The following is a 62,836-nucleotide window of genomic DNA, read 5'->3' as shown; positions in this document are numbered from 1 at the left end:
TATACAGTTATTATTCCTAATTAATAGTTTTTCAATATTTGATTTACCACATATACTGGGTGTTCAGTTCAAAGTGTATCATGGCTCGCTGTATGCCGTCATGTGGCTAGCCGATGAGCCTAGAGAATTCAATCTTCCTACACTTCCGCAGAGGTGTATTACCTAGGAGGCAGAGAAGTTGCCTAGCAAGTACGGCGTTCATTCTGAAGAGTATGTACCGATGCGTATGATAACGCCGGTAGTGGCAGGAATGTGAACTGTTTGGAAATACGTACTGTCGGGATATGGGGAGAGGGTTAAGACGATTACTTACGTATTTGTTGACATTAACTTCGACGGTCAATATGGACACGGAGCATTTGATTTGTGTTGTGGAATGTTGCCGTACGCAACCGATGATAACAAATACCCTGCGTACGACTTGCCGGCGCAAAACACAGTTCGAAAGAGGTTATGGTAGCACACAGACCGTACAGACCGCCATCTGTTGCTACGACGTTCAAGTTATACCGTACACGTTCTCAAGTTCAGATTGAAGAACGCCTTGAATAATAGTCAACTTGTCTAACATATAAGCTGAAACTCGCTTCAAATCGGTGACTCAACAACAGTGACGTCATGACACACTTTGAAATGAACACCCAGTATAATATGATAGGTCCATGCATAGTGTTCCGCCTATATACTGCGACAATGTAGAAACGTTTTACAAAATATTATTATATAGCTGCCTCGTACAGATTTTTTTTTTCGATTTTTAACTACAAAATTACATTTTCTTACGCATTTATCACAATTGTTACAAATCATGCCACTCTTATAAATGTTCAAGACTGTAATACATTAGGATGCATAATTAAACTGTAAAGAGTCAAGTTCCTAAAGTCGTATGATTTGATAAGTGCGTAAGAATAATGTAATTTTTAGTTAAAAATTCAAAAACAAAATCTGTAACTACAAAGCAGTTAACAACATATTTTTAGCTTCAGACTGAAACAAACCAGACTGCATGTATTCAACAATCTTTAGAAGTTAAAGTGTGATGGAGCTTTGTGGAATGAATCCAATTTGTGTGACTGGAACCAATGAGTGTGATTTTCCCCATGTTGCTTAACAAACTAACAGGGATAAATTAGACGTTTTCCTTGTTTGCAATTGTGATTATATTTTCATGTTTCCAGGGTCTAGCAAAGTGATTTAAAGAAAAGACAGAATTTGTGAGTTTAGCGAGACAATTAATAGCTATAGATGGTAATTTTTAAGCATTCACTTGTTATTCCAACTGGACTAGGTGCTTTTTAAATTTTGCTGCCGAAGGGTTTAGCCCAGGGCTGGGCATCGGGAGCGGATCCAGACTCTAAACGGGGACGCTTAATATTCATCCGTCACTGGATCAACGCTGCGCGGTGTTCGGCGGGGAAGAAAGGGGATGAAGAGAAATCATATGGCTCCCCGTGAGAGAGTAGAATCCGCTCCTGCTGCCCAGCTCTGGTTTAGCCTAATCTAGGCTTTGGGGAATGAAGAACAAGACTTCGAAACTAGTCGCCAGGTAAATCCTAAATATTGACACAGTAAAGACATTGGAAATTTAATCAGTGATATTTTTAACTGTTTGAGTCTGTGGTGTAAAATACTTTTATGGATACATTTTGATATGTTGTATAGTTCAGTTTTTATGGGCCTATCTATATGACGCTTTAGTCTGAATCTTCTTCGTAACTGTATCTTCTGCTGGAGAAGAGATTCTTATCTTGGAAGTCTAGAGCAGCGTTTCTCAAACTTTTTTGAAGTTGGGACCACTTTTTTAAGTCAGAACAGTTCCGCGGACCACCTTACTCTTGTTCCCTTCGAAAGCAAATTTATCATTTTTGTAGCATATTTTAATACCAGTTCACTTACATTTTAAAATAGAATTAATTAATTATAATACTTTTGTAATTATATTTTTTGTAGCCAGTCACAAGTAACTTACAACAAATTCTGTGCATTGTTGATTCATCCTTCCCTGTTAGCAGTTAGTTGTTTGAAATCCTTCTTATGTGGTACACGCTAGTAGTTGTCCATGTCTCTGTTAAATAGTGTCCGTTGTAAATAATGGAAAACTGGCTTCGATCCGGATCTTTGAAAAGCAAGGAACATGAAGATACGCTTCATTTAGCCAGTGCTAATAGTTCAGAAGCTGTGTGTGAAGAAATATATTAATTATAGTGCCATTAAAGAAATATCTAGTCCTAGTGGTAGCTATTCAAAGAAAAAATACTTTCGTAAACATGACAAGAATTATTTGGAACTTGGATTTACTTGGTGTGGCAATGAGAGTGTACCAAAACCTCGGTGCGTTGTTTGTTACGAAGAGCTAAAATTTCTTATATCGTCATCTGGAAAAATAAATAAAAAAATTAATCCAGAAACATGCCCGATTTTTAACAAGCAAAGATGCAATTTAGCATGTTCTATTATTGGTGTACGACGTACAATATATGTCCATTTCAATGTGCATACTGGGTGTCAGCACACTATTAAGAAAGTCATCAATACATGAAAAGATTCGGTATTTCGGTCCTCTGTTATGAATTCGAGTGGTTCCTGGCTGGGTTACAGGCTCGGCGCCAGATATGCAGGGAAAAGATGGCGAGAAACGATACGTTCATAGTGCTTTAAATCCCTCTTTTGTTGCTGAGAGTAGAGTGAAAAGTGGGTAGACGTGTAGGGTAAGAAATGTCATAAAATATTAGTACTGGGAGAGAAAGCGATTGCCATGTGTCATTTCCAAACTCTGAGATTTTCAGCTATAGTGTGATACGCAATTCGTTTGAATTTTATTTTTTCTTATGTCTTTTTTGAAAGACCACAAGGGCAGAACTCGAGGACCACAGGTGGTCCGCGGACCATAGTTCGAGAAACGCTGGTCTAAAGTAAAGCTATATATTCCCAATTTGCAGTAATTCCTCCTGTCGACAGCAAATTTTATTTTTATTACGTTTTTTTCATTTAGTTGATGGTCATAAAGACATGTCACTACAAGTTCCAGGTCACATGGACCCTTGCCTTAACAAGAAGACCGCAAAAGTTACTAGTTAAAAGAACCATATAGCCATCTATTAACAATTATTTGGTCTATATTAGAGTCAGTATTGCATGAGTGTGCCATCTCGTGGATGAAAAGCAGTCCAATATTGCCAGTTCAAGGTTTGATGATAATAGATCTGAACCACAAATAATAGCGTTATATGCTATTTTTTTGTCATTTTTCCCTGATTGCACGATAATCATAACGTTTTAGTCTTTTCTACCTTTCTCGTTTTCTATTATTTTCATCTCTCTTGAAAATAACTTAAAATTTCTTTACGTACATCTCTATCGTTGGCAGCATTGTAGCTAAGTTGGCAGAATTGGCGATCTGAGTGCAATTTCGCCAATATAGCGATTTTGTCGCTAAATCTGGCGATTTTTTTTACTTTTATTTCGACGACTCTTTTATCTTTCCTATTGCTTAAATAGGAACTTAAAGACTTTTTTCAACACCCTGTAGCGACAAAAATAATACTTTCTTTATAGATAATTAAGGAATCTAGCGACTTTTTAACTATTGTTTGGCGATTTGCTGGACACTTCAGTTGACGACATTGTTTGCGTGATAGTGCTAGTGCCTAGCAGTCGGTGGATGTGTGTGGCGTCTATTGTGGAGTGATATAAATTTACTTAATTTCGTTTAGCTTTCGTTCTGAAATAGAATTAGCGTTTTATTTATTTTCTTTGTAGCATTTCCTAACCCCTAGTGTGTTTTCTGATTATACACGGTTTGTTGTGAGACCGCAGAAGTAATTTGTGGAAATCATTTTGTTTTGATATTGAACTTCGCGTTTTCCTAACCTTCAAGTAAGTAATTGGGTATTCATTTTCAACTCTTGTTACCATTTTCAGCCAAAACATTCCGTGGAATAATAAGATAAAAGAGTGCAATAATTATTTTGCATTGTAGTGATAAAGACGAAACTGTTTCTGAGTAAATTTGTTTTCTGGGTGTAAATGATCATCATTGTATTGTCTTCAAAAATCTGATTTTGCAAGATGTATAAAGGAACAATTGTAGGTTCCTACTGTCACGAACTTGTAAAATTGTTACAAATTTATACGTGTCAAGTTTTATACTAAATTGGAAACAAAAAAAAAATCGGTATAGAATGTTAAGATAATCTACATATGATTGGTTTACCTGAACGCGGAAACACATTTAATCTATCCCCAGCTCTGTGATATTGAGAGGCTAACTCTTGATATTAAGCAGTAGCTACAATGAAGTTGTAAGTTATTATTTTAATAGAACACTTTGAGAACGAATTTATACATAATTCATGTCTTATGACCAAAGTGAAGTACTTAATAGAAATGACCTCCTTGAAAGCTGTAATTGCACTCATTCCTTACAGTTTCTGTAAAATAGATGTACTTGTTAGTGGCAGAAGGTAAGTATTTATTTTTGAGTATTATTTGAAGGTTTCACTGTGGTTCTTGCTTTCTGGTGTGCAGGATGGCTAAACCTAACCCCAACTCCGAGCTAAAGCAGCGAGTGAAGACCCTGGAGGGGCAGGTGCTGCCTCTTATAGAGGAGGTTAGGATCCTTAAGGAGAGGATGGACTCGCGGTCGCTACATGGCCTGGAAGCAAGGAAGGAAGACAAAGAGGTACAGGGCAGCAATGAGTTTGAGGAGCTAGAAATAGTGAAGGAGAGATTGAAGTCGTAAGAGAGAGAATTAAAATAGAAGCAAAATGATCTGATAAAACTGCAAGAAGAATTGGAAAGGATAAGAGATCTTGTGTTATCGTATTTACATTTATTACTAAAACCTTAAATTTGCTAACCAGTTAAGAATTTATTCGACAGAAATCACTAAACTGGAGAATTTGGTACCTCAGCATTCAACTATGTTACGATAATAACCAAGTACACATTGTCGCCAAGATATGGGCATGACGTTTACCTATGGCATTGTTACCAGGAGAAATGTGGTTTTTTTCTCTCCCCCTCGTTCTCAGTATTACCACAGTCTAGTATATACAGTCGCGAAGCTTGGGGTGATTTTTTGCATTTCTCGCGATAGTTGCTAGCCGCTTGGAGTGCTGTGTCACTGCCATCGTGATCTAATACAGGCCGTAAGGCAGACCATGTGACTCGCTTAACCCGATCACGAAGGGCGGCGTTTCAACCATATAAATTAATTGGAATGCATAAAAAGTAACATATATTTCTCTAAAATGTAGTGTAATTGCATTAATAAAATTTAAAACAATGATTAGGATACATTTCAGACATAATTCCTTGCGAGTTAAGGTGTAATATTATTTTTGGTGTGAAAATTACGTAGTTCGTATGTGTAATAGACCTACCTGCCTTTATTTCGATTAAATATTGCGAAATTATTGTTGTTGTTTTCTAATGCCAGGCGTTTGACAATAAAGTCATTTGACCTCTTGCACTCCAATATTTTTCAAAGATATTATCATGGCCAGCCACTGAAGCACAGATTTTGAGGTGTTCCGAATCCATTTCTTGGTTTGAGTTGCACAATGGGCAGTTAGGGGACTGATATATTCTAATTCTATGCAGGTGTTTGGCCAAACAATCATGGCTTGTTGCCAATCTAAATGCAGCTACAGACGATTTTCGTGGTAAATCGGGAATTAACTGTGGATTTTGATGCAGAGAGTTCCATTTTTTCCCTTGAGATTGTGTTATCAAATTTTGTTTGTTAAAGTCTAAGTATGTAGATTTAATAAATCTTTTCACAGAGTAAAACGTAGATTTAGTAACAGGTCTGGAAGTAGCAGTGCTGCCCTTCTTTGCTAAAGCATCCGCATTCTCGTTTCCCAGGATTCCACAATGGGATGGTATCCATTGGAATACAATTCTTTTATTGAGTGATATTAATTGAGAGAGCATTTTAGTTATTTCTGCTGTTTGAGATGAAGGTGTGTGTTTAGAGACTATTGATAGAATAGCTGCCTTGGAGTCTGACAATATAACTGCATTTTTAAATTTATTGATGTGACATAGAAGATTCCTGAGACTTTCACTTATTGCAATGATTTCTCCATCAAAACTTGTTGTTCCATACCCAAGAGATCTATAAAGTGAGAAGAGACAGCATGTAACACCTGCACCGGCACCTTGTTCTCTGGAGATCAAGGATCCGTCGGTGTATAAATGAAGCTAGTTTTGTGGAGGGTACCTAATAATTAATTGTCTCTAAAGACAATTGTTTTAGTATTTCAGTGTTTACTTCTGATTTTAGTATTTCTTCTGTTAAATTTAGATTATATTCTATATTTAATAGAGTTAAAGGGTTTGGTTTAATTTGTAGGTTTTCTTTTAAATTCGGGATATTGATTTTCTGTTTTAATTCTTGAACAATGGATATGAAACTTTTTTGAGTTTTCAATCTACAGAGAGGACTGTATGAATGCCAATTGTTTCCTGGTAATCTAATAAGTTTTTCATACTGAATCAGTGCTTTTTCTTCTATTGTCATTTTGATGCTGTTAATATTAGTGAGGAATCTCATAGAATCTATTGGAGTTGTTTTGATTCCACCAGTAATGAGTCTGAGAGCTTGGTTTTGAACATATTCCATTTCGTTAATGAAAGGTGAAGTAATTAAAATTTCTCCGCAGTATGTCAGCACTGGGTGTATAAACATTTTGTATGTAGTGTTCAAAGTATTCCTAGAGCATCCCCATTTCTTTCCTGCTAGTCTTTTTAGAAGGGAGAATCTTTTACGAGCTTTTTGAGAAATGTATTTCAAATGGTTGCTCCATGTTAACTTACTGTCGAAAATAACTCCAAGATATTTGGATTCATAAGTCCTAGGAAGGTGTTGGCAATTGTATTGGATATTGAATTCTCTTTCTTTTTTACCAAGTGCAAATATTTGGTAGTTACTTTTGCTTAAATTGAGTGTCATCAAATTTGATGCATTCCATTCATGTAGTTGATTTAGAGTTTTAAGAGCAGCGAAATTATTGTACATTCATTTATGCACGATTCAATAATTTTCAGTTGCACTGCACGAATATTTACATATGTTGAAATTATAGGTTATGTTTACTGTCCCAGTTGCCCCAGTTGGAGACCACTAATTTTAGTGGTCTCCAATGCCCTGCCATTCATATGGAAATATTATAGGTTATGTTTACTATATCGTATATTCCTAAATTCGCAATTATACATTATAATTACGCATAATTCATGTATGATACTCCGCAAATTCAATTTGTCTGTATTTTAATACTACAATTGAGTACTGAATTATTGTATTTATCTACTACCTAAGGGACGAAGTAACAATCGTACGTAGGTACACTAATTTCATAAGAGTGGTATGATAAATTTTCTGTCTTTATCAAGGAAGGTAGACGTGCTATATTAAAATCACAATATAATTTTTTTTTATTAAACCTCAAAATAGCTTCCATTCTAAACTTAAAATGTTCATGCGAAAAGATTATGTTAACACGTAAAATTCTCTTCACATTAAAATAACACAGTTTTGTAACTATTTCTGCAACATATTATGCAACACGAAGTAAAGGGAACTTATGGACACATTACACTAAATAAAACTTAGCTATGATACGCAATAAAGTTATAATATAATAATTCACTGAGCTCCATACACTGAAATAGAAAACCCGAACATATATTACGGCCTGGTCTAGATCGAAAAGACATTGATGTGCCGTATTTCACATTGTTGTGAAACGTTGTGTAAACTGTGAAATGTTCGTTATCGGTTGTAATAACTGTAAATGGCTAAAATACAATAATTTGAGTAATAATATGGGACAAGGAGACGTTTGTTGCACTATAAATTCTAAGAAAAAGATGTCAAAGTTATCCTTCCGAAAGATCCAGGAAGGTGAGTTTATAAAATATAATATATACTTTATGAAAATAATAGAAATAATAGGCCTATATAAACCTTATGTATTTCGTATTTCAGTAGTGGAAGGAAGGTGTTAATTTTTCAAAAGAACACGATATCGAAAGTACAATACATTTTATCGTCTGCTAGGGAAAGAGTCTGTGATGAGGCGATAGTAGCGATCCTGGTGGCTAGCAACTATCTATGGATTCATATTTCAACTGTCTATATTTGCATATTTAGTAAGTATTGAGCTTTGCAACTGTATACACTAAACTGTGGTATTACTGAAAGCGCCACTGTTAGCTACAAGGTTAGATAGGGCACAGCCTTTTTCATTTATCAAGCCATGCTGTTACTTGGCAACACCATAATCCAGGAGGCTGTATTAGTCTTATTCTGTAACCTCCTCGTTGAGCTTGAGAATTACTGTAGCCTACTTATATTTTAATGTATATAATTTTGGGCTAAATTCAGATTTGTATATGGACTGGACCGGGTATCTCAGTTGGTAGAGCGTTGGTACATTTAACCAAAGGTCCCAGGTTCGATGCCCGGCCCTGGAACAATTTATCCCTCGAAATTATTCAGTGTACTGTCTGTGTGTTGTCATATTGAAATAAGTAAAATATAACTGTGCCTACTGTCTTTCAGTATTCAATTTTTTCAGATTTTCCGTGTTATTAAGCTTGGTTTAAGAACTAGATTGCTTAAAAAGAACAAAAATATGTTTGTAAAGGGTTTTCCAATAAGAGTGTCACACTTTTAAAATGAATTTATATAAACGAAATAATATATTATTTTTTCAATGTACCGAAGTACATATGATATTTCCATGCAGATATTCTGCGTCATCATACGATGAAAGAGTAATGGAACAGAGAAAAATTCTCTCCGGCGCCGGAATTTTTCTCCGTTCCATTACTCTTTCATCGTATGATGACGCAGAATATCTGCATGGAAATATCATATGTACTTCGGTACATTGAAAAAATAATATATGATATGCGTAAATCACTTCGTGATTTAAGACGGCGCTTATTCCGTCGGATCCCGGCCAACTAGTCACTCATAACGAGTGCACCTCAGCACATGTGTGGACTTCGGTCCTATGTTCATAGACATCTATGACGTAGTGCAGAGGGCGGCCACTAGAGGGAACCCAAGAGTTGGAACTCAATCAGAGACAATTCTGTCCGACGCCGGGGTTGTATCCGGTGTGGCTTAGTGGATAAAGCATCAGCACGTAGAGCTGAAAACCCAGGTTCAAATCCCGGCGCCGGAGAGAATTTTTCTCCGTTCCATTACTCTTTCATTGTATAAACGAAATAAGTTTATTTTTTAATTATTATTATTATTTTGAAGCATAATTAATGCCATTACGTACGGAAGAGAATGTCAGTTAAATGCCCGCCATGGCTTTGTTGGGTTGCGCATATACGGGTCTTCCAATTTTCCATAACAGACATACATAAACCATGTTCAATTTCACGAATAACGCACGTGATATTGTTCCTTAGGTCATTAACTATTTCTGGCTTGTTTACATAAACATTATTTAACATAACCCCATAAGAAGTAATCCAGCAATGTTGAACCACATGATTTCGGGTGCCAGTTAACATCACCACCACGCGAAATGATGAACCTCTGAAATTCTCCCTCAAAAGGTCGACTGTTTCATCAGCAGAATGACACGTGGCGCCATCTTGCAGAAACGAGACGTTTCTGTGATCCATACCTTCCAATTGAGGCCAAAAATAATCCCTTATCATAGCCTGATATCTTACACACACCGTACACTTCATGGAATGCTTAGCAAGCGTATGACTTTTTTTAATAATAAATTTTAATGATTTCTACACTTCGTGGAATGATGTAACGTTCCATGATTATTTGTCAACAACAACTGTAACCATGGGAAAAATATGACTGCTGTAGCTTGGTAAAAGCTGAAACATGCATTAATCCCTTAAATGTGCACTATAAAATCTTGACATTTGGTTGCAAATAACTTTAAACACATTTATATAATGATAGCATATGATTTGCAATTGAGGAATATAACATACAAATATGCTAAAATCCAATCCGCCCCCTAGTTATCACATAAACTGTTATTTCATTAAACCGTACTTATGTTGACATAATACATTTTAAAAATAATAAAAATTACTTACTGTACCTTGCCTTGTAACATGGACATTATCTTTTACTCTAAAGTGGTGATAGGTTATTGCTTGGATGGACTAGGACTATTATATAAAAAATAAGGTTAATGTTTATCTCTCTCTTTTTTAATGTTTGAAGTTACCGTTTCCTTTTAAACAATTTTTGAACTCTCATCCTCAAGTGCATATATTTTTCAGCTTCTCTTGAAAACCATTCAGTGCTAAGTATAATAAATGTACTAAGCAAACAGTTTTGATTAAATCTTTTCAAGAAATTTAATTTCGATTTGCAGATTGTTAATGACATATTCCAATATGGAAAACATATAAGTTATTGTTCAAAAATAAAACCTTCACGCAATCAGATGCCACAAATAAGCCTCCCCTTTATAGAATATCAAAATACACATTTCCTAATGTATATTTTGTCCTGTGTTCTCTTGCAGTACTGAATTGCATGTCTCACAATTTAACTTCCTATCAACACAATAGGCATCATAACCACACACATTCATGAGTACCCTCATCAATTTCTGAAACTTCCAAATAATTTTAATCTAGTACATGAGTAAAGTCATTTGAAGCATTTTGCTCACTTAAATTTGCTGATGTTACATCTTTGAAAGCAATTTCCATTTCTACCAATGAAAAATTATCTGTTTTCTTTTCTTTTTTTTTTTCTTTTTTTTGGTAGGTTATTTTACGACGCTTTATCAACATCTAGGTTATTTAGCGTCTGAATGAGATGAAGGTGATAATGCCGGTGAAATGAGTCCGGGGTCCAACACCGAAAGTTACCCAGCATTTGCTCATATTGGGTTGAGGGAAAACCCCGGAAAAAACCTCAACCAGGTAACTTGCCCCGACCGGGAATCGAACCCAGGCCACCTGGTTTCGCGGCTAGACGTGCTAACCGTTACTCCACAGGTGTGGACTCTTTTTTCTTCTTTAGAATGTATTTAAGATGCAACTTTTATCTGCACTAACGACACTGTCATATAAAACATTATAATTGCATCCAGACAACAATCTGTACATACAAACCATTTCTCAGTACACTAGATTCTCACTACCTTCAGTAATTCGGTCTCTCAGTTATCGGACCTCCTCCTAGTGTACGTCCTGTCACTTCTACTGTAATAGTTTTATGAGAAATTTACACCAGTGCCTGCCATGTGTTGTATACATATACAGGGTGTCCCATTTATCTTGTACACTATTATAATTTTTTGTTTGGATAGATATTGGAATTTTTGTTTTTGAGAGTTATGTTAGAACGAGGGGCTAACATGAGTGTAGAGATTTGGTGCATGTAATAACATTATGGTACAAGATAGACGTGATGTCATCACTTTTTGAAATAGCACTACATACTTCAATCATGTTACATTGTTTACACACATTAAGACGAGTTCAAAAATATATCACAGTGTCACCTTTCCAATCAATAACAACAACAAAATGCAAAATGAATGCCATGAGAATGTGCCATTTGTTGTGGTGCCCCATTCATCTTGTGCATTAACTTACACAAAACGAAAGACGACTGACGTCCCTACACGTCGTGTGTTGTGTGTTTGCTGTCTTAACATGTAAACAAACCACAACAACTGTCGACACCACAATCCACGTACAGTGGTCTGCACGTTCTCCAGACCTGTTGCCACTCGACTTCTTCCTGTGGGGAACTGTAAAGGACAGTGTGTACCAGAACATTCTGATAACACCAGACGACATGCAGCAACGCATTCGACAGGCTTGTGTGTCCATTCAGCCAGCAACATGCCGGGCAGTCATACGGTCTTTCGGGGAACGCCTTCGAATGTGCATTAATGTGAATGATCACCATTTGGAACATCTTCTGTGACTCTCAAAGCATAACATTAGCACATTGGAAGTACGTTTTTGTTTCATTTTATTGTTATTGATGAGGAAGTTGACATTGTGATACATTTTTGAACTCGTCTTAATGTTTGTAATCAATGTAACATGATTAAAGTATGTAGTGCTATTTGAAAAATTGATAATGTCACGTGTATCTTGTAACATAATGTAGTTACATGCACCAAATCTCCACACTCATGTTAGCTCCTCGTTCTAACATAACGCTCAAAAACAAAAATTCCAATACCTATCCAAACAAAAAAGTTGTAATAGGTGCAGAAGATAAATGGAACATTCTGTATATGCATCGGCCACATATGGACATTCTAGTTTCGATTTAAAAGTGCAAGAGGAGTGTTTGTTGCAGCTTATAACATTAAATTTAATGACTTTTAAGCATTATCAGTCATCTGGTACCCCTCTGTGCGAGGAATGGCTGGATTAGCGAGAGTCTGTTGTATTCTCCATGGTAAATTTTCCTATCTAAAGAAAATCAATTCTGTAAGGGGGCTTTCACACCAAAATGTCAAGTGGCAAATGACAAATGGCATGAAGGTTGCAGACCAAAGTTGCAGTTGTCAGCGGCAAATGTTTTCTTTTGCATATTTCTCAGTTCTCAAGATATATTCTGACGACGATGTTGATGTAATTATTACTTTGAGCGCTGTTATGATCACCAGATGAAGACGTACGAGGAGGTATTGGTTCAACCAAAGATTTCTCTTAACTTTCCCCTTTATAATATTCCTGTTGCTTATAATTTCCTACTACTTTCTTATTAATTCTACAGGGTGTTTCTGGGCTGGTATTACTAACTTTCAGGGATGATGGGGAAGGGCACATGTATCAATTTGAGATAGGAACCTTGGTCCGGAAATGACTGAGTTGAAAGTTATAAGCAAAAATAGTTGTGTGAAAATGAAATTGTAATTTGGCACCATGTGCCCTTCTTCCCTTAACCTTTGGAACAGTCGTGGAAAGATAGTATGGGTCGGATGTCTCCTACGTGGGTACTGGGCCGGATACAATCTGTGAGCTTGTCTACTGCTTCCATTGGCTCATCCGTATTTGAAAATCATGTCTGCATATTCCGCTCTCGTGTGCTCCTCCATTTCACTAGGACTGATTGACTGGACACTGCAACTTGTACACATACACTGCTGTCTACAGACGTGACTGATCATGCCCATTACACATTATGCCATCTGCATTGCTTTGTTGTAGTTTCTTATCCCCATCCCTCAGACAGTGCACTAAATGGAATACTGTAAGTAGACAATGTAAACAATGTCAGATGAATACAGTATGTGTAAGATGTACAGATAAATACACATAAATAAGGTGTACAGAGGAATAAAATTATTTCATTTCCACACAACAATTTTTGCTTATAACTTTCGACTCAGTCATTTCCGGACCATGGTTCCTTATCTCAAATTGATACATGTGCCCTTCCCCATCATCCCTGAAAGTTAGTAACACCAGACCGGAAATACCCTGTATAAACTTGACTCTGTCATACAGTTAATACACTCAGTCGTTGAAAGATGAAATACATTAATAACATAATTCACTTTTTGCCTTTCCAAATTTAAGGGAAATTCAGGTTTATAATTAAGCTATAATACAATCCTCTTCCTAATGAAAAACATCTCATAGGTATGCCTGGAAATTTAGCATAATCTCAAAATCTGGAAATACAATATTCCTAACATTTAGCCAGTTATTCCTAATATTTTTTAAAATATGCACAAAGTGATACATAAGAAATGTAAACCCTTCTGGATAATCTGGATTTGGATAACTAATGGAAATAGGTGCAATTTATGATCTGATGGTTGTCAGCAGTGAGGGAAGTGAGACAGTATGTGCTGGTATATAATACCGCCACTGGTTTATATGTCCAGAAACATACCATTAGTGAAAAATGACATACCGTCGCTGAAAAAATGTGATTCGTAAAAATTTGTTTATACATTCCTTCACAGCAAAGAGTACATCTGTTTGCTTTATAGGTCTAAACCACAGCCTTCTGGAACTCTATTCAACGTGTATTTAGACACGTTTATTTGGTAAGTAAACCTTTGGAATGCATTGTAGAATTTCAACTACAGAAAACTGTGGTCTGTAGCTTGTGGTGGCTGCTGTTGCAAATTTAGCGACTTTGTCATCACATCTTATGCTTTTAAAATATTTGTCAGTGACACATACCGTTACTTATCTGTTATTTAAATAGGGTTACATACTGTTTTGAGTACTTGTTAGTGTTAGAAATAAAGTTTTAATCAGTAACATTATAATATTTGCAGTAACATTAAAGAAGTAAATTAATACTGTTTAGCTATTTTCCATAAGGCAGTAATGGCAACGTTTGGTTTTGGTTTGAATTTTGAGCTTTACTGCTTCAGTACGAAAGATATCAGATGTTGCTCCCCCAGGATTGAAAGCAATCTGGGAGTATCTACACAAATAAGATGAGGGACCTCAAGTCAGAAGTTATATTTCTGCTTCAGCATACTTTTGTAAGATCTTTTTTGTTGTTTGTGCACTTTTTATTAACAATTAAGGTGCTTTGAAGCATCGACATTTTTTTAATTGATAAGGCTTAAGTCACAGTGGACATTGCAAAATAATCTAGTAAATAACTGAAGTAGCTTGAAATCTATACTAATAATAAATCTGTAGCCGAAATTTTTCTGGTAATTTTCGATTTTCCAAAAATAATTGGTCCTAATATATATAATTAGCTACCCTGAAACCGAAAATTGCTTTTTCGAAATTTTTGTTACCTTTTCACACGATAATGGCTGAACCTATTTATATGAAAATTGGAATATAAATTAAGTTCGCTGTAACTTAGATTTTAGGCTGTATGACATTCAAAATTTGTTATTTAAAAGGGGGGTTATAGGGGGGTCTGAATTAAATAAATCGAAATATCTCGCTTATTATTGATTTTTGTGAAATATGTTACATAACAAAAGTTTCTTTAAAAACCATTTCCGATAAGTTTATTCCTTGCAAAATTTTGATAGGACTGATATTTAATGAGATAAATGAGTTTTAAAATTAAAATACAATACAAGGCGGTGTAATGAAATGAAAATAAATGACCACGTCTATAAGGGGCCTTGGACAGCAACAATCGAAAGCTATGAAACATAGCCTACAGAGAATGTTTCTGTGTTTGTATGAAGTAATATAGAAAGCTAAATTAACCGATTTGTATAATTAATTATTATATCACCATTGGAAAGTGTAGTTTCTCTAGATGGACATAATGCTATAATGTTATTATAGTAACTTCTGAGTGGTCTCTGGACCAAAATGATCGCATTTTAATTATTGAAATACAATTTAAATTAAGTAACATATTAAACGATTTATCCTTCTATCAAACACGAATGTTCCCTGGATCAAACGTCCTATTTTAATTATGTAATTACTTTATATTTATTTCTAACGGGTGCAGCGGAGCACACGGGTACGGCTAGTTATTTAATAAGAAATGTAATGTTTTGCGAAAGCTTCATAGATTCGCATTATTGACTGCACGAAACAATTCACTGAATATGAGGAGCATCATTTCAAAACGTATTAAGTCCCCCAGTGGACGAAATTAAATTTGTTACTTTCTATTTATTTATCTTTCATGCTGTGGAGTCTGATGGTTCCAAGTCGTCATGTTCGTAAACTGTAAAACCAGTACTTAAAAATGGTTTTGTGTAGTGTTTTGAAAACTTCTCCGGTTTACGAGTAATCCAGTTTTTCGTTGTTCGTGTAAAAAAATTGTAAGTTGCGCGTAATATGTTTTGAAATGATGCTCCTCATATCATGTACATGTATGTTGAAAGGGAGGGGTATGTATGCCATTTTTAAATCGAGGTATGCTGGGAAAAAATCTTGGGATAGCATACTGCCTCTGGTTTTTTTCCCCACTTCCCCCACTGGTTGTCAGTAACAATCCAAGGCACAAACCTAATTTGCTTGTGGTTACAGGAGAAAGAACTGGAGGAGCTGAGACAGAAATATGAAGCAGAGCGCAAGTTGCGGCTTCAGCTAGAAGTAAGTGATGAGCTGTTACCATGGTTACATTTACAATCCGTGCATAGTTTAGGACAGGTGTGTCAAATTAATTTGGGCTGTGTTCAGGGTGGCAGTGATTGAAGTCTGCTGCAACATTTCTGTAGCTTAGATAGATAGATAGATTTATTCGTTCCATAATATTCTTACATTTGCTTTATAGCATAGAATAAAGAACATGTCCAATTCTTACGTTTAACAATAAAATGCAATACATATAAAATGCAAATATGAAATATGTACAGAATTAATACCTTAATAATCATAATATTTTATACAATGTAATATGTTTACCATTTAATAGTATTATAATATTTACACAGTACTGTGAAATGTCAAGAATTCATCTACAGAATAGAAAGTGTGAGATATTAAGTAATTTTTTAGTTTTACCTTAAATAATGCAGGGTTTTGGCTATGTTTCTTAATGTCTTCAGGAAGACTATTGAACATTTTTATCGCCATGTAACGTATTCCCCTTTGATAGCATGATAAATTTGATGAATGAAGAATGATATCAATTCATCACGAAAATCAAAAAATTTGTTATAGGAAAGCTTCAAATAATCACAACAATGCATTGAGAATGTCACAGGTTAACCAAACAGTAAAGCAGGAAAAGTTATTTACCAGAATTGGATAAAAATACCTTTTCCAAAGCCTCCTTAGTACTGTACCACGTTACTAAATATCTGTAGATGCAATAACTAATGTTTGTGTCATTATAACAGTTACCTTTAAATAACTTGAAAATGATTAGAGATATCTCAAAATGGATTGCACTATTGTTCCCCCCCCCCCCCCCAGAAAATTTCACATGATTCTGAGTAACAAAATATCTATAGATGCAGTAACTAATGTTTGTGTCATTATGACAGTTATCTTTAAATAACTTGAAAATGATTAGAGATATTTCAAAATGGATTGCACCATTGTTTTTTTTCCCCCCAGAAAATTTCACATTATTCTGAGTACAAAATATCTTTTTTTCCAGAAAATTTCACATGATTCTGAGTACAAAATATCTATAGATGCAGTAACTAATGTTTGTGTCATTATGACAGTTATCTTTAAATAACTTGAAAACGATTACAGATATCTCAAAATGGATTGCGCCATTGTGTTTTTTCTTTCTTTTTTTTTTTTCAGAAAATTTCACATGATTCTGAGTACAAAGTATCTATAGATGCAATAACTAATGTTTTTGTCATTATGACAGTTATCTTTACATAACTTGAAAACGATTAGAGATATTTCAAAATGGATTGCACCATTGTGTTCCCCCCCCCCCCCCAGAAAATTTCACATGATTCTGAGTACAAAATACCTATAGATGCAGTAACTAATGTTTGTATCATTATGACAGTTATCTTTAAATAACTTGAAAACGATTAGAGATATCTCAAAATGGATTGCCCCATTGTTTTTTTTTTTGTTTTTTTTTTTTTTTCCCCCAGAAAATTTCACATGATTCTGAGTACAAAATATCTATAGGTGCAGTAACTAATGTTTGTATCACTATGACAGTTATCTTTAAATAAGTTGAAAACGATAAGAGATATTTCAAAACAAATTACACCATTGTTCCCCCCCCCCCCCAGAAAATTTCTCATGATTCTGAGTACCTGCATGACCCCCTTTTTATTTAAAATTTCAAAGTTGCATCCAAAATAGCGGCTTTTGAGATAGCTGAGGGCTAGAATCGAATATGTCACTGGTAGAGCATTTGGTTTTACAAATACTGGTAACACCTATAGTAATCGAAAATCAAACATATGGAAGATATTTGTATGGTTCCAGACTTTTGATTCACCTTGTAGAATTGAGTAAGCACAGTAGTTTTTAGACTTTTAACTTCAATCTTTGCAGAGGTATGGATGCTTTTCTTTCGTCACTTTGTAAAAACATTTTACCATTACAGACTTTACCATGGTTAAATGATGTGTCGGCTAAGTATGTCTATACCTTGACCAAAACTACTTCCGACTTGACAGTTTACAGAGAAGGGGGAGCAGTGTTGTCATGTTGCCCATCGTTCGTGTAAGCAAGCGCTGCCGATAGAGTACAGTAATGAACGGCTGACATGAACGCATACATTTCTAAGTAATTTGTTGAACACTAGGCATTAAAATTTGTGTACATTATTACTTTTATTAGTCTATTATTATTATTATTATTATTATTATTATTAGTAGTAGTAGTAGTAGTAGTAGTAGTAGTAGTAGTAGTAGTAGTAGTAGTAGTAGTAGTAGTACTGGTATTCTTCAATGTAATACCGTTAGAAAAGCGTCGAAAGGACTGTAAACTGTAAAAACAGGTTCAAATTTAATACGAATCGTCTACTTTTATGAGTGTCTGTATTCTTCAATTTAATATTGTTAGAAAGGCATTCAAAAATTGTAAACTGTAAAAATATTTATGATTAAAAATCTGCACGGCCTTTTTCTTTCCCAATATCGATAACAGTGCTCTTATTAATTTTAACACAAGCAGCAGTTCTCATTACGACTTGCGCCAAAGGTAAAAGAGGCCCTCCATTATCTTTCTCCCTCTCAAAATACTCTCTTACATAACCTACCATCTCTCACGCTTGACTCTTTAACGACGCACATTGTACAATATTCGTTGTTCTCCGCCTGACTTTCCTTCCTTCCGACACTGCACAATTCACCTGTTTAGAAACTCTCGCAGAAACTAGAAAACACACACTAGCCATACATTCCACCAATGACAACGAAGATAATACATGGAATATAATTGAAACAAAATAATTATCGATACCGGTACACTAGACCAATAATACAATTAAATAATATTTTTAATTCACACAAAGCACGCGTTAACCAGCCAACTCAAAGTCACTCCGGGCACTGTATTCAGTTCTAGGCCGTGGTATTCACGTGCAACTTGTAAACGTAGACATAGCAACACCGTCCCGTTACCATGGTTACGCCTCTCTCGTGATTGATTGATTTGAATGGTAACGTGCTAAAGGCACCATTTGTCAGGTCGGAAGTTGTTTTGGACAGACCATAAGTAACCAGTGATTATGAATTGTGCACAGAAACTGGATTTTAATCATGGTTTCGTAACCCATGATTGTTGCATGTTGCCATTACTGGCTTTCTCTGAACCACATCTGTTTTTCATTTTAGAGTAAAGAAAAAGAACTGCGAGAACTGAGAAAAGAGCTGCAAGCAAAGGAGGAGAAATTGAAGAAGATGGGAAAGGAACTGCTAGCAGAGCGCCAGAAGGAAGCAGTAAGTGTGAGCTGTTGCCATTGTTACAGTTACTGAATGGTTTTGAGCAATGAAAGACACATATGGCTGTGTGCACCATTCTCGATCATCTAGTCCGTTTATCAGCAATCACGGAAACATGGTTAATTCTTGACAGCGATCAAGTTACAGATGCGGTGCACCGACATTTTCCCTCGATCAACTCAGTACCGTCAGCTGACGGTACGCTCGCTTGAGAAGAATCATCTGAGCGCTAGGTTACCGTGTATAAAACAGCGAAGGAACGCACTCTGTCAATTATCACTTCGTTTTTGTTTGTCGGGCTGCTTTCAAACATCCTCGCAGTTTTCAAATAACAAGTTTCAATAATCATGGAAGAAAAAAAGAAAAGAGCACCGAACTTCTCACAGTTCGAAGTGGGAATTCCTTTAGAACTCGTCAGCAATTATACATCCATATTACAGAATAAAAGTACTGACAGAAGTTCTCTAAGAGAAAAGCAGGCTACCTGGTTGGATTTAACCTCACAATTCACATGAGTTATACGTGTTTACATAATTCCACATAATATGTAACGTAATTTATACAGTGGTTATTTCATATTATTGATAATAATTGGGAAAATTTCAGTATACGGATACCTCACTGACAATTATCTTGAAATAGGCTACTAAAAAGAGCAGATTTGTATGTGTTTGTCGAATGCTAATCATCTTGCTTACGAAAAGACACATTTCAATGCCAATAATAATTTCAGTATACGGATACCTCTCTAACAATTATTTTAAAATAAAAAAAAAAAAGCAATTCGTCTGTGTATGTCGAATACGCATCATCATGCATACGAAAAGGAAGTTTTTAGTGCCAATTATTTTGTGTGCACAACGTTGGAATTTTGGAGTAAGAGGGAAAGGAAAGTATTCTTGTTCTGAAATTTATCCATTTGTTTTGTGTTCACAAGGTTGGAAGTTTGGAGTAAGAGGGAAAGGAAGGTATCCGTGTAATTTCTCTTAATTCAAGCGTAAATAGCCTAATTGTCCAAAACGTCATGTAGGTCCTAATAGTTTCAAACGGCAAATCTATAGCTAATAAGTGATAATCTCGCATTCTACAAAATGGTCATTTAGTTTTGCTATATTATTACCGGCATAGAATAACTACTTTATTATTATGTTAACAAAATTGGACAATTAGGCCTAAAGAATATTTTGTCCTCAAGTAAAGTCCCGATCTTCCAAAGCAGAAAGATGTATAAAACATTAGTCTATTTTGAGAAAAAAAGAACATTTTTATTATTCATCTACAAACTTACTCTTTCTACAATAACACCAATTCTGTTATTTCCGCAGTGATTTGCGTGTTCAAGATACATCATTTCATCTTCAATTCCATCAAGTACGTCAAATCATGCCGCCATTTTGGTTTTCTCGACTTGACCATGTTCAATTCAAGATAATCGGTCCCACACCCGTGATCAAATTTGATCATCATCAACTCGCTTGTAACTTTGATCGAGATTGATACTCCGCAAGTTGGTGTTGAAGATGGTCAAATGCCGACTTAACCATGGTCAAATTTTAATCTAGAATGGTGCACACGGCAATACTGTAACAACTCAGATCTCTACCAGCTGAAGGTGCAGCTGTAATCAGCTGGGCGCGAATGAAGATCAGTTTGTTGATGAGTGAAGCAATTATACAGGGTGAACCGTAAGTAATACCATTAATTTCAAGGGTATTTCTTTAGATATTTCAAACAATTAAGTTTAATACAGTTTTGCTCGTTTTTGCACCCTTTTCAAGATAAAATTGTGAAGAAAGAATGATCTGAAACTGATGAAGAAGAGGAAAAGGAATTGGTTGAGTCCCTGGCTGAGAAGAAACTACATACTGAAGGATACACTGAAGGAATGGTATTTGGGAGAAGAGTTTAGGACAGAAGAAGATATCAAGTGATAGCCTACATTAAGATATATGGATCATATGTGCACATATAAGGATCACCTTCAAATTTATACAGATGGATCACTAAATCCTAATAATGGGACATCAGGAGCAGGGTATTATATTCCGAAATATCAAGAAACTTATTTCATACCATGTTCATCCTCCTCCACTCTTGACACTGAATTGCTAGCTATTGATGCTGCTCTTCAGTGTGTTACTCAAATTTCTGAAAAATCTATTTGCATACTTACCGACTCGAAGGGGGGCTATATTTAATATAATCAAATATGTACCAAACCTATATGCACATAGAATTATTCCAATTCAGAAACAACTATGTAAACTAAAAGAACTCCAAAAGGAAATAACATTTCAATGGATACCTAGTCATTGTGGTATACCTGGAAACGAGAAAGTCGATAATATTGCAAAACAGGCAACATATTTGCAACCAAGACCTCTTCAAGTGATATCTCTATCCAGTGCTTTTGCTTCAGTAAAGTCTCATTTTACAAACCTATGGATCAACAATTGGCTCTCTTCTGACAAAGGAAAAATTTTACAGTCTGTACAAAAAAAACCAAATGACCTGGAAATGTACAAAAACTTGCCCAGACGTGTTCAAACTTTAAGAAGAGCCAGAACAGGTCACATTGTCACTTAATTGTACCTACACCGATTTCACATTTCTGATAATCCTGCTTGTCTGTGGTGTAATAATCATGATGAAGATCTGGAACATATTCTTCTATACTGTCCATCCATAAACCACAAAAGATGTAAATTAAAATCATCAGTACCAGTTGCAGAAGACACAGCCCTGCAGTATATATTGACTACACCCCAACTCTGGCTACTAGCAACAGGCATCTATAATGAACACCGATCAAAATACCCCTCATTTCTCGTGAAAAACAACAACTGAATAGACTACAGTGGACTATATTGGACTTTATGTTGTCAGCAAACAGCGGGATACATTAAGAAGATTGATTGATTGATATGTGGAGATTAAAAGGAAGGCAGAAAATAGGAAAGATTGGTGAATGCTGGGTTTGCAGAACACTATGTATGTGTAAAACATTTCATAACGTGTTTTGGGAAAGCTATTGATTTCATTCCTAATATGCTCAGTCAACTTAAGGAGCAGTGTATTATGATAATAAAATAGAAAGAATTTTAGTTTTATCCTTTAAATGTGCAAAAATTTGGTCCCAACAAATGGTAACATTTGTTCGTATCAAATTTCTGCAGTTTTAAAGGACAAAAATAAAATTGTTTATGCTCGACCATGTCGAAATGTAGTAATTATACACCTGGTAGCAGTCCTTTAATGCATGTCATTAAAGTACAGGTGTTTTCAGCCAATGACAACTCAGCTTACAGGTGTTCAGCCAATAACAAGTCAGCTTTGTACCATTATAAAACAGCAAATATCGATTATTCTCGGATATGCAATCGAAAGAGAATTAGCGAAAAGTCACGGAGGCTGGAAATCCAATACTGTCGCAGAAGGTTATGTTCTGTTACTATAATAATTAGCGTTAATTGTAAATAATATTCAAATAAATTCAATTTGTCATCTCGTTTTTCAATGTCGAATTCAATAATTAAGGTTATACCAAGTTTAACGGGATTACACAAGGTCAATGACATTATTGTTTCTCGGAAAAAATCAATACTTTTGCGTCTGCGCATATCTCACAATTCACGACCTAGAACAAGGTCACTTCCGATTTTGTCAGATACAAATAAAATGTATACATGAATAATTTCAAGTTAGAAATATGGTCGAGCATAAAAAGTCGTATGAAACTCGCCTATAATGGTAATTAAGAAGCTCATATGAAAATTATGAAACTCGCTTGCGCTCGTTTCATAAACATCCATACTCGCTTCTTAATTACTATCATTGTAGGCTCGTTGCATAATGTACTATTCAATAATTTATTTTCATAATGCACTGCTCCATTAAGTTGACTGAACGTATTAGGAATTAAATCAATGGCTTTCCCAAAACACGCTGTGAAATGTTTCATGTAAAACAGTTTTTATCTCGAAAATTAAGGAAAACGACCAAAATTGTATTAAACTTTTTTTGTTTGAAGTATCTCAAAGAATAACTGACTGAAATTGATGACCCTGCTTGTGGCTCATTCTGTGTATTGTTAGTGATGTCTGAGTTTGCATTTTACTGCAACCCTATCTGTAACCAGAATTAGTTGACTGTTACACACCCACATTTAAATTCACCACTGAACAAAATCTACAGTTGAAGAGCAAAGTTTTCACATTACTGCTGCTGCTACTACTAAAACTACTACTGCTATTGTTACTATTGCTGATATTAATACAGTGAGTACCAGCAAACATTTCCAGTGTTTCTGTTGGCTGACCATTGGCAGGTGCACCCCTCTTCTGCCACTGCTTGCACTCATAAACTCACAGCACTTCGCTCTATAAACTTACATACTTCCATATGAAATGGATCAGTAAAAAACCTCGCATTTTTTTAATACTCTAATTTTTTCCCTATTTATGCAAGGTGCTGAGGAGAGTGCATTTTCAAAAATATACTATCGAAAGTCAAACGGTTTTCGTACTATTGAGCGACAAGTTTAGCGTATTTTATAAAAACAAGCCTCTTTCAGCGCTCAGAACTCTGGAACCATTTACTGCAGAACATTGAATGGGAGCTCATTTTGAAGCTGACATTTAGTAGGTTATGATAAGAAGTAATACTTATTTTTATTGTATATAGAGAGACAGATAATCTGATTTTATTTACTTTTAGGCTTTTTGCCCATTTGTAAAAATGTAAAAAAATATTGAGAAAAAACCTTGTATTATTAAGAGGGATTCGGCATTGTTTGCTTAGTGGCTCGGCAATAAGTTTCGAGGGTATTAAATAAATTATTTTCACACGCCTAGACTTGAACGGCGCAGTACCCCACACACTGGCCGAGACTGAAGATAAGCGAGCATTGGGCGTCATTATACTCCTGTGTTTATGAAAACCTGTGATAAAGCTAGCACAGCCATGACTGCTAGACGACACATCACGTGTTTGTCTCCTGGCCTTGCTTGTCTCGACTACCTACAGTCATCTGGTTAGTTCACGCGCGTACTATTTATTTTCTTTATTTGATATTTTCAATACTTTCTTTTCAACGGTGCACCAGTAAAAAATAAGTGTTTATTTGTACTTTCAATGCGGAATCTAACCATATGTTTAAAAAATATTTTTTCGTAGGCAAAGGCATTTTAATGAAGAAAAATCTAAATTTCTCCATTTCCATAAAAAGTAAGAAAAACTGTTTACATGTCAATATAAACTATAATTTCTCAGCATCAAAATAAACCATGATTTTGATCATTGGGTGAAAGGGTTTCAGAGCCACAACAATTTAAAGTTGCTAATTTTATGAAAATACGATAAATTTAAATATTTTTAATTTAAACACTACGAAGTTCTGATGCCTCAAACTTTGCACAAAGCATTGTATCACAGTTGTCAACGGAGAGAAAAAGTTTCATTGTATTTAAAAATTGCAAGGTCAATTTTCTCTATATTTCGGTCGATTTGAGATGGAATAGCCCATACAGTAAAACCCCAATAAGACGCTGTTCAAGGGACCGCGTGTAAACTGCATATTAACTGGGATTGCGCGGATATACTAATTTTGACATATATCGATCCTCCCAAGTGCTAACATTGTAACTGACTTTCTTACATTTTTCAGGAGATGAAAATGACGTTTCAAAATGATCGTGTAAATTAGTGTATACAGATATGTAGAGTAACAATGAAATTTTACATACAATTGGGGAGGTTTAGAGTTACAATGATAGTACTGGGAGAAAAAGAAACAATTTAAGACCATATTGACTAGGATAACTCAAAACCATAAAAAATTGAGTTACAATGTTATACCTTGACCAAAACTACTTCCGACTTGACAGTTTACAGAGAGAGGGGAGCAGTGTTGTCATGTTGCCCATCTTTCATATAAGCGAGCGCGCTGCCGATAGAGTGCAGTAATGAACGGCTGACATGAACACATACATTTCTACCCAATTTGTTGAACACTAGGCATTAAAACTTGTGTATATTATTATTTTTATTAGTTTATTATAGTTAGTAGTAGTAGTAGTAGTAGTAGTAGTAGTAGTAGTAGTAGTAGTAGTAGTATTCTTCAATGCAATACAGTTAGAAAAGCGTCGAAAGGACTGTAAACTGTAAAAACAGGTTTAAATTTAATACGAAGCCTCTGCTTTTACGAGTGTCGGTATTCTTCAATGTAATATTGTTAAAAAGACGTTGAAAAAATTGTAAACTATAAAAATATTTATGATTAAAAATCTGCACTGCTTTTTTCTTTTCCAATATCGATAACAATGCTCTTATTAATTTTAACACAAGCAGCAGTTATTACGACTTGCGCCAAAGGTACATAAAAGAGGCCCGCCTTTATCTTTCTCCCTCTCAAAATAATCTCTTACATACCACACAATCACACATCCTCTCTCTCGCTTGACTCCTTGTCCAATATTCTTTGTTCTCCGCCTGCCTTTCCTTCCTTCAGACATTGCACAAATCACCTGTTTAGAAACTCTCGCAGAAACTATAAAATGCACACTAGCCACACACTCCACCAATGACAACGAAGATAATATGTCAAATATGATTTAAACACAATAATTATCGATACACTAGAACAATAATACAACTAAATAATATTTTAATTCACACAAAGCACGTGCTAACCAGCCAACTCACAGTCATTCCAGGCGACTGTATTCACCACTAGGCCGTGGTATTCACGTGCAATTTGTAAACATAGACACGGCAACACCATCCCGTTACCATGGTTACACGTCTCTCGTGATTGGTTGATTTGAATGGTTGCCATGGTAACATGCTAAAGGCGCCATTTGTCAGGTCGGAAGTTGTTTTGGACAGACCATAGTAATTGGGAGGGTCGATATAGTATCTATTAGCATTTCTCTTTATTGAAACACATGATTCATGAAAGGTAATACAGTATTACTCCATTATGTAATTACTGTACTGTATGTCAGACATTTACAATATGTACTGTATTTCTTTCGAAAAAAGTCATTTATAATTATTTGGTGCGTGGGTGTTCTCCAAGTCCTCATGTTTATCACATTTCACTTTCCTGCACTTAACATCTCCCGACTGGTACGGCCTGCCTCTGGTTTAATAAAATATACCCTGCCGCCAACCGTACAATAGGGTTGTTTGTCTCGTGGAGGTGAGGTGAAACAAATAAAACACTTAGCACAAGTAATAAATTACCTGATAACATTTATTAGGTTACAATTCAGGTAATGAGAATATAAACAAAAATACAACAAGGTTTTAGAGATATTAAAGATTACCTAAGATTAGAGAAATAAATTAATATACATATTGTAAATTTTATTAGTAACAACAATGTAATTTATTCGCCACAATAATAATTTCTTTCTACATTCCACCTTAAACGCTCTCGTCAACAATTGGATCTTCACTCAACACAGTATTCGTTATAGCACTCCACCGACGACAATGACAATTTACTTGGACTATTACGCACAACAATGAACTGTTAATCTTAACTAATATTTACAAAGCACTAGTTACAAATCAGAACTACCAGTTCTCAGTTCACAGTTCTTCTATCTCAGTCACTCGAGTTCACAGTATCTCGAACCACAGACCTTCAGAGACAGTTCACTGTACTCGAACTCGGGTCCCTCCAACTGCGGTCCACTGCACTCGAACTCAGGTCCCTCCAACTGCGGTCCACTGCACTCGAACTCAGGCCTTCGGATGCTGACGCAGATGCGGACGCACACTCGAGTCGAACTCCGGCACACAAGTCTGGCTTGCTTGCTCTGGCTTACTCACTGACTGAATAACTGAAAACTCTGCTCGAGTTCGCTGGCGCTTCTTCTTTTATAGCAAAATCATAGTTGCGAGAAATTTCTACAGGTGTGTAGAGAATTAGCTCGATATCTCCACTTCGACGGACTTCTGGAATAGTCGGGAAGGTTGTTCCACATTCACTGCGTTAAGTAGCAGCTGCGCGCGCAGCCTCCCCTCGCTTGTAGGCCCCTTTCCCCTTTGCTCGTGAAGCCCGCGCGATATGCTCTCTCGCGGGACGCTGGTCGTGAGTTCGAATCTCACGTCGCTGTCACAATATGTAAAGGGGAGGCTTAGCAATTATGGTCCACAAAAGGAACATCTCCATAAGAAAACAGACAAGATGGATGAAGCTGAATTAAACCCAACTATAAAACTACTGTGATCCTTCGGGACTGTGCCGTATTTCGCATTTTTGTGAAAAGCTATGTAAACTGTGAAATGTTCGTTATCGGTTGTAATAACTGTAAATGGCTAAAATACAATAATTTGAATAATAATATGGGACAAGGAGACGTTTGTAGTACTATAAATTGTAAGAAAAACAGGTTAGAGTTATCCTTATTCCGAAAGATCCAGGAAGGTGAATTTATAGAATATAATATATATTTTATGAAAATAATATATAAGCAGTCGTGGACAGCCGATAAGGGGTGGTCCTCCAGCTTGGGGGTTGGGCGAAGGGCTAACAACCCATCACCGTAAAAAACAGCTTGTTACGAATTCCTACAGTAAGCTCTCCAAAAATCTGAAAGTTAGAATTTATAAAACAGTTATATTACCGGTTCTTCTATATGGCTGTGAAACTTGGACTCTCACTCTGAGAGAGGAACATAGGTTAAGGGTGTTTGACAATAAGGTGCTTAGGAAAATATTTGGGGCTAAGCGGGATGAAGTTACAGGAGAATGGAGAAAGTTACACAACACAGAACTGCACGCATTGTATTCTTCACCTGACATAATTAGGAACTTGAAATCCAGACGTTTGAGATGGGCAGGGCATGTAGCACGTATGGGCGAATCCAGAAATGCATATAGAGTGTTAGTTGGGAGACCGGAGGGAAAAAGACCTTTAGGGAGGCCGAGACGTAGATGGGAGGATAATATTAAAATGGATTTGAGGGAGGTGGGGTATGATGATAGAGACTGGCTTAATCTTGCACAGGATAGGGACCGATGGCGGGCTTATGTGAGGGCGGCAATGAACCTTCGGGTTCCTTAAAAGCCATTTGTAAGTAAGTAATATATAAACCTTATGTATTTCATATTTCAATAGTGGAAGGAAGGTGTTAATTTTTTCAAAAGAACACGATATCGAAAGTACAATACATTTTATGGTCTGCTAGGGAAAGAGTCTGTGATGAGGCGATAGTAGCGATCCTAGTGGTGAGCAACTATCTATGCATGCATATTTCAACTGTTTATGTTTGCATATTTAGTAAGTATTAAGCTTCGTGACTATATACAGGGTGTAACAACTTTAATGTTTAGAATTTCTGGAACATGTTCCCTGACACATTCTACGTTGATTAAACCTAACATACCTATATCCGAAATTGAGAGGTTACAGAGATAACAGAGCTGGAAAAAATAGAACTTCTTGCAGCTCCAAGCATTATACCGTTTATACAAGGCCTGTTTTACGGCATTACTAAGTAGAGATACATAAGAAACATTTGAAAAGCAGTGAATGAAGGAAATTTTACTTTTAAGAGAAATTAAATTAAAATTGGTTAGGTTGCTAAGAAAACGAAACAGACAACAGTTTAAAATAACAGTTGTGAGAAAAATAAACCGTATTGTGACTAGTCTTTTTATTGAGTTTTGACCATTAAAACACGCCTTTTGTGTACACACATCAGGAATACGCCGACATAGTTTATGTGTATGGACTGTGTGATGGCAATGCAACAGCAGCTGTTTTGGCATATCAAGCACGGTTCCCAAATCGTAGGATTCCTAGTGCACAGGTATTTTCACGTGCCTATTGGCAAATTTCAAGAAGTACAGTGTTTGGAATCTTAAGGACATTTTTTTTCAACTTTGCACTGCTTCTTTCATACTCACAAGTAGTTGATATTAAAATGTAATATGGTACTAATAAAAATAATGACATAGACATGTCACTTTCGGAAATTGGTGTTACTTCTTTCAGTATTCAGCGATAAAATTAAACTAAAAAATATAACTTTGGGGTACAAATACTCCAAATCTATAGAACTTTGGATATAGGTATGTTAGGTTTAATCGACGTAGAACGTGTCAGGGAACATGTTCCAGAAATTCTAAACATTAAAGTTGTTACACCCTGTATATTAGACTGTGATGACATTAAAAATGTCTCCTGATATTGCTGACACTACAACAGAAACTTATACTCCTGCTGATATAAAAAATTGCACCTTCACTGGAAAAGTTCATTGATATTATTATGAAGATGCTGAGCTGTTCCATGGATCACATCCAGTGCCGTCAATTCCCCTTGTATTGGATAGATGAACTGGAATGGTTTTATGTTCAAGTTTCTACTTAAACATACAACGTTGGCACCTGTAGCCACTGTCTGTATTCCTGATGTTTTACACTGGGCCATCAGGTTGTTTTCGTCATGAAACCCTTAGCTTCAAGTCAGATTATCATCTTACTAAATAAGCTTCCTCTAACGCAGAATTGTTTTTATTGCAGAGTTATGTGGAAGAGCTGGCAAAGCTCAGGCAAGAACGAGAGATGAGTCGCCAGCAGGACGAAGTAAGTGTGATCTGTTAATATTGTTACAGTTATGAGGGAGTTTTCCGAGTTCTATTCAGTCGTTGTATATTTTTTTGTGCATCATCATATCATCATAATGTTAGTCATGTTTTTATTCAAGTTAACACATATTTATCTGAGCTTCTTCTCATCTAGATTTGTTTTTAATTATAGGGTAAAGAAGAAGAACTGAGAAAACTAAAAGAGGAACTGCAAGCAAAGAAAGAGCATTTGAGAATGGTAATTTGTTTTTTTATTCTTATGTATGTCTTCTTCTTTCTCCACAAAATAAAAAACCATAGGACTTATCAAAGAAAGAATGGAAAAACAATAATAGATAAAATTACAATAGGTTAGCACCAATGTAAACCCACACATATTTAATCTAAATTGTAGGGACAGAGGTTTGTTAAAATTTTTTCGATGTATCTTTTAAAATATCTTACATCATTCGTATTTTTAATTTCATGAGGCAAACCATTATATATTTTTAAGCCAGTCCACACCTGTGGAGTAACGGTCAGAGCATCTGGCCGCGAAACCAGGTGGCCCGGGTTCGAATCCTGGTTGGGGCAAGTTACCTGGTTGAGGTTTTTTTCCAGGGTTTTCCCTCAACCCAATATGAGCAAATGCTGGGTAACTTTCGGTGCTGGACCCCGGACTCATTTCATCGGCATTATCACCTTCGTTTCATTCAGACGCTAAATAACCTAGATGTTGATACAGCGTCGTAAAATAACCCAATAAAATAAATACATTTTTAAACCATAGACCATTTACATCTTGTTGAAACTTGCCAATCGATGTGCTGGAATATTAAAATTATCCTTAAAATACGTATTGTAATAATGAAAATCACTATTTCGATAAAAATTGTTCTTATTAGAATGTATTAATTCCATAAGCTTAAAAATATATAAAGCATAAATGTTAGCAGTTTAAGGGATTAGGTACAGCTTACAGCAGTAAAATTTTTGGAAATATTCAACATTTTTTCCCTCCATTACTGTATCTTGTAAAAGGTAAAGGTATCCCCGTCACATGCCATGAAGGCACTTGGGGGGGCATGGAGGTAGAGTCCCATGCTTTCCATGACCTCGGCACTAGAATGAGGTGGTGTGGTCGGCACCACGCTCTGACTGCCTTTTACCCCCGGGAAAGACCCGGTACTCAATTTTATAGGAGGCTGAGTGAATCTTGGGGCCATTCTGGAAGTTTGGCAATGAGAAAAAATCCTGTCACCACCTGGGATCTAATCCTGGACCTTTCAGTCCATAGCCAGTTGCTCTACCAACTGAGCTACCAGGCCACCCACTGTATCTTGTACAATAATGAAAATTGGTATGTGTAAAACACTGTCCTTCTGCTATATGAAAAAAATATTTTTACGAGTTAAAAAAAATTATTTATATATATATTTTTAATTCAAAATGGTGGCATTTTACTGCAGTGATGAAGCGTTTACCTCACAACTCATAAACTTGTTAACTTTTTCATGTTCTCTCCCTTTTATTTTATTGCTGAAACTCATGTTTACGATATCATGCTCTTTCGACTACATTCCTTAATAAATAATTTTTTTTTTTATTTTGTGCTAAAAGAAAATACTGATATTTGACCATTTTTTAAAACGAATTTATTTTTATCAGACAATCTATCAAAGGTAGAGAAGTGATCTTGCATCATATTGTAGATATGACATGCATAAATACACACAAAAAATTTCATTGCAGAATGTTGGATAGTTTTTGAGTTATGTGGGAAATGCTTCATCACTGAACAACACTTCAACACTGAACTGAATTTTGAAAAAAAAAAAATAAAATTTAATTTTTTTTAAGTGGTAACAATATTTTGGGCGGCCGGGTAGCTCAGTTGGTAGAGCAGCTGACTACGGACTGGAAGGTCCGTGGTTCGATCCCAGGTGGTGACAGGATTTTTTCTCGTTGCCAAACTTTCAGAACGGCCCCGAGGTTCACTCAGCCTCCTATAAAATTGAGTACCGGGTCTTTCCCGGGGGTAAAAGGCGGTCAGAGCGTGGTGCCGACCACACCACCTCATTCTAGTGCCGAGGTCATGGAAAGCATGGGGCTCTACCTCCATGCCCCCCAAGTGCCTTCATGGCATGTTACGGGGATACCTTTACCTTTACCTAGTAACAATATTTTTATTTTTTCATATAGCAGAAGGACAGTATTTTACACATGCTAATTTTCATTGTATATGATACAGTAATGGAGGGAAAAAAATGCTGAATATTTCCAAAATTGTACTCCTGTAAGCTGTACCTAACCCCTTAAATAGTTTAAAATCATGAATAGATTACAAAGAAATGAAAATCATATGGAGACAGGAAGAATATACAAAAGTTAACGACAGGGGAGAAATGATGGGACTATTGTGAAGGAGATTTGGAATTTGGAGGTTAAAAAAATAGAAGAGGAGACGTATGGAAAATAACTAGAATGATTATATGTAGTATGGAGTGTACAGTGTGAATGTCATTAATTTCAAGCGGTTATTCCTTGAGTTATTTAAAACAAGAAAGTTTAATACAATTTTGCTCCATTGGGCCTTCTTTTCGAGAAAAAAATTATTTTATATGAAACATTTCATAGCGTATTTTGGGAAAGACATTGATTTAGTTCCCAATATGCTCAGTCAGTTTAAGAGAGAAGTGCATCGTGATGATAAATGATTGAAAGAATTTTAGTTTTGTCCTTTATATGTGCAGAAATTTGATCCAAACCAATGGAAGTTTACGTTCCACAAAGAAATTTTAAACCGTACAGAGCTGTGACAACACTGTAAAGCTGTCTGGACAGACGCAGTTTGTGTATGCAAAGAATGAATGGATGAGACAGCGAGACTGATTACTACTTTAAAACTTGCAGTGGGAGGTAACTATTTCTGACTGGCTGAAGAAAATGCTCGTAGTATGACGGAAGGAGATTTCTTTTAATCATTAATTACGTTTTTATAGTGTAAAATAAGCTTTTCTTCTTGGTTGTGTTCACCGAATATATAATTAAAATTAAGTCGAAGAGTTTGAAAATAAAATTGTTTGTACCCCAGCATTATGAACAGTCTTTGTGCGACATCATGCATATTTGCTTGGTTTCCGCACAAAACCAATCTGCAGAAAGTCTAAAATTCCACATTCAGTATTCCCAACCTAACACACACAACAATTTCCCTCTTCTTACCGCTTAAGTGACATATTGATTTTACTGCTTTAGGCTTTTAACATATTATTTTTAGAGACGTTCAATATAGTAATAATTATAAATTGGAAACTTACCACTGCAATTTCACCTAAATTGCACTGTTAATTATTGTTTTTAAATATTTGCAAAAATTAAGTAAACTGTAAATCATTACATAACCTTACAGTTTGTTTTAAGTTCGCATTTATAGACTGGGGAAAAAAAAAGGCAGACAAATATATCACGGCCTGCTGGAGTATAGTAAACACAGAAAACATTTTAAAGCAACACTGTTGAAGATAGATATTTTTGTTTTCCAAATTTGCCGTCATTGAACAGAAACCAACATGGAGATTTCATTGCAACTAATTAGAAATTCCTCTTTCAGGTATGTAATAAATGATCTTCGCACAAAATAATGTACGATACACGAGCGGTATGTTTTCTTTCAATTCTCAGAAATTAAAAAAGCTCAACTACGTTTCGCTTTTTCAAACTTTTCCTCGAACATGAAAACTTCAACATACCGCTCTTGTAACGCATATTACTATTATCGTTAGTGAAAATTGTGCTTAATATGCCACATTATTGTACTAGTGCCGTAAAATATTACCATGAAACTAAAATGTCATGAATTTTATTAAGAAAGCATAACTTGTGCCATAAAGTTAACACTATGAAACGATTTGCCAGTGCTATAATATTTAATACATCATTGTTGTCATAGCAACCTCTTTCTTCATAGACCATGATATCAAACTACCCATCATTACAAATCTGATGTTATTTCTTTATTAATATTGTTTTATAATGCTGTCGTACAAAAAAGTAGCGTATGAAACTCGTTTATAATGTTACACTGTTATTACATTCATAAAAGGTATGAAACAAACATAGTGAGTTTTATAACATTTACACATGTAATAAACTATAACATATACACTTGTTTTGTAACATTACTTACTTACTGGCTTTTAAGGAACCCGGAGGTTCATTGCCGCCCTCACATAAGCCCGCCATTGGTCCCTATCCTGAGCAAGATTAATCCACTATCATCATATCCCACTTCCCTCAAATCCATTTTAATATTATCTTCCCATCTACGTCTCGGCCTCCCTAAAGGTCTTTTTCCCTCTGGCCTCCCGACTAACACTCTATATGCATTTCTGGATTCGCCGATACGTGCTACATGCCCTGCCCATCTCAAACGTCTGGATTTAATGTTCCTAGTTACGTCAAGTGAAGAATACAATGCATGCAGTTCTGTGTTGTGTAACTTTCTCCATTCTCCTGTAACGTCATCCCTCTTAGTCCCAGATATTTTCCTAAGCACCTTATTCTCAAACACCCTTAACCTATGTTCCTCTCAAAGTGAGAGTCCAAGTTTCACAACCATAAAGAACAACCGGTAATATAACTGTTTTATAAATTCTAACTTTCAGATTTTTTGACAGCAGACTGGATGATAAAAGCTTTTCAACCGAATAATAACACGCATTTCCCATATTTATTCTGTGTTTAATTTCCTCCCAAGTATCATTTATATTTGTTACTGTTGCTCCAAGATATTTGAACTTCTCCACCTCTTCAAAAGATAAATTTCCAATTCTTATATTTCCATTTCGTACAATATTCTGGTCACGAGACATAATCATATACTTTGTCTTTTCGGGATTTACTTCCAAACCTATCTCTTTACTTGTTTCCAGTTACAATTTTAATTTTGTTCGTTACTTCAACATAAAATAAGCATATCATATTTTTATTTTTTCCTTTAGAGTTTTAAAATTTTGTTTTTATAACGTGAAATATGCACCATTACTGTTCACGATCTCTAGGATATTCAAATTGAAATGGGAGTGTAGAAATACTTCTTAATTTTAACCATTTAGTTAGAAAGAAGCATGTCTTATTTCCTGTGTTCTCTGAACATTTAATCAAAATTAGGTTATAGAGTTTATTTTAAATTGTCCAAGATTTTCATTAACTTGAAACAAGCAGTGTCCATTCTCCGTTATCTAACACAGTTTAAACACAAAATTTAAATGGTATATCATCTGTATTGTTTGTTACGAGTTTAAATGCAATGTACATGGCAAGATGACATGACCTTCAACAACCCAGGTGGAGGGGTTTGTTCAGAGCAACACAGCTCCCAGCTTGTTGTAGGGCGCAGCGTTGTAAGTTCTCATAATTCACGTATTTTAAAATGCACGTTTTTGTGAAAAACTATTCAAAATATAGCAAAATGGTATTTGACTTTTTTTGTTGCTTTTTACTCAAGGAATCATCCACCACAATTATTGACATTACTTACAGTTGTATATAATTTTGATGACAATAAATATACAATATACAATTATATTTCCAATGCAGTTTAAGTGATTTGGAACTTTTATGGAGAAGAATGTGTATGTTTTTGTTATTATTACTGTATTTTGCTTTTACGTTATCTTTTATCTTTCATTATATTTGTATTATTTAAATAATAATAATAATTGAATTTAAATACAAATAAATAATACCTAGTTCAAAATAATGTGTTATATATTTATAATAATTTTCAAAATAAAGATATGACTTACACATTTCACAATAAAGTGTTATAAATCTTGTAATATTACGAAGGGGATCCAGGAAATAAGGACCGTTCGCGCATACCGCCGCGCAGCTGACTCCCCTTCCTTGTTTGAAGGTCAACTGGCTTCCTTAACATGTGTTCTCATAATGTTGTGAGTACTGGTTGCAACAAGTCGCCATTGTGCATTTTGTGTTACTTCAAAATGAACGACGTGATTGATAATCCCGCCGACTGTGAGGTGAGGAGTGTGATTCGATTTTTGAATGCCCGACATTTGAAACCTGCAGAAATTTACTGGCAATTGAAAGAAATGTATGGTGATACTGTAATGAATGAAAGAAATGTGAGAAAATGGTGCGAAATGTTCAACAATGGGCGAACAAATGTCCACGATGAAACTCGACCCGGACGCCCATCACTCATCACAGAAGACCTGAAGACTAAAGTGAACGACAGAATCTTGCAAGACAAGCGCACATCACTCGACGAATTGCATATTGCCTTTCCTGACATTTCTCGTTCTTTGCTTGGTGAAATTGTGTCGCAACATCTTGGCTACCACAAAATCTGTGCACGATGGGTTCCACGGCAACTGAGTGACCAACACAAAACTCAGAGAATGGCCTCAGCATTGACATTCTTGATGCGATATCACACAGATGGAGACATCTTTCTTGATCAAATTGTGACTGGTGATGGGACCTGGGTGTCTCACAACACCCCAGAGACCAAGCGCCAATCACGTCAGTGGCATCATCCCTCATCACCCAAGAAACCGAGAAAATTCAAACAGATTCTCTCAACACAAAAAGTCATGGCTACTGTCTTTTGGGATCGCAAAGGTGTTCTTTTGCTGGAGTTCATGCCAAAAGGCACTACGATCAATGCAAATCGTTATTGTGAGACTTTACGAAAACTACGGCGAGCCATCCAAAACAAGAGGCGAGGAATGCTTTCGAGAGGAGTTGTGCTTCTTCACGACAACGCCCGCCCGCCCGCACACTGTTGCTTCAACTCGAGAATTGCTGGATCAATTCGGTGGCAAATCTTTGATCATCCGCCCTATAGTCCAGACCTTGCTCCTAGCGATTTTCACCTTTTCACTAAGCTGAAAGACTTTCTGGGTGGTACGCGTTTTGGAAGTGATGAAGAGTTGAAGAAGACAGTGAACACCTGGCTTAATGAACTGGCGGCAGAGGAGTATAACACGGGAATTCTAAAGCTAGTGAACAGATACGACAAATGTTTAAATGTAGGTGGTGATCATGTAGAGAAGTAAAGGAAGCTTCAGTTATGTAACAGACTTTGTTTTTTCAAATAAATATTTTTTTTTAATTATTACAACAAAACGGTCGTTATTTCCTGGATCCCCCTCGTATATTATTCAAATGTTCACTTGTTTTGTTGCAAGGAGCATACACAAGACCTAGTATATGGACCTATTAATGAAACATGTCAATCAACAAAATGAACATGAATCCAATAACACCATAGGTAACAATAAATGTGACATTGGTGCTACTACTGGTAACTCAAATGAAAATATCAATAACAAAACTAGTGGTGAAGGGGAAATGCTTACTGAAAAGAAATTCTAAAATACTGTAGTTCACCCAAGCATTGGCTATGTAAAGAAGTAAACTTTTATAATATCAGTTTGTTTAATACCTTAAAAAATGGTGGTGTTAGTTTATTGAATTTTAATATATGGATTTTTGGAAAATTGACATGAGTTAGTCGACCTGGTTGGCAAGTGGGTATAGCGCTGGCCTTCTATGCCCAAGGTTGCGGGTTCGATCCCGGGCCAGGTCGATGGCATTTAAGTGTGCTTAAATGCGACAGGCTCATGTCAGTAGATTTACTGGCATGTAAAAGAACTCCTGCAGGACAAAATTCCGGCACATCTGGTGATGCTGATATAACCTCTGCAGTTGCGAGCGTCGTTAAATAAAACATAACATTTAACAACATGAGTTATATTGTGTTGAACAAAGTTTAGAAATCGTTGCTATTTGCATAAAGAACCTGAATTTAATTGTTTTAAGCAATTTTATGTATTGCTCACCTGAAAGTAATTTAGATTCGTCCTTTACTAAATTTAAAGCAATTTTATTATATTTTAGTAAAATGGAACATAGAATATTAATTTTAATGTATAGTACATGATCTGCAAATAGCACGTTTCTAAATTTATTGAGATTATATGGATATTACACAGATGGCAAGCTTACAGACAACAATCTTGTATTGATATTGTGAAGTTTAAATATCAGATTTAATGTTTGAACTCATATTAGCTGATCATAGTGGACTGGAAGTGTGGATTCAGATCTGGATTGTAACTAGACTGATTTCATTTTTAGAAGGCAATTTAATTATGTGAATATGAATAATTTTAAAATACAAATTTGTGAATTTTTTTCTATTTTAATTATTTTATAAATGAATATTGCGATGTAGATAATCAATTTGATAGTTTCTTTAAGAGGAGAAGGTACCTCCTATCTTTGCCATGTTAAATTTGTCATTTTTTGTGTTTCATTTTTCAAAGACTTATAAACTCTAGAGCAATATATTTTTTTTTTTCACATACAGTAACATCCCTTGCAAATCTAGTCTTTCAGGTGAAGCTCCCTGTAAAGCAGATTTGAATAATTTCAAGGGAAAAATTGTTCCGGGGCCGAGTATTGATCCCGAGGCCTCTGGTTGAACGTACCAGGCCCAGGAACAATTTTTCCCTTGAAATTATTCAAATCTGCTTTACCTGAAAGACTAGATTTGCATAATGTATACGTCACTGTGTATGTTGACAGAAAACCACAATTCCAAGTCACACAGAGATTGTGTGCACTCAATGTGGGTCTCTGGCGTTTCGTCAGCCCACGCAAGTTGTGTGGATATAAAGGGAAAAGTTGAGACGGTGTCGGGTGGAGTTCCCGGGTAGCTCAGTTGGTAGAGTGCTGATACGTTCAACCAGAGGTGCCGGGATCGATACCCAGCCCCGGAACAATTTTTTCCTTGAAATTATTCAGTTACATCCCTTGTCAACAAAATTACATTTTTTTAGAGCAGTATCTTAAAAATGTGTAATGGCAACAATTTTTTTAATAATGACCCCTTTTTTGATATATCTGTAAAAGATGAAACATCATTTGTAGCTTTGATAATAATGGTAGGAATTGAAATAAATAAATAAATATATATATATATATATATATATATATATATATATATATATATATATATATAGACACACACACACACACACATACACACATATAAAACATACACTGTAAAGATTTCAATGCTATAGGATGGATAGTTTCAGAATAAAGGGAATATAAGGCTAGAAAAAGTTAAGGTTATGTGAAAACTAAAAACAAAAATTAATAAAGTTTGTATATAATTTTTTTTTTAAGTTATTGCTCTGAAAAATGTCATTTTCTTGGCAAAGTGTATTGTGAAAAAAATAAAATAATTTCTCTGCAGTTTATAGTCATTTAAAAATAGAACATTAAAGATAACAAATTTATCATGGTGCTGGCAGAGAGAGAGGTGGTACATTCTCTCTTAATGCAATTCTTAATGTATTTGAAAATTGTTTTCCAATTATTGTAGTAAATAAAAAATCTGATAGATATAATAATAGCAGAAAATCTGCAAATTGGTTTAATTCTCCATTACAAGATATGAGAAATAATTTATTGACACTAAATATTATTCTTCAAACAACTAATTTGGACAGAGTTAAACATTTGTATTGCAATGATAAGAAATATTATAAGGAAAAAATTAGATGTGCAAAGTTAGAGGATGATATGCTAATAATTGAATGTTGAGATTAATCAAATCTGAAACAGGAGGTTCTAAAAATCTAAAATAAACATTGCACATCAGATATTTAAGGATTTCTTTATTGAATCTGTTAATATCAATATTGATGAAGTCCACCACTGTGGAATAACGGTTAGCATGTCTGACTGCGAAACGAGTGGATCAGGGTTCAGAACCTGGTTGGGACAAGTTACCTGGTTGAGGTTTTCCCTCAACCGATTAAGAACAAATGCTGGGTAACTTTTAGTGCTGGCATTATCACCTCGTCCAGATACTAGATAATCATAGCGGTTGATAAAGCATCATAAAATAAACAATAAAAAAAATGTTTATGAATTTGTTCTGGTACTGATGAATCAGAGGATTTATTTAATAAATTTTTGAGGAGTAAAAAGGTACCTGTCTACAGGAATACTGTTTAAGTAGAGGAAAGTTCCTGTGAGAGAAATTATTACAGCTGTAAGAAAAATGAAGAGTTTGTTATAGTTATTATTAAGGAGCGGATTCCTATGTAATTAAATATTATTTTTATGTGTGATAAAACACGATTAACAAAGTAAAAAATTCCGAACATGACGTTTCAAGTATAAAACCCAAATTTTATTTCACATAAAAACACATATTTTCACAAAAAAAATTATGTAAATACATATTTTCAGGAAATCTATTATAAACACATAAATCTTTGAGTTTTTTACTTAAATAATTTTTTTACAAGAACTTTTAAATATTTCTAAAACTAAATCAATTATGTCACTCAGAAGTACGTTATCTTTTTAAGAATTCTTGGTTGCTTGGTGTTTCTAAACGCTGTGTGGTGTATCCGTGATCCATTTTTGTAATAGTATCACCTCAAGCTCTGAGAACTTCTAGGCAGCATATCAGTGTTATTATTAGAGAATAAATTAACATGGACAAGGAGGAGAGATCTTGCAACACATAATTAGGAATGTTTGTTGTTGCTGAAGATGATTTCATTCCACGCTTTGTTTGTGAAACACAACAGATAAGAGCTCGGGTATGAACATTATTTAATTTAAACAAATCTCTCACCTCTCGCTCATGTCTATCAAGTAAGGCAATACGTCTTGTTGTGATTCCCTGTTATCGGGCTTCGTCAACCGATATCCTTCAAGATATACTGAAAGATGGTTGTTTAAAAAACGATTTGGCTTTCCTATTAGCAAATCTAAGCTTTTTGTGTGACACCATAAAAAACTCGAAACATCCAAAAACCTGTTGTCTGAAACAGGGAGGTGCGTGCCGTGAAAATTAAACTAGACTCGCTACCAGGTTCAGAAGTACAAGTACTAAGGGACAAATTCCAGAAAGTGTTTGGGAAAAACAGTGGATATAAAAAGATGTGTAAAGTTGCTCAAGTATTGGAGGGTGTGCCTATAGGTGAAACTGACGGTGTTTGTGTTTGTGACATTCCTCTTTTTAAATATGCACGTCTGACGTCCTGTGAAGTGGAAAGATCGTTTTCACAGTATAAGTCGTTGTTCAGAGATAATCGGCAAGCATTTGTGATGGAGAATTTATTGTTCACTGCAATTCTCGGCCAACTACTAGCACTCAAGTGTGGTTGGTGAGTACCTAGTAACATTTTTTTTTTCCAAGCTAAGTAAGGTATTTTTGTCATATTTAAAAAAAAAATATATTTTTTTTATTTTTAGCAAATATTTTTGTACTTTTTAGCACATAAAAAAATAAATATATTTAAATTTTTTAGCACATAAAAATCCGCTCCCTAATTATCACCTCATCCAGATACTAGATAATCATAGCGATTGATAAAGCATCATAAAATAAACAATCAAAAAATGTTTATGAATTTGTTCTGGTACTGATGAATCAGAGGATTTAAATTTTTGAGGAGTAAAAAAGGTACCTGTCTACAGGAATATTGTTTGAATAGAGGAAAGTTCCTGTGAAAGAAATTACTAAAGCTGTAAGAAAAAATGAAGAATTTATTATAGTTATTGTGTATATGGTTTATCCAATTTACTTAAATCCGTCATTGAAATTATTTCAGTGCCATTGACAATATGTAATGATTGTTTGAAACTAATTTTGTTTTTCTCAGTGTGTATCTAAAGTGGTACATGGGCTGCAAAAGAAATGCCAAATCGAAGTCTCTATCGATTTGAAACATTATCGTGTTATGAAGACTTTGCTTAGGAAACAATAGAAATAGAGGTACACAGAAGCCATTGCATATAAACTCTATTATTGCTCTATTTGTTCGTGTATGTCGTCAATAAACTATAAACAAACTATACATTTTAGAAAACACCATGTCTTATACATCAGAAATGACATATGGAGTATCATATGGATGTGGGAAGAAGGCATTCCTATAATTAACATAGCAAATATTGTCCAGAGAGATATGGAGGTTGTAAAACGTTGGATTAAATGTTTCCAATATCATGGGAAAGAAGGCCTTAAAACGAGACCGATAACAGGACATCCTAAGAAAACCACATCTGTGAAAGAAGTAGCAACCTTATTTTTCAATTTTCAGTTCTGTATCTGTATTTATAATAAAATTGATACTTTTTGATAAAATTGATACAATATGAAACGTAGCTGGTCAATTGTAACAATGACAGCATCCATGGATAATAAGGAAGGCTGTGGAATACCATACAAACTGCAGTTTCACTATTTTCGTGTAGTATTCTTATTAATGTTGTAAAATAAAAGTATATGAATAATTTAAAATCAATTCATATTAAATAATAACGTGAACATGTTTTTAAAAAACTAATCTCAGAAAAATAGCTTTCAACCTTGACATGTTTGCTGAAGTCCTCAGAAAACGATATAATTTTGTATCGGCATTTCTTTTGCAGCCCAGTGTACCAGTATAAGAAAGGTGATTGTAATCTCTCTTGCTATTATAGGACTATATCATTATTAATTGCAGTTTTTGGTAAAATGTTTTAGAAATTACTTTTAAATAAAGTAAGAGATTATTTTTTATGAACACAGTTTAATTACACCTTCACAGTTTGGTTTCATTTCTGATAAATCATGTGTGCTAGTTTCCAAAGCTTATCAAACGAATGGTTGTGCTAATGCTTTACTTATTGTGATAAAATCAGCACTATCTGTGGGTTAATTGTGATAATTATAGTGCAAAATCACCATCTCAGGAAATATAATTATTTTGCAAATTCTAGCATATTTCAGCACAAATCTAGCTTATTTTTGTATGTCAAATTTTTTGCATATTCTAGCACTTTTAGAACTGTATTCTTATTTTGATCCAATTTTGCAATAGTTACTTTTTACACACAAAAAAAAACTTTTTTTACTCATCTAGCTTATTATGTTTTTCACGTGTTGGCAACACTGATTATTATTGCAAAAAGAATTAATTAGAATTTATTACTTTGTCTATACCTGTTTTTTCTGAAAGATGGAACATGACAGTAGCATTGCGATCGGAAAAACAACTGAATGTCACATAGCGTGGTAAGCCTGTTGCTATGGTAACAATGGTTGAGTTGCCAAACTTACTGTTCCCACGTGGCGAGTGCTTAATAGCTCTCTTGGCGACATTTATTGTGCACACAATGTTAGCATTGATACCTTTCGTCTTTGATTCTCTGTCGATTTTTTGTATTTTTTTTTTTTTTTTCACTTTCCGTCAATTGTCAATGTTTTAATGTCAGCCATTTAACGTCAATTGCTAGCTTCCATCAGCGACAGCATTGTAGTTCATATCGGCAACATGGTGCTGTAGTTCCAAGCTGAGCCACTCAACTGTCATGTCTCATCTTTTAAAAGAACAGGTATAACTATGATGTGCATTGCAAGCCACTCTCGTAATAAGAAAAAATTATGACTATTTATAAATAATAATTTATATACAGAGTGGGAAATAATTAACATACAGGATGGGTTAAAAGTCGCTTTCCCCAAACACTTCCTTACATTTAATTACATTCAATTTACATTTGACTACACATTCCTTTACAGATTTTTTTCAAAATGGAAGCCCTGTTTCTCGATATATTTTCTTCCATTCTAACAGTTCTTGGTCGTCCACTTCGTGGTAGATCCATAACACTACCCATTTGTTCAAGTTTCTAATTGCTTGATGTGATGGTGGTTGAACATCTGGAAATCTTGACTCAAAGTCTGCTATCATTAATGCTGTGTTCTTACTATGCTTCCACCAACGTTGTTGTAACACAAAAACACGTTGTTCTGTGGTTAATTTGTGATTCATTGCAAGAACTAGCAGTTATTGCATAGAGACGAAACCCAACACAATAAAACAAAACAATAACAAGACATGACATGGGAAAAACAGTTGACGTACGAACATGGTTGTTAACCTACCACTTATTACATGAGCTATTCGCTTATTCAAGTTATGACTAGAGATCGGATTTTAAAGGGAATCACTTTTTTTTTTTATTTCAACACAAACATTCTTCCACCGACCAAATTATGTGGTTTTGACTTCCCTTTCCCCCCCCCTTTTTTTTAGTCCATATTCCCTTTTTTCCCCTTAAAGTTTCTTATTTTGGTCCTTTTTTGACAGAATATCGCAAACGCTTAGATAATTTTTCTATATTTTTCCTGTAGGCCTATGACTTCCCGAGCAAGCGAAAATATAGTTCTTCTTTTGATTCCAGACATTGAAAAACCAATAAAGTATTCTGATTTAGAGTTCAGGATAAAAATAAAATTTTCACCTCTGGTTTCAGTTGATGTTGAGCGGTCATTTTCTGTTTATAAAGATATTCTGCATTCAAAGAGGCAGAATCATATTGAAACATATTGTAATGTTAAATGTGATCAAATACAACACTTTCCTTATGTTGTGAAGCGATAAATATAAGCTTGTGTGTGCTATGTGTATCCATGAATGTGTTGAAGTGTGTTTTCAATTAAAATAGCACTCTTTTGAGGGAGTAATATAGTCCTTTTTGAAGTCATTTTTTGACTATATCAAATACAACACTTTCCTTATGTTGTGAAGAGATAAATGTAAGATTTTGTGTGCCATATATCTCCATGAATGTGCTGAAGTGTGTTTTGGGGAATAATATAGTCCTTTTTCAAGTCTTTTTTGGCTATAACTTTCTCTATCTTTGTCCTTTTTTGATGAAAATTTTTCTCTTTAAAATCCAGTCTCTAGTTATGACATCTGTATATATGTACAAGTATGAAACCTAAGAACGACTATTGTGGAAAGCGATATTTTATCGACCTTTTATTTATGAAGTTCTAAATTGTATCAGAAAGAACATCAACGAAGGCTAAATATACACTATTATGCTACCAGGAATGCACATCAACTTCATATGATTTATGTCGGACTCAGTAAGACTCAAGCATCTTACAAATATTTCAGCATTAATTTGTATGGTAAACTTCCTCTTAAAATACTAAATATGGAACTTGAATTATTTAAAAGAAGAATGTGTGAGTGATGATAATCCATGTTATAGTCCAAATGAGTATTTTAATATTAATATTGTAATATAACTTTCACACGATAGTGTGTTTTCTTGTTGTTAGGCCTACAGCAAATGGCCGCCATGATTGAAAGTTGATTTTACTGAATTCAGAGTTGCCAACATAGATAAGTATGTTGAAATATTACAAATAACTGCTCTAGAGTTATAATGAAAACCAGTGCCTTCTTTGTATACTACAATCCTACAATGCATGTAAAATTGATATGCAAAAAGCAGTATTAATTAATATACATTATACAAAACAAAACACTGCCTTTGAAATGTACTGAATTTAAACAATTCAAACTTCACTTAACAAAAAGAAATGAAAATTATTCCAATTGAAGACGAAATATTACAAGTACCTGAATCGTTTTTTACTCCTTCACATTGAAGTTGAAGTTTTTTTGTTGTCTAGACTGCTAATATCAATCAGCTGTTCATAGTGTAACATAATATGTACTGTATATTAATATTTTTGTAAATAATATTTTCAAAATGTACTATTGTGCAAAAAAAAATACTGTACAATACACGTTTGTGAAGTGCATTACAAAATCTGGGAAATTGAAAAACTTGCTCTGCTCATTTCCCAAACTTTTCCTCGATTTTGTAAAGAACTCTTCCCAATCTTGTATCGTAATATACTATTGTACTGGTGTTTATTGTTATTATTTATCTCTATATGATTTGTATTTATTAACAAAGCCTATGGTTTTAATTACCTAATTGCTAATAAATAAATTGGATTGAAAAAAAAATTGAATTGAATTGAATTGAATTGAATTAGCATCACTATTGAAAAGTATTCCTTGTAGTTATGTACAGTAAAACCTGTCTGGAAGACCACTCCTTGTAAAGACCAATTTTTTGAAGAACCGAATTAAACATCCATAAAACCAGTGTAAATCACACTCCTTTTAAGAGACCACCGACCAGTGATTGAATAGCCATTTTCTTAATTTTACCCTTTTTAAAAGACCACACTGTATTTTAGAAATTTACAATTTAGTATTTTATCCATGACCATAACGAAAAACATGCCTTTACTTAATACTTTTGCGTTTGTAAAGTAGGCTTTTATTCAACATTACTTTATTCCAGTAGTGAGATAAAGACTTTACCTCACAGTTTATACTTTACCTCACAGTTCATTAGTATTTTCCTAATACCCAGGCACACACGTATACTTTTCCATTCAACTATTACTCAAGAAGTTAATATATTAGTTACTAGATGTCACTACCTCTACTTCTTTATTACCATTTCTTAAATATACATACACTCAATCTCCTTCTCTTTTCTCTATCTACTACGTCGTAATTTGTGCATTGCAGCCATTATAATATGTTTTTTTTTTTTTTTGTAATAATTTGCCTTTTGGGATGCGAGGAGACTTGAGCCTGCGAAGTTGGGTTTATAGGATTTTAGAACAACACGCGTTAGCCAACTGAGCTAAACAGACATGATGATTAATTACGTTTTAATATTCCTCTTAAGTTTACAGAAGTAAAATGTGAAATTATTTTAATCACATTTGTCCTTGAACACTTCTAAATAAGCCCTGAAACTTCAAAAAGATGAAAATACACGTTTAAAATGAAAAAAAATATATATTAAAATTTAATTAATTATAATTTATTTATCCAACGCCTTAGATACCATTCTTCACTCCTACATCATAACCTACCTAGTACACGTATCAATTCTAAAATCCATGCCATGATATGTGATTATATGAAGACTTATTTTCTTTTATAAAACATAATTTTTCGTTATGGTCATGGATAAAATTACGTATGGTACTTGTGAGCGTGATCTTTATTGCGCTCGTGTAATTTAAGCACTCGGCTGACGCCTCGTGCTTAAATCTTTCCACTCGTGCAATAAAGATGCACTTACCCCACAAGTACCATAAATAACTATTATTACATTACTGTAGCCTGAATAAAGTCCAAGAAATTCGTTACAGTACTAGAAGTTAAAATGATGATTGGCAACGTTGTTAAGTGATATCGTATTCATGTTGAATGCCCATCTCTGTCCTTAAACCCATAAGGAATATTGGGTATTGGTAGGAAAAAAAGGTACAATGGCTGCTTGCAAATGCCTTCCGAGGTATGACAAAGGGTTATTTGCACTGCTGTTTAACAGTTTCTTGAAAGGTAAGATTTTTCATGCCATATGACTGTTTTACTTTTCGTTTTGTACATTAAAAATCAAATTTTTACTTGTTAATTATAGTGCAATAATTTATTTTTTCTTCCTCCTACCTATTCAGCTAATTCAACAATAGACACTACTGAAAGAGTGTATGAATGGATAATATAAAAAAAAAATTAAGCAGAGTTCAATTTATGGTTTTGTCAAGCGGAGTATGTAATGAATCAAAGGAGAAAATTGTAAAAATAGCGTAAAATAAGAAATAAAGTTCCTATCTGAAGCTTTTGTTGTTAGCAATATTCCCCATGTTTTTTATTTGATTAACATAGAAACGTTTTAACCAATTATTTGTGTAAAAAAAACTCCCCCTATTGAGAGACCACCCCTCTGAAAGACCATTTTTTCATGGAACCAGCAGTGGTCGTTTAATACAGGTTTTACTGTGTCTCAAAGGTATTGTGTGATAAGTTCATTTTATCAACTTTAGAATACAAGCAGTTTTGTTTTCCTTTTATAGCTGGTAAAGTTACAAACCTATTCCTTTTATTTTTGGTATAGTGGAACCAATATTATACTTTGAAAGTTACAAGACACACATAGAAGTAAACAGAATTATTTGGGCTTATTGTATAATTTCCTTTCGAAAAAAAAAAATTGTTAAGTCCTGAATCAGGTATTCCAGGACTTAACAGAATATATCATCAGATAGATCTCACCCTAAAGAATCCAGTATTGCTATAATCTCAAGATTGAGAAATTTGAACTTATCATACATTATCTTTCAGGTACAGAGTTGAAGAAAGAGATTCCAAGTACAAAGAATAATGCCAGCAGATGAAGAAATCCTCAGCAATATTCTTGAACTCTGCTTCAGTTAGCTGTGGATATACTTTTGTCCAAGAAAGTATATTGACAAATTTTTCATTCAAGAGGCGAACCTAACATCTGATCAACTAAAATACTTTAAATTCACTGATTTTACAGTACATTTATTAGCCAAAAAGAGACAGATAGGCAGTTGGAGTTAAGAATAATATCAAATCCTCCTTCCAAATTGTTAAGGAAATGGAGTTTGAATATAAAGTTGATGGAAACATAAGACGCTTTAAACTGTACAATGCTTTTAACCCTCTATAGGATAAAAAAAAGGCACCTTTGTCTACTGAGCTATGCCAGTGGCTGGGGATCACCTTACCAATGCTACCGGCAGATTATAGAAATATGAGTGGCACAATCGGTCTTTTGCAGTTACTCATAGAAAACAACTTACAAAATACATTTTCAGAGACTTACAAGCTTTTGCTCTTTATTACTACTATAATTTGATTTTTCCCTGTAGTAGTCTTCATATTTATTATTTTAATTTAGTGTCAGACCTTTTCAAAATGAGTTTCATTTTTAGTATTTTGAAAATATTCGTTTTAAATTATTGGAAATTAAAGGCATGTAAGAAAGGGACATTTAAACAGTAGTATTTTTATTGTATACCATTGTGAATCCTCAATTTAATAACTCACGAGTCTCCACTGATGCCTACGGAATGGAAGAAAGCAATAATCATTCCTATTCTTAAAAAAAGACATCTGTATCTGAAATTAAAAACTATAGACCAATTTCAACAAACCCTACTAATATTGCAAAAGACATGAAAAAAAATTGTAGGTATCAAATACTGAATTGCCACATGGAATTCCAAAATTTAATTTTACGATGTCAGGTTGAATTAGAGAATTTCATTCAACCAATGAACAATTATTCTTTTCAGTCAAGAAATAAAAAATTCTTTTAATTAAAAAAAAATAGCTTTTATAGATTTTCAAAGTGCATATGATTCTATCTGTATTCCAATATCAAGAAAGTTATTTCATACCATGTTCATCCTCCTCCAGTCTTGACACTGAATTGCTAGCTATTGATGCTGCTCTTCAGTGTGTTACTCAAATTTCTGAAAAATCTATTTCCATACTTACTGCGGGGCTACATTTAATGTAATTAAATATGTACCAAACCTATACGCACATAGAATTATTCCAATTCAGAAACAACCAAGTAAACTGAAAGAACTGCGAAAGGAAATAACATTTCAATGGATACAGTCATTGTGGTATACCTGGAAACGAGAAAGTCGATAATATTGCAAAACAGGTAACATATTTGCAACCAAGACCTCTTCAAGTGACATCTCTATCCAATGCTTTTGCTTCAGTAAAGTCTCATTTTACAAACCTATGGATCAACAGTTGGCTCTCTTCTGACAAAGGCAAAATTTTAGTCTGTACAAAAGAAACCAAATGACCTGGAAATGTACAAAAACTTGCCCAGACATGTTCAAACATTTTTAACAAGAGCCAGAACAGGTCACATTGTCACTCAATTGTACCTACACCGATTTCACATTTCTGATAATCCTACTTGTCTGTGGTGTAATAATCATGATGAAGATCTGGAACACATTCTTCTATACTGTCCATCCATAAACCACAAAAGAATAAATTAAAATCATCAGTACCAGTTGCAGAAGACACAGCCCTGCAGTATATATTGACTACACCCCAACTCTGGCTACTAGCAACAGGCATCTATAATGAACACCGATAAAAATACCCCTCATTTCTCGTGAAAAACAACAACTGAATAGACTACAGTGGACTATAGTGGACTTCATGTTGTCAGCAAACAGCTGGTTTCATTAAGAAGATTGATATCTGTAGAACAAATTTGTTACAAAAATTACATAATTTGGAGATATGAGGTTATATGTTCTCCTGGATTTCCCATTTCCTAACTCAACCTATCCAGATATGATAGAAGTATCTCCAAATATATAGACAGATTCAACGAGGATTACCACTAGCTGCAGTTCTAATACAACACGTATTAATATCTCCAATAATGACCTGTCAAAAACAATTAAAGAATCTGGAATAAAGTGTGCTCTTTTCGCAGATGTTTTAGTAATGTGGATCATCAATCGAAGAAATAAAAGCATTGAACCTAAAACAACAATGGAAAAATTCCTTAAAAAATTACATACCGGTATCTGGTCTGTGGAAAACAACTTACAACAGTTAACCCAGGACAAGGAGCATACACGTTATAACATGAGGCGCATGTGGTCAAAAAACTGCGCTACTGAAAATATGTTATTAAACTCAACTTATTGATTTTTGCTTCAACATTTTGTCTCGTGATGTTATTTTTATTTTAAACATTACAAGAATTTTTATAATACAATCTTGGAATATTTTATTACATTTTCGCATTAGATACATTTTTTTCCTCTATTTATTTTTTCTTTAATGCTATAATCTAAATTACAGCAACACAATTGTTGAATTAAATCTCTAATACAAATGGGGAAAATATCATAGTGTTATTATAAAAATAAAGCAACACACAAGAAAAATTCTGCAGAAATGAAGTTTACAATATTATGTAGAGAATATGAAATAATATGTTTTGCATTTCACCATAAAGACAATCTAATATTACGAAAGTAATGTTAACAGAACTAATGAAGTTACACAAATAATATATCAATATTTTATGGATGCAGAATCGTTCTTTATATAAAACACGAAACAGAAAAGTAAACTGTTTTTTATATAATGTGAGGATTGTCTGACAACACAGAAAGAATGAGTGTTGCAAGTACAAAAAATATCAACAATACTCTAAGGTTATGATGAAGTGGGTAAGTCACGCCATCACAATGTTGCCATTTTAACAAATGTAAGTATAGTAGGACCCAAAACAGATTTTTAAACATCTACCAGAAAATGTGAACGAGAGCCACTTTGAAGACCTGCAATACACTATCTGCAGAAGACACTGTAGCCCAGAAGTATTGGAAAGCATGAATGCTAATGACTTCATTGCTAGATGCAAGGCATTGGAACAACAACAACAACAACCTTTCATTTAAAAGGACTATTAAATCTACTCTGTTGTTCTTTTAGAGTACCCAAGAATTTAATGGTATTTTGTAAATTTAAATTTTGTCATTCACCTAATTGATGTTACTATACATTCTAACATTAATTCATTCATAGTGTTCTGCCCAAGGGCAGATCTTTCACTGCAAACCCAGCTTTCTTCAGTATTTCCTATTTTCTGCCTTCCTCTTAGTCTCTGCATTTGATCCATATTGTAACATTGCAATTTTTATTACCACAGATACAATATTAAAAAAATAAGTGTAACATTATATCTGTGGTAATAAAATTACTACTATAGGCCTACTACTATTACTACTACTACTACTACTACTACTACTAATACTGCTACTGCTACTACTACTACTACTACTACTGCTTCTGCTGCTACTACTACTACTGCTACTACTACTAATACTGCTACTGCTACTACTACTACTACTTACTACTACTACTACTAATGCTGCTGCTGCTACTACTGCTTCTGCTACTACTACTACTGCTACTACTACTAATACTGCTACTGCTGCTACTATTACTACTACTACTAATACTACTACTGCTTCTGCTACTACTACTACTAATACTGCTACTGCTGCTACTACTACTACTTACTACTACTACTAATTCTGCTGCTGCTACTACTGCTTCTGCTACTACTACTACTGCTACTACTACTAATACTGCTACTGCTGCTACTATTACTACTACTACTAATACTACTACTGCTTCTGCTACTACTACTACTACTAATACTGCTGCTACTACTACTACTACTACTGCTTCTGCTACTACTACTGCTACTGCTACTACTACTACTACTAATACTGCTACTGCTACTGCTACTACTACTGCTGCTACTGCTACTACTACTACTGCTTCTGCTACTACTACTACTAATACTGCTGCTACTACTACTACTGCTTCTGCTACTACTACTGCTACTGCTACTACTACTACTACTAATACTGCTACTGCTACTGCTACTACTACTGCTGCTACTGCTACTACTACTACTGCTTCTGCTACTACTACTACTAATACTGCTACTGCTACTACTACTGCTGCTACTGCTACTACTACTACTGCTTCTGCTACTACTACTACTAATACTGCTACTGCTATTACTACTGTTTCTGCTACTACTATTACTACTACTAATACTGCTACTGCTACTACTACTGCTTCTGCTACTACTAATACTGCTACTGCTACTATTACTACTGCTTCTGCTACTACTACTACTAATACTACTACTACTACTACTAATACTGCTACTACTACTGCTGCTTCTGCTACTACTACTACTACTACTAATACTGCTACTACTACTACTACTACTACTACTACTACTACTACTACTACACAAAAAGTGGCAGAACATCAGAGATTAGTACATCTCAAAGAAGAATAAAAATGGTTCTGGGCCATCACAAGGGTCCAAGAGTGAAAGATATCACAGTCTTTCTTTCCTGGACAACAATTCCCATGTTCAAAGAATGTAAAATATATTTTAGTGTCCAAATTTAAAAAAATTAAGAATTTCAATGTCTCTCTTCTGAGTGACTTTTTTTTTTAATTGAAATCTCCTACCTCTTCATTATAATTTTATTTATTTTCTATGTTTCTTTATTATTTAAAAATAAATTAATATTCGATTCATTAATTTAATTTATTTTCAATATTTCCTCCCTTTTTACAGCATATCTTCATTTATTTTTATTTTTAATTTTTAACTAGCTAGCTAACTAGTGAGTACAAATTAAAATTATAAAACAAAAATGTTTCTAGCCACTACCGTAAGAACCAGGCTCGTGTACGGTGTGGTCTTAGCTAATAATATAAATGTAACATTTACAAAGACAGTTTACCAGTTTACTAAATACAGTACGTAACTTAATTCAAACCAATAAATACAACACAAGAGCAAGAATAAAGAAGAAAGAGAAAAAGAGAGAAAAAACACATTTAATATAAATTGACAATAAGAAGTCAGTGATATTCAATAAAAACAGAAATAAAATATAAAAAATACACACATTATTTTGTTAACCCATTACTGCATAAAGTTATTAATGACTTGAAAAATGCGTTTCTGAGTGTAAGTTTGCTAGTTGGTGACTTAAGAATGCTTTCTTACCATTTTTAACTTTATTTACTTTCTGGGATAAAAATTAAGGACCGTCCCATAATGGTCAGTGATACAGTAGTTGAATAGAATAACCCCTTTTTGTATTTAAAAAAGTATTTATGTATTTATTATGTACCAAATACATATACATATCAGAATCAGTTGTTCAGCTGCCCTTCTCACACAAGCCTACGCATTGTACAACACTATTTTGTGTGGTAAGGGTAGAAACATTTAGGGTGGAGTCCAATTTGACATTTGCTGCAGATGAACTTTGCTTTCCCTGTACAACTAGCACACCTTCGCTGAGTTTCATTTTCATCTGGCCTGTGGTGTTGACCATCAAATCTTATGTCTCCTGATGGAATGGGAACAATTTTCCTTAGTGGGATCTCACCCCATGCCTTTTCAGTACTGTAAAAGCCAGGAGAAGGCAAAAGTTGAGGAGCGGTTCTAAAGAGTTTTGAGGCTTCAATTTTCTGTACAGAAACAAAGCATTTACTATGGCAACATCAAGAAAATAAGCGAAGATGGACCACACTCTGTTGTTGCCGCTGCCACTGTTGCTAACATTGGTACTGCCAACGCTGGTGCTGCTGTTTCTGTGCTAGCGCTGGTACTGCTGTTGCTGCTAGTGATGGTGCTGCTATTGCTGCTGCTAGCGCTGGTGCTGATGGTGGTGATTGTAAAAAATCTGTAGTGCTACAGCCCATGAAGGGCCAAGACCGACCAGCCGGCTGCTGATCTCACGTCCACATGCCGAAACAGAGGTGGACAATCATCCAACCAGAATGCCGGTATCGTGTGGTTAGCACGATGATTCCCCCCCCAGCCGTTATAGCTGGTTTCCAAAACCGGATTTTCGCTACCTATCGTAGCTCCACAAGTGCATGATGCTGGATGGGCATCGGTCCCATACACTGGCCGAAATTTCATGAGAAAATTTCTTCCCCCATGAGGACTCGAACCAGCGCGCATTCCGTAACGCGAGTCCTAGAAAGGATGCCTTAGACCACGACGCCACGGTGCGGGACGTTTATTAGACATTATTTTCTTGTTTTGATGCATACTATCACCTTCTAAAATATTGGAAATTTTTGTAACACTCTGTATATACAGGGACATCATTTTATTTTTACTTCAATTTTTATTGTACCTGAGTTTTTGAATGTACTTCACTCCCACCCCTACTACTAATGAAGTTCCAACTGCACACAGAACCAAGACCGCAGATAGTAAGCAGTACCGTACTGAGTTACTGAGTATAGTGCGTTCCAGAAATATGTTCGCGTTTTCCAGTGACGAAAGAGCTTTCAATATTGAACCATATTTTCTCACAGGTACTGTCCGTTTGCCTACGTCGCATCCCGATTTCCCCCACCTGCTTCTGCTCGCCCCTCTGTAAAAGCTGGGCTGTCTTAGCTCTTTTCTGAAAACATTAATTTCTGTTAGGAATTGGACGTTTACGTAATATTATACAGCTGTTTAATTTAACTTAAATAAAAGGGCCTCGTTAAGTAATTAACTGTCACGTGATTTCCCCTCTTTCTACGATCCTGCGGCATAACCATTTGGACGGACAGTAGATAGCATGTCTGAGTAATTTTATCTGTGCGGGTCGGGCAGAAGTGAAGATTGAATTTACAGTACGTAGAGTAGGTACAGAATTATTTCAACATGAGTTACTAGTACGAAGGACGAAACTGGCAATTGAAATTAGATGCAATAGTCTATAGTGCGATAATATGAACAAAAGAACTGAAGCCTGTATCTAAATGAACGGCCACCATTTTCAAAATTGTGTTTAAATATTCATATTATGATTATTTTTCAATTTAACTTCTTTCTCCATATTGTACGCTAATGTGGTGTAGACAGTATAATATACACCGCATAATGAATACGTTCGCATGGATAACTCACTTCGTGAGTAAAAACACTTATTCTTAATACAGTACTGTACTTTCATTAAAGAAAAACCTAATGAAAATTATCAAACTAAAAATCGCGATATTTCCTAGTTTACGTAAATGGATGAACTACTTTTCTTCCTTCCTATACCTAGTAGAGTGATTTGTGTTTTACGCCAGTATCATCGAACTCCAGTCTTGGAGGGGGGAGCAAGCGGTGTTTCCGGTTCTCTAAAGGTATAGACAGGTTAACATTAAAAATGTTAGTAAAAATAAAATGATGTCCCTGTATATAAAACTCAAATAAAACTTAAAATCTCTCGACTTGGAGAAGTTGAAGTTCGTGGCCACTTAGCAACGCCACTAGTGGCGCTTTAGTGGCCCTGTGAACGCGAATTAGTGTGGCTTTGAACTCGCGTTAGTGGCACTGCTTAATACACTAAATTTTTGTAGACAATTTTTCGTCTTTCATTGAACATGGACATGGAAGGAGATATAGGCCTACTTTCAGAAAATTTGCTCATACGAAGAAAGAAGAAAGAAGAGTCTGGATGCATCCATTGGTTTTGAAAATACAGAATCGAGGACTAGGCCTATTTCATACTTTGTTTGATAATTTACATCAGGTAGATAAAAAAAAAATTTCTTCGTATTTTCACATTTTTAAGAAATCATTTCAAGAGCTTCTAGCAGGAATTACCAATGAAATTTGAAAGAAAAAAAAAACACCGTGGCACACAGGGCTGGGTAAAATACTGACATACAAGTATTTCAAATACAAATACAAAATACTTTTAAAAAATTAACCAAAATACATTTGTATTTCAAATACTCAAAATACATTTGAATCGGTCAGAGCTAAAAGGAATTAAATCAAAATATGACGTTTTGGGTTACGAAACAATTTGAACAACGGATGTCATGCGCATCGAACGGAGGAAGAAGGAACTAAGACTTTTAAATATTCTTTTGTCTTCTATAACATAAAAGTATAATATTTGTGTTATTAGTAGAATATTTTTTGCTTCTCCGAAAAGTTGTGAAAAGTGACTTAATTCCTTTTAGCTCCGTCTGATTCATTTGTATTTCAAATACCCAATACAATATATAAAGAAATAAGAATATTACCGAAAATCTAAAATATTATATTAACATTAAAATTATTTCTATCTCGAAGTTTTATATAAACACTGTAACTGAACATTCTTCCTTTTCCCAGTCAGCAATGAAATTATGCTATATATGAATAATTACTGCTCCCTCTCAAAAAAGCCAGTTTCTTAAAAAGTTCATCAGGTAAGGATCCCCTTGCTGGTGAATGAATAAATCCTGCAAAACAGAACAGTCTGTCTACAGGCGTAGAGGAACACAAACTTGTATTATATTTATAAAAGCTTGTGTCACTGTTGGGTAATTCTCTAGAGTGCACAGGGTTGTCCCTTTGCCATTGAGGAATTGTATGAGCTCATACTCCGCAGTAGACAAGTTCTTTTCTTTTTGCTTTTCAAAGTCAGTTGTACTTGAGTTGAAAACATATAAATTGTTTTCATAGAGTGAACTGACCAAAGGTGTAGCAGACAACTGCTCAGCTGATTTCACACACATATTCTGTATTCTCTTATCATCATTTAGTGAGGCAGTGTCAGGCAGCCATCTCATCTTCAATGATGGGTGGAGTAAGCTGCCAAAATAGCTCAATTTGCTTCTGGGATCAGATCAAACATCGCTTTAAATCTTGATGAAAGCGAACTTATTAGGATTGGAGTTACTTGGAATAGATGGCGTAGATTACTAGATAACAGGATATGTAATCTGTTTTTTTTTTTTTGAGGGAAATTAATGTGGATAGAAGTTGGCCGTAATACCACGTCTTCTCATTTTGCATTAAATCAAGGGCTACTGCAATGGGTTTCAGAACTGCACAATATTCTTCAAGGTACTGAAACTCAACATCTTTGAAGGTTGGCAATCCCAGTTTTTCACATATACTGTTTATATCATGTTTCAATTGCAATATTCGAGAGTTGTGTCATAAATAGAATTCCATCGAGTTGGGCAAGGAAACTTTAATTAGATTAGATTAGATTAGATCTTTATTAGCCGAATAGAATTACAAGCATTCATGGCGTCGTCAGTACACAAGAAAAATGACATAACATACAATATAATACAAAAATAGACTTAATTCTAAATAAATTTAACAGTTTAATATTATAGGACAAGCTTGATCTTCAGTCCTTACTGTTCTGTCTAGTATCTTCTCTTTTTGCTTTTCCCTGTCTTTTCTTCAACTCTGAGTTACCTGAAACATAAATGGTCAAGGGCAGTATCAAGAAACGTTAAATTCTAAAATTTTAAATTCAGATATTCATTTGTGCAAAATGGCATATGTGTCAATAAAATGTTCTTTACCTCTTTTTTTAATTTTCTTATGTTAAGTTCTTTGATTTTCTGTGGAAGTTTATTATATAAATTGCTGCCTCTATGTGATATGCTGTTAAGACTTCTGGTAAGCCTGTGGTAATTCAGATGTATGTTTTGGGATGTTCTGGTGTTATACGCATGATATGTTGAATTTGTTTTAAAGGAATCTATGTTTTGATGAATAAAGCACACTGTTTCTAAAATATATATGCAGGGTACAGGTAAGATTTTTAGTTCTCTGAAAATTTTTATACTTTCAGTCCGAATAGGAACGTTTTTAATGATTTTGAGTATTCTTTTCTGCAATTTGAGGACTTGTGTCACTTTTGGTGAAGATCCCCAAGTAATAATGCCATATGATAGTATTGAATGAATATATACAAAATAGACTGATATTAAAAGATCCATGGATGATATCTTCGCAAGGACTCGAAAAGCATAACATAAGCGACTCAGCTTCTCAGTTAGATGTTGTATATGTTTTTCCCATGTTAGACTGGAATCTATCCATATACCTAAAAATTTAGAGCATTCTACTTCCTTAATTATGGTATTACTAAGAACTATGTGAATCTGGTCAGTTGGATATTGATTGAAAGATACATAGACAGTTTTATTTACATTTAATTTAAGCTTATTATTTGCTAGCCACTTGTCTAGTTTCGTTGATATTGCATTAATTTTCATTTGCAAGTTCTCTTCCTTATTATCACTCAGTATTATGTTTGTGTCATCTGCAAATAAGACAGTTTTCCCTTCAGTTATATTTAACAGGAGATCATTTATGTATAGGAGAAATAATATTGGACCAAGAATTGAGCCTTGAGGGACACCATGGGGCATAGGAACGGATTTTGATTTTACTGAGCCAATTTGTACAACCTGTTCCCTATTGCATTGAATATTTCAAGACATCTGATATAATTTCTGAGGATTTGGGTCTCCTAGACGCATTCCATAACACTTAGCAAGTGTTGGGTGATGGATCCTTGATGCTGTTGGAGATTTCTTTATGGCATTAAGGAAATCAGTTGTGGCAAGAAAACTAAGTGTATGGCTAGCACAACTGAAATGGGTAGGCAAATAAGGCAAAAGTTCATTCTTCAAATCCAAATCCGAAACTTGAAGGACAAGAAGAAGAAGAAGAAGAAGAAGAAGAAAGTATTTTGAGTATTTGAAATACAAAATATATCAATTTTATGTATTTAAATACAAAATACAAAATACTTTCTAAAATTCTTGCAAATTACAAAATACAAAATACTTTCTAAAATCCTTGCAAATTACAAAATACAAAATACAAATGTATTTCAAATGCATGTATTTCAAATACTGCCCAGCTCTGGTGGCACAATAGGTTGTATACTGTCGTGGCGGTGTAAGGAATTGGTGACCCAACAATCGTCCGTTAGCAGCGCCACAGACGCGCCACTAAAATACTGGCGTGGCTGTGGCCCCGTCTGAAACCTGCAATTTAATTCTATGTATCGCGACAGGAAGCGCCACTTTTAGAGCCCCTTCAGACGAGGCCACTTTTAGAAGCGCTGCCGCTTGTGAATAATGGATTTAAATGGAGGCCTTCAGACATAGCCACAGCCACAGAATACTGGCGCTGCAGATGATCTGAGTGGTTGGCTTCACCACTGGTGGCGGCCACTATAAGAGGAATATCCTGAACTAGCACCAACAGATAGCGCACGTGTACTTTGAGGGATGCGCTTTGCGTGTGCATTTGTTTTTCGATATATAAACATTGAGGATATACGTAGTGTATTAGTATATTAAATACTCTTAAAAACAACTAAAAATGGCAAATTTTTGTTATGTTCCTATAAGTGAAAACCAGGGAAAGCTTTTTGTCTTCAATCAAGTCCCGAAATATTCTGAATATATACTTTAAACCTTAAAAATATAAGTAATGAAATTTCGCCTCGAAAGTGCTAGCTGTTAAATAAAAGTAACTACTTCAAGTAAGGAATTGTTGACTACAGTTTCATTTTGGAAGAGGAAAAAGAAAAAATTAATAAAAACATATGCAACCTCGACAGCGAGCTATGTTAGCTTAGATTATATGCAGTAGTTGTAGGAGTCTCCGAAGTTTACGCCTGCAGTAAACTCTCGATAAACTGGGATGTTTATTATTTAGGACAATCCGTAGTGGAACCCATTTCGTGAATAATGTTTTTAATGTACTCTACCCTAATTATTAAAACCATGTTTTAACTTCAAATTTTCAAAATCATTCTACATAGTATTCAAAACTGCATATCCTCAACCTACAAAACGCACGACTAATGGTGACACTACTGCGATCATATTATATCATCCTATTAAAAATTTCATTTGATCTTTCTGCAACTACAGAAAAAAAATACAAGGAATTCAGTCTCGATAGTCCCTTACCTATAAAAAGAAACTCATCGGTGGCTGCATATCCTGTTTTTAGCGTACGGTTCTTAAATACTAATGATTAAACCTTCGACATCCCGGTAGTTCCAATTTTTTTTTATTCGTGCACCTCGTTCTCAAAGTTCTCGTTTAGGTTAATGAACATTCAATTTACTATTCTATATTCTGCATACTGCAGATTTCACCACCCATCTCGGGGAATCGCTCAATATTATACAGGTTTACGTTATTATTTATTGTAAATTAAATTATGAGATAAGAAAATATTGAATTATATTAAATTATACTAGGTTATACAAAATAATTGTAAATATAATTTTGACACGCACAGAAAACCAACAAGCAGGAAAACGTAATCAACTGTAGCATATGACGTAACATATGCCCTACAACATGTTGCGCCGCATGGAACGCTCCTGCCATCTAGCGGTAAAACTTCGCATAAGATATCCCTAGTGGCGCTTCCTGTCGCGATACATAGAATTAAATTGTAGGTTTCAGACAGGGCCACAGCCACTCTACTATTTTAGTGGTGCGTGACGTTAATGTATAGAATCTTTTTTCAGAGAATACTACCCTAAATTATCAACATGCGTAAATATTTGGAAGTACCTTCTTCCAATGTAACATCGCTTTGTTTATTTATCGCATAATTTGAGCAATGAATTGAATTTTTCTACAGCAAAAATATTTTTAGAAAAGATTGTACTATTCGTCTGATCTATTTAATAAAATCAAGGATGCGCAATTTGTGCGTGTTTGCATATTTGCTGGTTACGACTCGTGAATCACTTAGAGCAGGATTCTGAAGTAGGCCCTACAGTAGTCATAATTTGTTTTCTTCGGCCACTAATAGCTGGCCAACTGTGAGACATGTTCGCCTGTCTTTGTTCCCGTTGAATTCGAAATGTCTGTGATTTGGTTCTTCCACTGCAGTAACTTGCTCATTCCTTACAATATGAAGGCGATATTAAAATCTGTGACGTTATTTGGATTGTCTCCTTTTCCAATCTTCGGCTCAGTAAATCGATTCATAACTATGAATGCGGGATGACTTAAGGAAAAGTGAAGTTGTTTCGTAACAGAGTATATGGCACGTGCCGCGCCTTCCGTCTTTTGTGTACCTGGCGAGTACAGCAGCGTACAAAACGAATGAACCCCCGATCTGTTCACAGTAATATCACAGCCTAGTATATACAGTCGCGAAGCTCAATACGTAGTAAATATGCAAACATTAGGTAGTTGCTCACCACTAGGATCGCTAATATCGCCTCATTACAGGAAATGCAAAATAGTACTACCGTCACAGTCTATTGTTTCTAGCACCCTCAAAACTCAAGCTTCGTGACTGTATATAGTAGACTGTGGTACTATTGCAACGCAATGTGTGCAGTTGTGTTATCCTGCTCAAGTATTTAGTACTATGTTGTGCTGATCCATTCATAATGGCAAAACGTTAAATTCGCTCAGAGATACGAAATGCAATTAAGAAGTATGGGAGTGACATTTTATGTATTAACGAAGACAATATCGTGTGTAATGTATGTAAAATTGAAATAAAACCCAGAACAACTCAGGCTATAGAGCAGCGTTGTCAGACACAGCCTAAACGGAGCGGAGCGCTCCACTATAACTCGTTGCGTGCTCCGGTGCTTCCACAGACATAAGCAAGTTCACGCTCTGACTGGACGTCTCTAGCACCACAACCGGTTTCGGAGCTTACAACTCTGACACTACTGGTATAGAGAAACATTGCAACAGTACATCGCACAGGAAATGCGTTGAAATGAAATCTGAGGAACCTCTACATCATCATCATCATCATCATCATCATTTAGTTGTGCGGGTCTAAACGACACGTGCAACATGATGCTCAGTACAAATATTCCTCTAAAGAAATTGAGTGATCCCCATTTTAGAGGTTTTCTTCAGAAATTCTCTCGATACAAAAACTTTTAAGCGATAGGCGAAGACGATTCAGCTTCGACAACTTACGAGAATATATCTTCGTTTACTGCAACGCTGGTAATTGCATCAATGATGACGAGGACTGAACCTTGCAAGGTATGTACTACAGTACGTTATTTTTCTTTTCCTTCTGACTGTACGGAGATACCGTAGCATGTTGACGTCGTCTGTTTACGTTTAAAACCTGTTCAGCCAATGGTCTGAATGAAAAAATGTAACATATAGTAAATATGCACCTACATTCAACGATAAGTCATCCCGTATCTACTGTCTAGTCACAACACTTGTTTTGTTGATACTGATTAGTAAAGAGCGGGATTTAGGCAAAAACCTATTTTTTCTCCTTGATATATACAGGCTTGATATTTAATATTTACATTTTCATTAAGATATACTGTAGGTATAAATAAAGGGGTTTTATAGGCCTAAAATGCCTATTTCGACGTTACTACCTATTTTAAAGTTTTATTTTATTCTTGCATCTTTTTCGTAACTGTTTACTGTTTTTCTTGACATCCTGTATCGTTTACATTCCAAGACGGATAACAACAACTCCTCCCTAGCAGTGAACAACACAAAAGATAAGTAGGCTACCTCCCTTCTCATTTTTACAGTCTTTCAATCCTAAGATTCCAACTTTCACTCGGCCTGGATATCGTAGTTGGTATAGCGCTGGCCTTCTGTGATCGAGATTACGGGTTCGATCCCGGACAAGGTAAGTGGTATTTAAGTGTGCTTAAATACGACAGGCTCATGTTAGTAGATTTAGTGGCAAGTAAAAGAACTCCTGCGGGACAAATTATTATTATTATTATTATTATTATTATTATTATTATTGTTATTATTCCTCTGTCTGTCAGCAATTTGT

At 34.9% G+C, this 62,836-nt stretch overlaps 1 protein-coding gene across 3 annotated transcripts; it reads left to right on the top strand.

The window, feature by feature from the left end:
• The first annotated feature begins 3,542 nt into the window (after positions 1-3,542).
• LOC138716260 (uncharacterized) lies at positions 3,543-35,501 on the top strand. 3 transcript variants are annotated; one of them, XM_069849160.1, is made up of 7 exons: positions 3,552-3,879; positions 4,531-4,684; positions 15,976-16,041; positions 19,215-19,319; positions 29,862-29,924; positions 30,099-30,164; positions 32,659-35,501. In XM_069849160.1, exons 2-7 carry the CDS (start codon positions 4,532-4,534, stop codon positions 32,722-32,724), a joined length of 519 nt encoding a protein of 172 aa, XP_069705261.1. In that variant the 5' UTR covers positions 3,552-3,879; position 4,531; the 3' UTR covers positions 32,725-35,501. The 3 variants fall into 3 exon arrangements, with proteins under 3 accessions (XP_069705267.1, XP_069705261.1, XP_069705253.1); XM_069849152.1 differs by having other exon boundaries at positions 3,553-3,879; positions 30,099-35,501; XM_069849166.1 differs by lacking the exon at positions 19,215-19,319 and having other exon boundaries at positions 3,543-3,879; positions 30,099-35,501.
• The last annotated feature ends 27,335 nt before the right edge of the window (positions 35,502-62,836 follow it).

The sequence above is a fragment of the Periplaneta americana genome, chromosome 2 (assembly GCF_040183065.1).
Source record: "Periplaneta americana isolate PAMFEO1 chromosome 2, P.americana_PAMFEO1_priV1, whole genome shotgun sequence".
NCBI lineage: Eukaryota > Metazoa > Arthropoda > Insecta > Blattodea > Blattidae > Periplaneta > Periplaneta americana.
This window is presented reverse-complemented; position numbering and strand designations above follow the sequence as displayed.

Excerpts from the sequence above, each read along its gene's own strand:
- LOC138716260 (XM_069849152.1), top strand. The coding sequence starts at position 4,532 with ATGGCTAAACCTAACCCCAACTCCGAGCTAAAGCAGCGAGTGAAGACC. Across the intron at positions 19,320-29,861 it reads CAGAGCGCCAGAAGGAAGCA|AGTTATGTGGAAGAGCTGGC; the intron begins GTAAGTGTGAGC and ends TTTTTATTGCAG. Across the intron at positions 29,925-30,098 it reads TGAGTCGCCAGCAGGACGAA|GGTAAAGAAGAAGAACTGAG; the intron begins GTAAGTGTGATC and ends TTTTAATTATAG.